We start from the raw sequence: 72089 nt of genomic DNA, 5'->3' as shown, positions 1-72089 counted from the left end.
CCAATTCTCGGCCTCAAGAAACAAACACAAATGGCCACACATTCGACTATTTGGCCCGCTAGGGCGATGCCTTGGCCATCTTTGGGTGGCCCCTGCCCGCCCTGCTGCTCCGCCTCAAAGTAAGGCCATTCGCTGCTGCAAGGCTGGGGGCAGGCTCCTGAGGGGCACATGTCGTGACGGCAGATGCCCTTGGGGGTCGGCCTAGTCGAGGTCTGGCCGTCGAGCGGGCGGCTGTTGATTGCTGCAGCTGTGGCTGGCCATCATCAGTCGCTGCAGCAGCTCCTGGCAGCTCCACTGGGGGACTGGCAGTGGCGGCTGGAGGAATGGCAGCAAGCTGGCGGACGGCAGGCGCTCGCTGGTCGCCTGAGACACTGGCACTCGCCCGGGCCAGCACTGCAGCATGCGCACCAATCTGCCGAGGGACAGACCGCTGTGCTGCTGCAGCGCGCCGGGTGCCCTGGCGATGCCTGGCTGACACAGCGAGTGTGGCAGCAGTGAGTGCCCGTGTTGACCTGTTCACTGACCGCATCAGAGCAGCCAGTGACTGGACGGCACCACTGATCACCTGGCCAGTCGCTGACAGAGCTGCCCCGAATTCCGCCCGACTCGCTGCCTGATCTGCCCGGTATTCCGCCTGACTGGTGGCCTCTGAGGGCCCGAACTCGGCCACACTCCGAGAGAGGGAATCGATGGACTCAGGCAACCGTGCCACTGCCGCCATGAGCTCCGTGTGCCGGCGCTCCGAGTCCGCGGACAAGTCTTCGAGGCGTTCCACCTCCTCGGCGAAGAGCATCTCCTGACTGGAGGCCGGACTCTCCCTCTGGGGAGAAGGCCGCCGAGCTGGCCGACCCTTCCTGCGTTGCTGGAGGCCGCTGGGCCCAGCAATTGGACTCCCCTCCGACGCATCCCCCCTCTGGGGAGAAGGCCGCCGAGCTTCCACCCCCCTCCCGCCTTTCTGCAGCCCGCAGGTCCCAGGAGCTCCCCTCCCCTTCGACACTTCCGCCACGCTGCCCTCCAGGGAAGACGTGTCCCCTACATTGGCCTGGGTGGCCGTGGCTGAGGGTTCCCCTGATGGGCCGCCTTCCTCTTGCTCCTCCTCCTGCTCCTCTTCGGAGGGTCTGTCACTGGCAAGTTGAGGGACCTCCTCTTGACCATCTGAAAGCAGGAAGGCACAAGAGTAGCTTTAGAGTGAGGAGAGGGCGTCAGTGCGGGATGCATGAGTGGTGGCATTCAGCGCATTGGTCGGACAGTGGCAAAGGATGTAGATCTGATGCGCAAGTGGGACGAGAGAGGTGCAAAAGGTGATGTCCTTACCATTGCTGCCCAGAACAGGGTCGGCATCTCCACATGCAACGGGCCCAATCACCCGGCCACCCATGAGGCGCTCCACGCGATGTTGCAGGTCGGTGAGTGGCTGGATATGGGGTCGGCCTCCCCCGGTCGCAGTCCGGCTCTTGCGATTATTCGCCAGCTTGGCCTGCAAGAGAAAGGACGGCCTCTAAGTACAGTGTGTCGCCGTGATCTTGTGTGCACTGCCTCCCATGGTGGAATAGCCTGGCCAGTGTGTCGCCATGATCTGGTGTGCAATGCCTCCCATGGTGGAATAGCTTGGCCAGTGTGTTAAGTGCAGAATGTGCAATTGATGCTCATGCCTGTCCCATAGCTGCTGGATGAAGGCTGGCCATTAGAGCTTTCAGGTCCCTTTGCCCATAATGTGAGGTGCACATGCAAGGATGAGGAGGTCACTGGAAAGGGTACTCACCCTGACAATGCGTGTGAGGTCATTTAACTTTTTGCGGCATTGGGCACCGCTCCTGGGGACGTCGCTGTTGGCTGACAGCTTGGTGGCGACATGCTTCCAGGCTCTCCTGTAGACGCGGACAGTCGCCTTCTTGCCATTGTCCGGGTACAAAACATGGCGCCTCTTCTCCACAGCAGCAAGCAGCACACTCAGATCACGCCCTGAGAAGCGCTGCGCACGTTCACGGGCCTTCTCCATGTCTTCAGGCGCTATTTGGGTCCAGCAGCAGTGTTCAGGCCTAGCTGGAGGGCTCCACTATCCAGGGCGTGGCAGCAGACACAGTCGACCCTTCCCCCTTAAGAGCTGGCCGGCGCCAGGGTGCCTGCTGTCAATCACGAGATGGCCGCACCTGCGCTGCGCCCGGCCTCGGCGCTATCGATCACCACCTCCGGCTTAGCGCCCAAAGAGAGGCGTCCAGCAGCAGTTTTAGCGCTCGCCCGAACTCCTAGGGCGAAGCTAATGAATATCGGAGAAGTGGCATCGATTTGGCGGCGGCTGCAAACTTTAGCGGACGCCCCACTTTAGCGCCCCAAAAGTGGCGTCAATGAATTTCTAGGCCCTTGTCTTTGAATTATCGATGGCACATCAATATTCACAATTGATTTATTCAAAATGATTTCCAAAAGGTGTCGGGATTGGATTTTGACATTTTTATGCACCAGATGGGCGCAGCACGCTGCCCAATCGGCAAAGCCCATGGCGAGGAGGTGAGCATGATTTTGAGCCATTTGCCTCATTAACATCAGGTTGGCATGCTGCCGGGGGGACCAAACGGGCATCCCAATGCAGCTCCCTGGGTCGAGCTCTCCCAATATCCGGCCGGCAGCAAGGTAAGTGCGGAGGACGGTTGCGACCAAGGAGGGTTGGGGTCCCGGAGCAGGAGCGGCCCTGAGATTATTTCTGTGGGGCTTGGGTGACCACCGCTGTTCCATTGGGAGCCACAAAAATAATTCCATACTTACCTTAGCTGAGCCTCGCCGGCTCCATCACCCGCTGCATGGTGCAGACTCCAACCAGTTCCAATCTAAAATGGCAGTCGGGGTCCTAGACCCCTTTTCAAAATGTCGTTGGCTCATTGTCGATGTTAACAGGGCCAGTAAGATATCTGACTGACTGTTATACAGGATGGTTCTTCAGAAGCACTGCAATCAAAGCATGACATACTTTAATAGCACTGCGCGAAAGAAGGCAGGTGAAGAATGTGATCAAGAGTGTGCAAGCCCCAAGATGCCTCCAACCCGTTCTGCAGGCTCTTGCACGCCAACCTCAGGGTCTGGGTCAGCAGAGGGACAGCTGCGGAGCTGTGCCATCTGCCGAATTGGACCGGCACACACACAGGGACAGCAGTGGCCATCTGTGTGCGGAAACTTGGCTGCGTCTCCTCGCAGACAGGCTGCAAATGTTAACCTATGGAGATGGCGTTGTGAAGTGGCACAGAGGACAGCCAGGAGGTTAAGTGCGAGGCTGCTGTGTCGCTTATCTGCAGACTTGTGACTGCAGCTCGGGTTGCCTTTCTCTTCATGTTTGCCTGCCACGTACGAACCCCCGTCCCTTCGGCTTTGGCACAAAGGCGGCTTATGGGTTGAGATGCTTTTTGAGGGTCTCCAGAGGTTTGTAGAATTTTTACCCACCTAGCATAATATTCACTTTAATTGGCACCATTCATTTGAATGTCATCTGCATGCAGTTCTTCTCCCACTAATGTACTCCCTGGACATGTCTGAGTCTTCAGCTGATGCTGAAAATAATTATGCAAATTAACTTACACCAGAGAATTGAGTGTTACTAGCGTGCAGCTTTTCAGGCAGGATTTGCAACAGTTCTTAACCATTTAGAACTGACTTACAGATGTAGATTTTTTTTTTAAATCAACCACAGTGTCTTGTAATATATAATGCTGGCCTCGTCTTTTTGTTTGATTTTTGAAATGCTGGTAAATTGAAGTAATTGCTTCAGCCAATGCAGATCCGGTTTAGTGTGTGATATTTTCCACAATTGAGTTGTGTGAAGATTTAATAATAATAATCTCTAAATTCCAGTGTATAATTTACCTCAGTCAGGCTCAATTGTTAGACAAGGCAATTCTACTTCAACAATGCAGAAAATGAAGAGGACAGATTTGAAATTATAAGGATTGAGGCTCACTTATGGAATGGTTGTCAAACCCTTTGAATGAAAAAACAGCCAGAAATGTAACAACATTTATCCTTGAACGCAAAGTGTAACTTGATGCAAAACACAGACAGGTTGGAGAAGCTGGATTTGTTTTCATTAGAGCAAAGGAGGTTGAGGGGTGATTTGATCGAGGTGTACAAGATTATGAAGGGTTTGGATAGGCTAGACGGGAAAAGGCTGTTCCCACTAGTTGATGGTACAAGGACTAGGGGACACAGATTTAAGGTTTGGGGCAAGAGTTACAGGGGGGACGTGAGGAAAAACTTTTTTACACACAGAGCGGTGAGGATCTGGAATTTGCTGCCGACGGAAGTGGTGGAAGCGGAGACACTCAATGTTTTCAAGGGGAGACTGGATAGGCACTTGAGGGAAATAAACTTGCAGGGCTACGGGGATAGAGCGGGGGAATGGGACTGACTGGATTGCTCTACAGACAGCCGGCACAGACTCGATGGGCCGAATGGCCTCCTTCTGTGACGCTATGACTCGATGAAAAAAGTAAATAAAATTCAAGTCTCAGAAACTGAAAATATTTGTCAGTTTGCAAACACTTGAGCTGCAGAAATGAGCTGTGGATTATGTTTCCTTTATTTCATTTAAAACTGAAAATCTGTGAATCTCGAGAGCTGGGAAGTATTTGATTTGATTTTCCCAGTTTTTCAGGAGAGCTTATGTAAACTAATAATAAAAAGCAATGCTTAGCCAATTCTAAAACATTTGTAACAACAGCAACTGAAAGAAAATTATAGGAAAGTGGCAAATGATTTCATAGAGTCTTAGACTGATACAGCACAGAAGGAGGCCATTTGGCCCATCGTGCCTCTGCCAGCTCTTTGAAAGAGCCAGTAGCTTAGTGGGTAGCACCTTCACCTCTGAGTCAGAAGGTTATGGGTTCCATTCAGCGACTTTAGACCAGAAATCTAGGCTGGCACTCCAGCCCAGTAGTGAGGGAGTGCTGCACTGTCAGAGGTGTCGCCTTTCAGATGAGACGTTAAACCGAGACCCTGCCTGCTCTCTCAGCTGGACGTAGAAGATCCCATGGCTCTGTTTTGAAGAAGAACAGGGGAGTTCTCCCTGGTGTCCTGGCCAATATTTATCCCTCAATCAACATCACTAAAACAGATTATCTGGTCATTATCACATTGCTGTTTGTGGGAGCTTGCAGGGCACAAATTGGCTGCCGCATTTCCCATATTACAACAGTGACCACACTTCAAAAAGTACTTCATTGGCTGTAAAGCGCTTTTGGACATCCTGAGGCCATGAAAGGTGATGGAGAAATGCAAGTCTTTCTTTTCTTTCACTCCTCTGCTCTTTCTCCTTAGCCCTGCAAATTTTTCCTTTTCGAGTATTTATCCAATTCCCTTTTGAAAGTTTTTATCGAATCTGCTTCCATCGCCCTTTCAGGCAGCGCGTTGCAGGTCACAGCAACTCGCTTTGCAGAGCCAGTAACCAGGCAGGGGGAACTCACAGCAGTGGAAGTCCCAGGGCCTGAAGCAGGTCCTTCAGAAGGCAAAACTGACAAAGACTTAGAGCTTCCTTGATCCCAGGTGCCTCTCTGAAAGCGCGGCCTCCCAGCCACCAGACAGACTCCTCTCACGGGGCCTCTACTGAGAAAAAGCACAACGCTAAATAGTCGAGCACAGCTATGAATGAATGTTAGGAAGGAGACACACCACGAGGCAGAAACTGGGCCCAGAGGCACATTAAATATATGCACAATAAATGACCTTAGGCACCGCAGTTGTTCAGTCTGGACAGTCACATTTTGGCCGAGCTGGTAATAAACAGCAGAGAAGATGCAAGGCGCTTCTGGGACAGCAGTAGGTTGTAAGCAATGGTTATATTTATTGCTGGGGTGAGTGAAGACGGAGCTTGCACTATATTTGGCCCAGGCAAAGGTTTCTGTGATGACGCTCTGACGAGTTGCGCTGGTAGAAGTTGCAGGCCCCTGTTTTTTTTTTAATCATTCACGGGATGCGGCAAGGCCGCACGGGAGGTGACGAAGGGTTCGACCTGAAACATTGACTCTGTTTCGCTCTCCTCGATGCTGCCTGACATGTTGAGTGTTTCCAACACTTTCTGTTGTAATTTCAGATTCCCAGCATCCGCAGTATTTTGCTATTGCCTTCTAAAGGAAGCTCCATTAGGGATTGGAGCTACAAGCCTTTCCCATTTGTTTCAATTTGATCAAGTGCTGCGCTCTGAACAGAAACAAAAATCTTACACGTAGGAAATCCACACAACACCTTTCACAACGAGCTCCCATAACCATCAGTAGAAAAATGCTGCAGGAAAGCAACAGGCAAAAACCCCTTTCCCGAATTCTGCACCCCCAAAATAGGTGCATTTGGGGTGCAAACACCAGGCATATTGGACCTCATATTGGTGTCTCCTTGTGCAGTTTAATGGGGAAAATTTGGTTGGTTTGCGCCTCCCGTTAATGCCCTAAAAGGGCGCTAATGGGATGCAAAGCAACTAGTGCCCGGGCGCGGCGATGTTTGCGCGATATTGACCAGAAATTATGCGGCGCCGCTAAACACTACCGCCACGATCTCCTGCACCCGCAGACCGTGATGTCAGTTGAGCGTGCAACGCCCCGTTAACGCCCCGGACCGGATATTGAGTGGCGCCCCCTGCCTTTCTGCCTGCCGTTAGCAACGACAGGTTGAGGGGAACGTTTTGCAGTCAGGAAGAGACTAGGGGAGCGCTATTTAAAGGCGGCCGCTTCCTGCTTTTTTTTGTCACCAACATTTTTGTACCACGCATTCTGAGAGAGAGAGAGACTTCTGGAGAGATTCAACGCTGTGTGAAGGAGTTTTGGGTACTGAGCAGCACTTTGCAGGTTCATTTTGATTTGACCTTCCTTGCATCGATTTAGAAGAGACTATGGGGGCTGCACTCTGAACTCTTTCCCTGGACCTCTCCATTTTTCTTTCCAGCAGATTTGATGGACAGGTCTCTCCAGGCCGAGATTCAAGGCTGCAATGAGCAGGGTGTGGATGGAGAGCAAGATCGACCCTCCCCTTTAAGAACTGGCTGGAGCCAGTGTGTCTGTGTTCCATTGCTGACTGACATCACATGAGCTTCGCCAGCGCTCTGAGGTAGCGCCTCGCTCCTCGGCGTTAGCGCCTTAAGAGAGGTGTGTAGCGCCTGATTTAGCGCTCCAATCATCTCCAGGGGCGATAGAGGCCAAGTTTGCAGTCGGAGGCGCTAATTAGCACCTGGTGCTAAACTTTGTGCCCGGCCGATAATTGCACCCCAAACAGGGCGATACCGAATTTCTCCCCCTAAACTGCAACTGGACGCAAAATTATTTGTGTGTGGTGTGGGACGGTTGTTGTGCTAAACGCTGTTGAATTATAGTCACTTAAATTTTTTCTATGTCAACAGGTCTGATCTTCTCCTTCTTAGGCAGTCCCTCGGAACCGAGGATGACTTGCTTCCACATTAAAAAAAAAATGAGTTTGCAGATGACTGATGAGTCCAATGCGGGACCTACAGTCTCTGTCACAGGTGGGGCAGACGATGGTTGAAGGGGCGTGTAGTGGCGCTTCTTAGTTTCCAAACAGGCAGCCACTGAGCTGTGGGGTTTTTTAACAACGAGTAGACGCGTGTCGAAATAAAACGTTCCCAAACGTAGCTTTGTCTTTTAAACTGTTTACTATAACACTTAACAAACGGAATTACAAAGCAAACACGTATAAACGAACACGGTCAAAAACTGTACTGCTCCAAACCTCACAGCTTCTGCCTCCTTCAACCACGTGCAGTTTAAACTGTAAAATGGCTGCACCCATGTGTGGCTTAGGGACTGTTCCATTATGGCAAGAATGAAGGGGGTGTCTCGGACTATACTACTGGAGCAAGAACATAGGGGGTTTCTTAATACAATAAGTCGGTCAGGTAAATTAACTGTATTATGCCATTTAACCACTATTTTTTAAGTATTTTCTTAAGCTTTTATGGCTCTTACATTCCGGCCCCTAATTGACTAGGCACATGAAGCATATCAATTACTCAAACATTAAGAGTCATAAACTAATGAGTTCAACATATTTACAATATAAGTGTCCACTTTTTTCGTTCGGGAACCTTTCACGCTGCTTCTTGTAGCAGGCAGAGCTTTGTGATCGGTCTTTCCAGGGTACTGGTCTTGGTTTGCAAACAAACGCGACGAACGACGCCTCTGGAGTCTGGCATGGTCTTAATTATTTTTCCCATCAACCAAGAATTTCTAGGGGCTGAATCATCCACAATTAAGACAATGTCTCCGACAATGAAGTTCCTCTTTATTTTGGACCATTTTTGACGCTCCTGTAGCAGAGGTAAGTATTCTCTTGTCCATCTGGTCCAGAAAAGGTCTGACATATACTGAACTTGCCTGCACTTCCGACGGGCATACAGATCTTCCTTTTTGAAGACTCCCGGGGGCATGGCTGGCTGTGTTTTCAACAACGACAGGTGGTTCGGAGTCAGGGCTTCGAGGTCATTGGGATCATCTGATGTCTTAGTTATCGGTCGGTCATTAATGATGGCTTCGACCTCGCACAGAACGGTTTGGAGTCCCTCGTCGTCAAGCGCTTGCTGCTTCAGTACAGAACTGAGTAGTTTTCTTACGGTGCGTATCTGTCTTTCCCAGACACCTCCGTGGTGGGATGCAGCCGGAGGATTGAAGATCCACTTAATTCCTGTTTGCATCATGGCTTCCTGTATTTTAAGCTGATTCCAACCTTCAATAGCTTCCCGTAGTTCTCTCTCTGCTCCGACGAAATTAGTGCCATTATCAGAACGCATAATGGACACCTGTCCTCTTCTACAGACAAAGTGCCGCAAGGCGTTAATACAGGAATCAGTGTCAAGCGTGTGTGCCACCTCAATATGAACAGCTCTGATGGTCAAACAAGTGAAAAGCACACCATATCTCTTGACAAGGCTCCGTCCTCGCTTTACCTCGAAAGGCCCGAAATAGTCCACCCCTACGTTTGTAAATGGGGGCTTGTCTGGTAACAAACGGTCTTCAGGCAGGTCTGCCGTTTTCTGCTCCCCAGCTCTAGCGTGTAACCGTCTGCAAACAATGCATTCAGAGAGTATTTTTCTTATTACGGAATTAGCTCCTGGAATCCAGTATCTTTGTCTTAGCTTCGCAAGCACGTGATTCCTCCCACTATGTCCAATACTCTGGTGTATATGCTGAAGAATGAGGGTAGCAACCCGGAGGTCCTTAGAAAGGATAACAGGATGCTTGGCCTCCTCTGGCATAGCAGATTTGTTTAGTCTCCCTCCCACCCTCAGTACTCCACCTTGCAGTGTAGGGTCCAGCTTGTAGATATGACTACCTTTCTTGATTGGAGTATTTCGCTGTAGAGCTTCGATTTCTTCTGGGTATCTTTGTCTTTGACTGAAGCGAACTATCTCCTTCTCAGCCTTGGCCAAATCCTCCACGGTCAATGAATTCTTGCCCAATGTGGTCTTGTGATGATGCGTATACTGCTGTAGAAGCATTCTCTGCTTATCAGGGTTACTTTCAGACTGGCTGATAGTGGCTCGGTACTCTTTTCTCTTACCGCTCAGGTGTAGCAGCAACTCTTTCAACCTTAGAAACCATGCAACTGCTTTCCTCAACTGGTGCCATCCTGAGAAATGGTTAACAAGCTTGTTCACTGTGTCAAAGTTCTCTTTCGTATTTATGAGATTTACTGTGACTGATCTCTTGACTTCGACGTCGTCTTCAGCAATCTGACTTGGCATATCTGGTCTTTCTGGCCATGATCTCTCTGTTTCCAGCAGATAACTTGGGCCTTGTATCCAAGTTTCACTCCTCATGAAGTTTTCAGCCTTCAATCCTCGTGAGGCTTGATCTGCTGGGTTTAATGAGGTGTTTACGTACCTCCATTGAGATGGTTGTGTAGCTTCTCTAATGGATGAGATTCTGTTTGCTACGAAGGTCTTGAAGCGTATCTTCTCATTCTCTATATACTTCAGCACCGTCGTGCTATCCGTCCAGAAGACAGATTCTTCTAATGGGAGCTGTAACTCTTTCCGCATCACCTGGTCAACTTTAACTGCAACAACCGCTGCCGTCAATTCCAGTCTCGGGATGGTGACCTGCTTCAGCGGAGCCACCCTGGATTTCCCCATGAGGAAGGCACAATGTTTCTGGCCCTGTTGATTTGTCAGCAAGAGGTAAGTAGCCGTGCCATAGCCGTCCTCACTGGCGTCCGAGAAATGATGTAGTTGAGCCGTCTTTGTAACTCCAAAACTCGCGGGCTTGATGCATCTATTGACGTTGAAGCTAGAAAGTTGTTGCAAATCTGTCAACCATCTGTGCCATCTCTGAGCTTGACCTTCTGGGATATCTTCATCCCATCCTCTCTTGTCTCTACACAGCTCTCGTAGCATCAGCTTCACCGGCAGAATGAGTGGTGCCAGGAATCCAAGAGGGTCGTAGATGGAACTGACCACGGAGAGAATCCCTCGTCTTGTGGATGGTCTTTCGTTCACCATTATCCTGAAGTTGAACGTGTCTGACTCAATGCACCATTGTACACCAAGAGCTCTCTCGATAGGAAGGACATCGTGGCTCAGGTCCAGATCTTTGACTTCAGTGGCTCTTTCCTTTTCTGGGATAGAAGCTAGAACTGCTCTGCTGTTGCTTATCCACTTAGTCAGATGGAATCCTCCATTCGAACACAGAGTTCTAAGGTCTCTTGACAGTGCGATGGCATCGTCTTCTGTTGACACGGACTTCAGACAGTCGTCGACATAAAAGTTTCTGAAGATTGTCTCCACAGCCTCTGATGGTGCTTTGCCTTTGCCATCTTCTGCAGTTTTTCTGAGAGCGTAGCTTGCACAGCTGGGAGATGATGTGGCTCCGAACAAGTGTACGGCCATTCTACATTCCACCATCGCTTGACTAACGTCGCCATCTGGCCACCAAAGGAAGCGCAGAAGATCAGCATCTTCATCAGGGATTCTAACTTGGTAGAACATTGATTCTATGTCTGCCATCATGGCAACGAGCTCTTGTCTAAACCTAGTCAAGACGCCAATGAGGGTATTAGTAAGATCAGGACCTTGAAGCAGCTGGTCATTCAGTGAAGTTCCTCTGAATGAGGCGGCGCAGTCAAACACTACACGGATCTTTTTCTTCTTTGGGTGATACACCCCGTGATGAGGAATGTACCAGACCCTTCCATCGTCTCTGTTCAACTGTTCCTCGGGCACCTTTACAGCATAGCCTTTCGCTATGATGTTTCTCATGAAGTCTTTGTAGTCTTCGTGAAAGTCGGGGTTCTTGTTCAGCTTTCTCTTTAGACTGATGGCGCGTTGCTCTGCTATGCAGCGATTGTTCGGCATCTTCGCGGTCTGTCTTCTCAGTGGCAAACCAATGTGATAGTGGCCATCAATGAACTGTGTAGACCTTGTCATCAAACCCATGAACTGATGGTCTTCTTGTGACATCTCTGTCTTTTCCTCACAGCTGCGTTCTGAGAAGTCTGCGTTGAACTGCTGTACCAACAGCTCTTCAATGCTTGCGATAGAGATGCGATTAACTGTGATGTTTTGTCGTTCCTCCTTGTTCGACTTGTGGCCGTCATCTCTCCTTACCGGTCCATTGACTACCCATCCAAGGGCTGTCCTGATGGCGTAGGGTCCGTCATCCTTGCTGTTTATCACCTGCCATGGCTCCATAGTTTTGTAGGCATTGGTTCCAATTAATAGGCCAATTTCTGCTTCAATGTATGGGAGACGCACCTTTTCTAGGTAAGGCCATCTATCCACATCCTTCTGCAGGGCTAGGTTCCCTATTCTAACAGGAATCTCCCTCTGTGTGAAAACATTAGGCAGGTCTATGAAGTCCTTCTCTTCAAGTCCACACACTTCTAGGTTTGACAGGATATAACTTTGCATTGACTTCTCATGACCCATGGTGCGTAATAGGATTTCTGTTCTTCTGCCTCTAACGTTCAGCTGTCGCATGAGTGATTCTGTGCAGAACGTTGCTGAGCTACCTGGATCCATGAAGGCGTAAGTCTCCACAAGCTTCTCGCTCCTCTTAGACTTGATCTTTACTGGTACGATGGCAAGAATACAATCACTGTCACCGGCCCCAGTGAGTCCACAAGTCTCTGGTTCTAGCGACACCAGAGCACTTGAAACAACCGTCTCGTCGGTATTGTTCTCTTCACTCTTCTTAGAGACTTGTTCTTCTTTATGGATATGCAGCAGACTGGGATGTTTCCGAGTGCACTCTCTGCATGTTGTTCTTTGCTTACAGTTTCTACTCAGGTGCCCCTGATAGAGACATCCAAAGCATAGGCCGTTGCACTTCAGGAATTCGATTCTGTCCTTATGTGGCTGTGCTTTGATGTCGCTGCAGAAATCCAATGTATGATTCTTCTGGCAGAATAAGCATGGCTTCTGAAAGGCATTAGCAGACATCACTGTGCTGCTCTTTTTGGGAGATGAGTTCTGGGGCCTTTCTTCCTCGGCCTGGGTGACGATAGTTGCAAAGCTGCTTCCCCTGGAACCACCTTTCCTGAGAGTCTTTGATTCAACGGGCTTGGCTTTCACTCTTCCATCGGTGATCGGGCTGACGTCTTGGATGTTTCCAAACAATGGGTCCCTAGCAATTTTAGCCTGTTTGTCTATGAAGTTCACTAAGTCTGCAAACCTGGCTCTACCTTTCCGTCTCTCCATTATCTCAAAGGCTGTTCTTCTCCATTGTTCTCTCATCCTGTAAGGAAGCTTAGAGATGATGATTCTCATAGTCGTAGGATTGTCCATCTCTTCCATGAATTCAACATCCTCCATGGTGTTGCGACATCCTATGAGGAAAAGAACATATGCGTTCAATGCCTCTCCGTCCTCCGATCTGATCTGTGGCCACTTGGTAGCCTTTTCGATATATGCAGTGGCTATCTTCAGCTCGTTACCATAGTGCTCCTGCAGCAACTTCCTGGCTTCTATGTATCCCCGGTCCGGTCTCATGTGTTCACAGCTTCTGACCAGGTCTTGTGGCTTACTGCTGGTGTACTGTCCCAGGTAGTACAACTTATCACTGCTGCTCTCTGTTTTGGAGTCAATGGCTTGTTCAAAGGATCTGATGAAGGGCTTATACTTGAGTGGGTCGCCTTGGAACACTGGTATGTCTCTTTGAGGGAGTCGAAACAGATTCTGTTGTTTTACAAGCATCTCTGTAATTTCGTTCTGACGTTGCATCACTCGGTATAGGCTTCTCCCTGTGTCTTCAGGCCTCTGGTGGTCATCAGCAGGGTCTAGTCTAGACCGTCTGACGTCTGGGGTAGCATCGCGTGCTCCTGTTAGTGGAGAGGCCACTCTTCCACGCTGTAATGCCAGGGGATTGCCTTCGGGCTCTGTTGTAACTCTTGAAGGTGCCCTGGATCCAACTCTATGTGACGACGTTGACTGGCAGTGGCTCCCGCCGTCCCGTGAGCCTTCATAATCTTCGTACGCACTCAACCTGGCGTCTGAGACCTCGATAGCTGTTTTTATCTCCAGCTGTTCTTTCTTTGCCTGCACCTGGGCCCGTTGGGCCTGCAGTTGGGCCTCTTGGACCTGCAGTTGGGCCTCTTCCCGTTCAAGAGCTTGCTTCTCCGCTAAAGATGCTGCGCGCGCCATCAACGCCGCCCGTTCGGCCTCCGCTCTCATGCGTCGCGACGAGCTTGTGGTAGAAGCGACTGACCTGCGTCCAGAAACAGAGCTACCTTCTTTTCGATTTTTGCTCGGTCTGGCAGAAGTCTCTGAAATGCTATCGCCTGGTCCGACTTCATCGTCAACTTTATCTTTCTCTGCTGTATCAGCGTCTTGACGAATCTTTAACATCCACTGTCCCGTGGCCTTGATATAGTCCTTAATGCTGGTTGATTTAAGATCAAACCAGTTGTGCTGATCAGCGTTTCCCTCTTCTTCAGGCAGAAGTGCTAATACATCTTCATTGAGTACATTAAATTCTTCATGCAGCTTGGAGAAATCGTAATACATCATGTCTTCAGCTTTCTTAATATTATCATTATCTTCCATGAGACGATCGATTATCTTCATTTTTCCAGTTATCTGAGCTAATTTAGCCTTCCTTGCACCTATGCTTCTATGTAACTTCTCTTCCATTGCCTTTGGGGTGAGCTTTATTTCCCTCTTTTGGCCAGCAATCTTTCTGGCTGATGGGAGCTCCTGGCTCCGTAAGGCCTCGGCCATTTTACCCGCAGCTCTTATTTAGCTTCTCAATAGAATGAACAAAGCAAGTAGCAGTCACTGTACCTTCGCTTTCTTATATTGTCGTCTGGCTCCGTGACCATTCAGGTATACGTTCGCCGACGATTCCGTCCCTTCCTTCTTAGGGAGCAAGTTTTTGACTAATGTAGTGGCGCTTCTTAGTTTCCAAACAGGCAGCCACTGAGCTGTGGGGTTTTTTAACAACGAGTAGACGCGTGTCGAAATAAAACGTTCCCAAACGTAGCTTTGTCTTTTAAACTGTTTACTATAACACTTAACAAACGGAATTACAAAGCAAACACGTATAAACGAACACGGTCAAAAACTGTACTGCTCCAAACCTCACAGCTTCTGCCTCCTTCAACCACGTGCAGTTTAAACTGTAAAATGGCTGCACCCATGTGTGGCTTAGGGACTGTTCCATTATGGCAAGAATGAAGGGGGTGTCTCGGACTATACTACTGGAGCAAGAAAATAGGGGGTTTCTTAATACAATAAGTCGGTCAGGTAAATTAACTGTATTATGCCATTTAACCACTATTTTTAAAGTATTTTCTTAAGCTTTTATGGCTCTTACAGGGCGGGTGGGTGGGGTGCTTGGGTTGACGTGCGCTCCTTGCGCTGCCTGCGCTTGGCTTCTGCTGATCCAACAGGTCTGATAAGCAAATGTTAAAGTATTCAAAGCCATTATGAAGCTCAGTCACTTTGGAAGAAATAGTCATCACCAATGCTGTGGAGGAAGGAAGATTGTTGGAGAAAGGCTTGTAACGGTAAACATGAACAAATAATTTCTTTTCATAACCACTTTAAAACACTTCCCACCCCCTTTAACCTCATTTGCCTGAACAAGTTAATGATTGATGTCAGAGAAGACAGCCAGTTGGATTGACATAAATATTTCAAATCAACAACTTGTTGGTTTTCAAATTGATCTTTAGTGAGTATTTTACTGGCAGAGCAATTCCAAGCAAGTCATTCTTAAGTGACTCTTAAACCATTTGTATATTGTCTGTATATTGTCTGTCAGAATCCTTTGTCGAATACTGATCAACCTTGAGTTACTACACATTTATAATGCTACACAGAACATGAGATTGTACTCTAAAATACATTTGTCAAACCTAAACTTGAATAACACTTAAGGTTATGCAAAGCTTCAATGTCATTCCTGTAAATTATCACAAGTCCCAAGCCAATATATGCTCATGAGAATGAATTCTAAGGATAAAGGAAGCAGAATTTTGCGGTCTGAATTAATTCACAGAATACCAGCGTCAAAGGTGGCAAATTTTGGGCTCGATTTTATTCACTGCAGCCATCTAGGGAAGGTAAAATGTTATATTTTTCATACACCACAATCTCCAGTGCTGACCCAACCAAAGTATGTTGGATCAACAGGTTGACTCCAGGCTTGCATACGATTGGTAGGGGCCTGTGCTTCTACAGCCACATGTCAGCCACATGAAACTGGAAGTTCAGGCACCTGCTGCCATTTGGGGTGTTGGAGTGCTTCATTCTGCACCCACATTCCGCCCTCGTTGTTAGAGGATTGATAATGTTTTAAAAACCTGACATTTTTCTTCTCTGCTTCCAGGGCCTGGACCCTCCCCACAGGTGGGGCCCTCTTGCACCCTTCTGGAGCCCAATGAACACACTGGGCAGGATTTTCATTGGGCCGTGGAGTCGGGATTGGAGGCGTGCGGGGGCGGGGGGGGGTGTTAAAATCCTGAAATCAGGGGTCCTTTCTGTAAGGGGTTTTCCTCTCCGAGGTCGCAGAGGTTTCTCTTGCCAGAGGCCTCTCTCTCTCTCTCTTTTGCACAGTAAAACCTTGAGTGGTTCGACCCACTCAGCCCTTAGGTTCTAGGCACTGGACTTAGGTGCAGGAGCTACAATGCAGAGAATACTCTTATAGACCAAGTTTAATGAAACAAAATGAAATTTTATTGCATAAGGAAAAACAAATCAAATGCAAGCAAATAAGAGGGTACATGGGAGGGAAAAACAAATCAAAATACAGTACTGACTAAAATAGATACAGGCATATTATACTTTACAAAAGTCATCATGAAATGGGGAAACACACGGAACATCGAGGGACAACAACTCATGTTAATTATACCCAAAATGCCCACCCCCTTTAACCTATCTAGATCCGATTATGAAGGGCCAGAAACATGCTCACCAATCCAGTTGGAAAAGTATAGAGTTTTGAAACAAGTCTGCGTTTTGATCCCCTCAGGCGTCCTGTTTCCGCGTGGTCAGTGGAGCCACAGCGAGCTGCGCCACATCTCTCTCTCTCGCTCTCGAGGTGAAGGTCACGGGCAGGCTGGACACTGGCAGGCCTGGACGTCGGCGGGGACGGAGACCACGGTTCGAGGGGTCTTTAGCAGGTTACCATTTTCATATAGGTTTCCTCTGTAGGGCTGCCGCCCTTTTGTCTCGTCAACAGCCCGGGGTTTGTCGACGATCTCCCGATGGTTACCCCGAGGTGGGACGCAGACTCGAATCACGTTCTTGATGGCTGCCTCGTTCTTCTTCTTCAATGGTTAATCGCTGCCGATGGCTACCGATCGCTACCCTGGGTGTCTCCAATTATACTTCTCAGATGAGGCGTTTATCTCCCGCCAAATCAAGGTTAGTCTTTGTTTAACTTTTGGCGGGCTTGTAGCACAGCGGGGTAGTTATTATATTTAAACTGCTTTCGGGATGGCCGGTGGTGGCCATCTCTGGTCTGGGATGACCCTGTATTGTTTCGAATGTCTTCTTGGTGTCTTTAATGGGTCTTTGATGCTCCCCTTATGAATATGAAACTGTTCCCCTTTGTCTGGGTAAACATTTGGATGGCCTTTATCTACAGGCCGATCTGACTGGATCTGCATCCAATCCATATGTATGTGTTTTGTGTCTGGTTTCGTTTTCTCAGAAACGGCTTCCAGAACTTACTGTGGGTTGAATCCACAAAGGCTGTCTGGGGACTGCAGGAACCATTTTAAAGTGTCCAAAAAGCTAGTCACGGGGCCTGGCGGCCATTTTATATGCCCCTTTTTCCTGGGCTTCTTTTAAAACAGTCTTTAAAACAGGGCCTCTTCTGCCAAAGGACCCTTATAATACAATGTTCAATTTTGCGGATCTTACACGACCCCATCCCACACCCAAACCCGCCTCCATGCCAGTTTCAAAGGAGGCGGGTACCCACCCAGCACTGGGACCCACCTACCCGAGGCGGGAGGGGATTAGTGCCAATTAACTGCCCGTTAACAGGTAGTTAACAGGCAGTTTTTAGCCTAATCCCTATTTTTAATGTTGAAGTGTGGGATTCGCGATGGCTCCATACCGCGCCAAGTTAGAGGAGTCGGGCCGTCAGGTTGAAGGACTTGGAGGGGTCGAGATGTCGGTGTTCAGGTGAGTGATGGGTGCATGAGTGCAAAGGTAAGTGTGTTTGGTGTGTCTAAAGTGATTAAATAAGTTCTCCATACCTTTTCTTACCTTTACAGCCTTCCTTCCTTTAGGTTCCAAGTGTCCCTCATCTAACCGGCACAGAAAGCAGAATGACTGCGAACTGTCAAAAGTGACAGCCTGCAGCTTTCTGTGCCAGTGAGATTTCTAACTGAGTCTGTGGAGAAGGACTCAGGTTAGAAGTAAGACTGTCAGTGTTTGACAGCTTCAAACAGCTGTGAAACGCTGATATTTCATCTGTCAAAAGCTCTTGACAGATGAAATTTCAGTCTGTGACGTCACCTGTTGCCGGGTGGCCCTTAATTGGCCTGCTGAGCCCGCTGGGCGGGCTCAACAAGGTCAATCAAGTTAAAATCACGTGGATTGGCTGTATCTTGATGGAGGCGGGACTACAACCCTGAAAGTTGTAGTCCCGCCTCCAACCCGACTCCTGAGTTAAATTCCTGCCCACTTTGCCTGACTTAGTGCAATGACCTCCAAAACATGGGTCGGGTCCCATTAGGACCGAGGAAGTGGTCACTCCCAGGATAGGGAGTCCGTGCCCCCTCTGCGTCAGTGGCTTTGAGTCGGCCATGGCTCAGTTGGTAGCACACTTACCCCTCAGTCATTTGAAGGTTGTGGGTTCAAGCCCCACTCCAGAGACTTTGGTAGCAATTCTGTTCGTGGAGGTGGGCTGGCATCGGGAACGGAGCTCGGCGGGTTCTGGACCCGCTGCCGGCTCCAGCCAGCCTTCCGACACAATTTTGGTTTAATTGGGCTAATTGAGCCTGACATGTGGGTTACCCCCCCTCATCACAAGGTTCTGTTCAGCTGCTCTGCTGATGCATGTGCAGCAAGAGTACTTAAGGGGGCCATTCCACAGTTACATCTGAAGTCCTTAATGCTGCTCCTGACTGCTGCTGGTGCTCAATATGTCTGCAGAGAGACAGAAGGCTGCTCCCCACTTCAATGAGGAATCACTGCATGTTCTTGTTGAGGGAGTCCGAGCTCGTCGTGAGGTCCTGTGCCCGGGAGATGGAAAAAGGAAACCTCCTCAGCAGACAAAGGCAGCCTGGCTGCAAATAGCTGGGGAGGTCAATGGCAGGTCAATGGTAAGACGCACATGGATTCAATGCAGGAAGAGGTTCAGTGATTTCCTGAGCACAGGGATTGTGAATATAAAAGCACAATTCCCTTAATTCTGCTGGGCCTGTCCTCACATCCCCATCACTCTGCCTTGTCAACCCTACCCCTGCACATCCTAACTCAGCCCAGCATCACTTGCACCATCAGCCTTCCCTCACTACCCCATCTAACGCTGCACCCCTCACACCCAGCCTCATGGTTATGCAATGACAACAACCAGCAATTCAAAAGGAGGGAACTTGCTAATGGGAATCCACTCCATTGTAGTCTTCTGCCAAACATCAATCCTATCCATTCTATACACTCGTTCCATCACTCTCACTGTAAATCCAATTCTTTCCCTCATTGCAGGAAAAGAGAGCCCACAATAAGAGGGAGAGGGAGAGAACAGGAGGAGGACCACCATCCGTGGTGCAGCTCACCCATGCTGAGGAGGCAGCTCTGAACATTGCTGGAGGTCCTGAGGAGCTTGAAGTGGGGGACAGAGAGACTGGCTCAGTAGAGCAACCTGGTGACAGAATTCTTTTCCAGACATCTGATTTGGCATTCATGAGTGACGATTATTGGATCTGATGTTTATATAAATGTGGTCATGACCATGTGCACAATGGAATGTGTCTGCATTCTACATATCACTTGTGTAACTCATGCCTTTACTCTCCCACAGGACCATCGAGAGCCCCCCTCCCTACTGTCCAGGAAGAAGAGCAGGAGGACTCCTCAGGGGAACCTCCATCCTCTGAGGGAGCAGCATCAGCAGAAATGAGTGCACCCTGCACCAGCGCAGAGACGTACACCTCGGTGGGTCATTGGCAAGGTAGAGTAGTGTTGTCACCTGGTGTATTACAATGCACAAGTGAGCAAGAGCAGATGGTGGAGGCAGGGACAGCAGTGGAGAGTCTTCGTCAGAGGGCGCAGGACACTCCCAGCTCTGCTCAGCTGCATGTAGACACTGAGCCTCTGGGACCATCCAGAAAGAGAGCAGTGCTGGAGCTTCAGGAACAAGTGCAGGAGGCTCATGAGTGGCTTTGCAAGCACGGTGGCTGCGAGTGTGCAGAGAATGGAGGAGTCCATCTCAACCATGAGCAATGACATGGCGCACACAATGGCGGATGTGGGTTCCCCAATGGAAAGGATGGCAACCTCCATGGAGGACATCATTCACCAGAATCAAAACAACATGGTGACACTTCCAGATAGATGGTCAGCTATGGAGGATAGAAGGGCATCTATTGTGGAGAGGAACCAGAGGTCCATGGACATCCCTGTTAGGACTGTCAGTACAGACACGGGTCCTCATGGCCCCACTGATGTGCAGCAAAGTGCTATCCAGCTAGCAGAGAATACGGGTGGCCCATGAGAAGGATGATCGTGCGAGGGGACATGCAAGTGAGGGCTCCTCTCCAAGCGCTCAAACTTCCATCCTCTTGCCAAAATCTCGGTCAGAGGGTCAGATGAGCACCCAAGCAGTGATGGCCGAGTCTGCCCCTGTGCAGCCGCAGGAGGAGCAGACTTTGGCGGGGCCTTCGCAGGCACCAAAACACAGAGGACAACTGCCAAAGGCATCTAAGCAGGCGCAGCGGGGAGGTGAGCGGGCTGTCTTTAAATCTGCTGAAGCCACAGGGGGAGCCCAACGTAGAAGCACACGGAAGAGAAAGATGACACGTTAATAAGCACAAGGGTTCTCACTTGGGTTTTCTGATCGATTTAATTGTGAAGTTTCTGTTCTTTTCTTATGTTGGAATAAATTTATGTTGAAGGAAGGTCTGACATCATTGCCATATGTGTCCTGGCAATTTGAGGTGGTACAGTGAAGGGTCTTTAAAATCCAGCAATGCAGGTGACAGTGGATATAGAGTCAACACCACACACTTGCAGCCTAAACACAAAATGTGTCTCCCAAATTGTTCAATCACCAACCTCTGACATTTGAAACTGACCAGGTTTGAGAGTGCAGCTTTTAGACTGCAGTTGCATCTGTGGAAGTTTCCAGCTCGTTGGTGTTCCTGATGCGCTTGCCTGGCGTGTTCTCCTAACGTCGTGAAACCCGACCCAAAAGTAGGTAAAATTGAAAAATGGTCTCAAAATAGCTCGGGTCTGTTTTTAAATCGCAGACCCGACACTTGGGAAAGTGGCGGGGAGGCGGGTTCGCAGCGGGTTCGGAACCCGCCGTCAATCATTTCGGATTTAACCCCTGACCCGGCTTCCAAACCCGACCTCTGAGCGCCGGCAGTATCGCAGCCTTGAGCACAAAAACCTAAGCTAACACTCCAGTGCAGTGCTGGGGGAGTACTGCACTGTCGGAGATGCCGTCTTTTGGATGAGACGTTAAACCGAGGCCCCGTCTGCTCTCTCAGGAGGATGTAAAAGATCCCATGGCACTATTTCGAAGAAGAGCAGGGTAGTTATCTTCTGGCCAATATTAATCCCTCAGTCATCATCACTAAAACAGATTGTCTGGTCTTTATCACACTACTGTTTGTGGGAGCTTGCTGTCCGCAAATTGGCTGCTGCGTTTCCCACATTACAACAGAGACTGCACTTTAAAAAAAGTATTTTATTGGCTGTAAAGCCCTTTGGTGGTTGTGAAAGGCACTATATAAAAGCAAGTATTTCTTTCAAACAAGGCCACTCGCAAACCCTGTGTAAGACTGGGACCCGGCCTATCTGAATGCCAGCTGAGTTTCTAGTCACTCTGCTGGACCCCAACTGGATTTACAGTGGGACTCAGCCAGAACAGCTCAGTAAGCACTGCTTTCACATCAACAAATGACTATTATCACATGTACATTTAAAACTATAAGTATAAGAAATTAAAATCTAAAACTCAGGGGAATGCCAACATGATTTACAGAGCCTGCAATTGCATACAAAGTAGTCAAGGCGAATAGCACAGATACATTTAAAGGGAAGCTAGACAAACACATGAGGGAGAAAGGTATAGATGGATATGTTGATGGTGTTAGATGAAGAGGACGATGTGACCCGTCCATCGGAGCTGATCGAGCGTGGTCAAAGCTTCGATGCTGGGGATGTTGGCCTGAGCGAGAACACTGACGTTGGTGCGGCTATTCTGCCAATGGATTTGCAGGATCTTGCAGAGGCAGCGTTGGTGGTACCTCTCCAGTGCTTTGAGGTGCCTGCTGTACATGGTCCATGTCTCTGAGGCATACAGCAGGGCGGGTATCACTGCTGCTCTGTAGACCATGAGCTTAGTGCCGGGTTTGAGGTCCTGGTCTTCAAACAGTCTCTTCCTCAGGCGACCGAAGGCTGCACTGGCACACTGAAGGCGGTGTTGGACTTCGTCATCGACATCTGCCCTTGTTGACAGTAGGCTCTCGGTGTGGAAAGTGGTCCACGTTGTCCAAGGACTTGTCGTGGATTTTGACATCGTCCGCATGCCCGATTCGAGACTCCCAAAACAAGCGCAAGAGAGCCCCAGGTGGGCACAGGAAATGCTTCAAGGACACCCTCAAAGCCTCATTGAAAAAGTGCAACATCCCCACCGACACCTGGGAATCCCTGGCCCAAGACTGCACAAAGTGGAGGAGAAGCATCCGGGAAGGCGCCGAACACCTCGAGTCTCTTCGCCAGGAGCAAGTGGAAGCCAAGCGCAGGCAGCGCAAGGAGTGCACGTCAACCCAAGCACCCCACCCACCTGCCCCTTCAACCACCGTCTGCCCCACCTATGACAGAGACTGTAGGTCCTGCATTGGACTCATCAGTCACCTGAGAACTCATTTTTAGTGTGGAAGCAAGTCATCTTCGGTTCCGAGGGTCTGCCTAAGAAGAAGAGATGAAGATGGGTAGGAGAAGGCTTGTGTGGAGCATAAACACCGGCACAGACCTGTTGAAGCAAAATAAATTTGGGTTACTCGCAGATGAGGGATTGACACTCTGATTAAAAATGCAAATTTTTAGTGTTAAACCCATTTTCAGCTGTATTAATAAAACTGCACCAAGTTACCACTTTTAAATATATCAAGGGATATTTTTTAAATGCAAAAACAAATTATGGCCTAAAACATTGCCAGATTGCACTGGTGCATGGCAGAATTTAAATTTGTCGATATGCAAATGAGTTTGAGTGGAAATTTGAGCAAAAAAGGCACACTCCTGAGAATTAACGCAATTTTGAGCGCAATTTCTGCCCGCATCACCGATTGCGCCCAAAGCGGAAACTCTTGGCCAATGTGTTCAGTTTAAGGCATTTATCTATGCCACATTTACTTAAGGCAAGTGGAAGGTTGGCTCTTGGGAAACCAAGGCCACGCTCTGCAGCCATGACATCATTGTGCCTTGGACAGGTAAAAGCAGTACGAGCCTCATGCTAAGACCAGAATGATTATCAAACATACTTCTGAGATCTTAAAGTTGCATAGCAGATATCTTGACTCATCAAGGGCCTCTGGCATACAGTACAGCCCTCACACCATCCCAGCCTACCCCCAGGTGTTAGGATTAATTACCATCCTCCACAACTTTTCCCTGCAATGAGATTTCACCATGGAGCTCAAAGAAGAAGAACAACAACAACAACGTGTATTTATATAGTGCTTTTAACGTAGTAAAACATTCCAAGGTGATACACAAGAGTATTTTAAGACAAAAAATGTGACACCGAGCCACATAAGGAGAAATTAGGGCAGGTGACCAAAAGCTTGGTCAAAGAGGTAGATTTTAAGGAGCGTCTTAAAGGAGGAAAGAGAGGTAGCGAGGCGGAGAGGTGTAGGCAGGGAATTCCAGAGCTTAGGGCCCAGGCAACCAGAAGACACGGCCACCAAAGGTTGAGCGATTATAATCAGGGATGCTCAAGAGGGCAGAATTAGAGGAGCGCAGATATCTCAGGGGGTTGTGGGGCTGGAGGAAATTATAGAGCTAGGGAGGGGCGAGGCCATGGAGGGATTTGAAAACAAGGATGAGAATTTTGAAATCAAGGTGCTGTTTTGAAAAACAGGTTGGCAAAGCAATGGCAGAGCAAGACTAAAGCAGATGATCTGGTCATTATCTCATTACTGTTTGTAGGAGCTTGCTGTATATAAATCGGCTGCTGTATTTCCCTACATTACAACAGTGGCTACACTTCAGAAGGACTGCATTGGCTGTGAAGCACTTTGTGACACCCTGAGGTCATGAAAGGTGCTATAGAAATGCAAGTTCTTTCTTGATTATGTATTGTGTGTTAATGTTCTTAATGTGATTTACCATGGTGCTTACCCTTTCTTCTGATGCCTTTTGACGTGTAATACCCATCTACAACTCCTTCTAAGTGAATCCCTTGCGTAAGGAGGAAGTGTGCAGGGTGGCAGCAGAGTGTCACCAGTTGGGTGTCAGGGGTCCTGGGCTTCCCTATAGTATGCATTGTGATGGCCTCCATCAGCCACGTTTGGTGCTGTTGTGGCTAGCAGGTCTTGCTGGCTTTTCTGGCCAATACACTGCCACTTAACGTCGGGATACCAGGTTGGGCCAGATGTGGCAGCCACCTGAGAAACGGCCACCTGATGCCTTCCTATTGCATTCATACCCTGCTTCCAGGCACTTCCTCGGCATATCCACGGATATCTGTGACAGCAGCACTTTGGCCAGTTGTGACATTGCCTTTATGTGATATCCCAGCAGGTTGGAGCTAGCCAAGAGAGCAACTTTAAGATTTGAGCCCTCTGTAACAGAACTGTGAACGTTCATGACAGATGCTCCCAATGTGCCTATTGCCTGTGTCATTCAGGGCTCTGCTGCAGATGCCACAGGATATGCCACATGCTCCATGGTTAGCGCATTCCAACATATTCTTCATCAGGCCTTGCAGTGAATCCAACTGACTCATGTCAGCTTGGCTCAGTGGGGAGCGCTCTTGCCTCTGAGTCACACAAAGGTTGTGTGGGCTCAAGTCCCAACTCCAGAGACTTGAGCACAAAAATCTCAGCTGACACTCCAGTGCAGTACTGAGGGAGTGCTGCACTGCCGGAGGTGCCGTCTTTCAGATGAGATGTGAAACCAAGCTGGAGGTAAAAGATCCCACGGCACTATTTTCAAGAAGAGCAGGGGAGTTCTCCCTGGTGTCCTGGCCAATATTTATCCCTCAACCAACATCACTCAAACAGATTATCTGGTCTTTATCACATTGCTGTTTGTGGGAGCTTGCTGTGGGCAAAGTGGCTGCCGCGTCTCCTACATTACAACAGTGACTCCACTTCAAAAAGTACTTCATTGGCTGTAAACCGCTTTGGGACATCCAGTGGTCATGAAAGACCCTACATAAGTGCGAGTCTTTCTTTTTTTATGTAAACTACTGCTCGGACAATACATGAGTACAATCTGCGAGGTCTGACTTGCTAGATGCGGGGTCAGGGCTTTTACGTGCATCTGGCCAGCAGGTGCCTGGTGTAGCCAGCCATTGCTTATTGCTCCTCCTTTCCTGTGCTAGTTCTTCAGTTTTACTGCCTTAATCCTTCAGGGTGCATGTAGTTTTATTGATGCACAGCAGCAGCGGTGAGAGTGATGCAGGATGCTACAAGGTATGGGTTTGCTTGGAGGTCACAGACTGTGACAGGAATCTGTCTTTCCATTCCTAAATCTCAATGCTCTGCCATGAGTAAACATTTTCAAGCACCATTTCCACTGATCAATACGCTTTGTGATGTTACTGAAGTCAGGCACATCGTTCAGCCGAGACACGTCACAGGCCTGATTTGGTGACATTTTGCTCCCTGCAGGGAAATGCATGATTGGGAAACCACGGGCATGTTTCCATGATTGTCTGCCCTCACCTGAGATAAATGACCAGACAACCTGTTTTAGTGTTGTCGGTTGAGGGATGCTCCTGGCTTCGCTGTCCTCTAGCCCCTTCCTGTTAGCCCAGCCGATGTTTTCAGGTTCTTACCGGGTGGAGGGCTTGAAGTGTTTGGGTGCCCCCAATGGTGTCAGTCTGCCTCAGTCAAACATACACCATCTTCTTCTGCGAGCGGCGGAATAGCGCAGAGATACTGAAAGCATAAAGAACAGCGACAATGTCACCCAGCTGTACAGCATCAGAGGTGTATTGTAGAACAGGGGGGCTGATTTTACAAATACCCACTAGCAGAGCTGCCAGAATCGCAGACACTCTCCCCATAATCCTTCTGTCAGCGTGGCCGGGAGGTGAGGCTCCCGGCCAGTGGCAAATTTGGAAAAATCTGCCCTCGGACCTTGAAGACGTTTATACTTTGTTCAAAGGCCAGTTGAAGTTGGAGGACTCAGTGGGGATAATTTTGACTTTGTGCGATAGTGTAAATTGGGCGCTGGCGAATAGCCCATTTAACAGTTCTCCCCAATTCTTATTTCCATTGACTTTGTACTTTGTGAGAAAAGTTCGTTCAGGGCTAACCTATTTCCGAGCTCGCACTCTCGCGATGGCCAGTCCTCGATGTGTGCCAGCTATAAAATTGGAAGTCGCGAGTTCCAAGTGTCCTGAGACAGGCGTTAGGCCCTGTGACTATGCAGATCCGGGTCTTACCGCCTGTTGTAGGACCCCTCTCCCAAATCCGGCCTGAACTGGGTGAGGCACATGTCGCACATGTCCCGGCTTCCAGTTGCCCAAGCAGCGAGGGTTGGAGGCCCCGACAAAAAGTTACGACAACTTTCTTTCACTACAGCAGTGGCTGCGGGCTGCTGATGGCCCGAGATCATGCCCTCTGGTTCACCTCCCGCCCTCTGTCTCCCTCCCCCCACACTCCCCTCCAACTCCTGCCCTCCCCTCCCTCCCATAGAAACATAGAAACATAGAAGATAGGAGCAGGAGTAGGCTATTTGGCCCCTCGAGACCTCTCCGCTATTTAATGTGATCATGGCTGATCATCCAAATTCAGTACCCTGTCCCTGCTTTCTACACATATCCCTCGATCCCTTTAGCCTCAAGAAATAGATCCAAATCCTTCTTGAATATATTTAATGAATTGGCCTCAACTGCCCTGTGTGGCAGAGAATTCCACAGGTTCACCACTCTCTGGGTGAAAAAGTTCCTCCTCATCTCAGTCCTAAATGGCTTACCCCTTATCCTTAGACTGTGACCCCTGGTTCTGGACTCCCCCGTCATTGGGAACATCCTTCCTGCATCTAGTCTGTCTAGTCCTGTTAGAATTTTATAAGTTTCAATGAGATCCCCTCTCATTCTTCTAAACTCTTGTGAATATAAGCCTAATCAACCCAATCTCTTCTCATACGTCATTCCTGCCATCCCAGGTCTCAGTCTGGTGAATCTTCGCTGCACTCTCTCCATGGCAAGAATATCCTTCCTCAGATAAGGCGACCAAAACTGCACACAATACTCAAGGTGTGGTCTCACCAAGGCCCTGTACAACTGCAGCAAGGCTTCCTTGCTCCTGTACTCAAATCCTCTCGCTATGAAGGCCAACATACCATTTGTCTTATTAACTGCCTGCTGCACCTGCATGCTTACCTTCAGCGACTGGTGCACAAGGACACCCAGGTCTCGTTGCACTTCCCCTTTTCCCAATCTATTGCCATTCAGATAATAATCTGTCTTCCTGTTTTTGTCACCAAAGTGGATAACCTCGCATTTATCCACATTATACTGTATTTGCCAATTTGCCATGCATCTGCCCAATCACCCAACCTGTCCAAATCGTAGTGGAGTTTCTCTGCACCCTCCTCACAGCACACACGCCCACCCAGCTTTGTATCACCCCCCACACTCCCCTCCACCCCCTGCCCTCCCCTCCCTCCAGGACCTAACCAAGGGTCAGTTCAGTGTCACACCTAGCCGATTTTCCGGAGGCCCCAGCCGGCGAACTGCATTGACGTGCTGGATTGGTGTCCGCAACCCACTGCTTTTCCCCCACAATTTTCTGATGTGTGTTTGCAGTGGGTCAAGTACCTCACCATGGGCAAGTACTTGGTAGATGCACTCTACAGGATCCAGGCTTTCATGCTGTATAAATGCAATGAACAGCAGTTCCCTAAGGGTTAATGGAATGAAGGAGATAATTATTTTCAGAAAAATACACACTCTGCAGTTAACTTCACAGGACTTGAAGAAACTGAATGTGAGATATTTCCAGAGGCTGTTGGCACCACAAGTTGTTGAAACAGTTTATTTGCTACCCTGAATTGATTATCTTACATTACTGCAGGGCATAAATTGATGGGACCTTTTATATTTTCTCCACATGCTACAAAATTGAAGGCCCTGTTTTGTCAGGCTCCTTTTGTGATGTGGAGCCTTGATGAGGCTGAGAACAGGTCACAAAATCGTTTATTTTTATTCGTTCATGGGATGTGGGCGTCGCTGGCAATGTCAGCATTTATTGCCCATCCCGAGTTACCCTTGAGAAGGTGGTGGTGAGCCGCCTTCTTGAACCACTGCAGTCCGTGTGGTGAAGGTACTCCCACAGTGCTGTTAGGGAGGGAGTTTCAGGATTTTGACCCAGCGATGATGAAGGATCGGCAATAAATTTCCAAGTCAGGATGGTATGTGACTTGGAGGGGAACTTGCAGGTGATGGTGTTCCCATGTGCCTGCTGCCCTTGTCCTTCTTAATGGTAGAGGTCATGGGTTTGGGAGGTGCTGTCGAAGAAGCCTTGGTTAGTTGATGCAGTGCATCTTGTAGATGGTACACACTGCAGCCACGGTACAGAGGGAGTGAATGTTTAAAGTGGTGGATGGGGTGCCAATCAAGCGAGCTGCTTTGTCCTGGATGGTGTCGAGCTTCTTGAGTGTTGTTGGAGCGGCACTCATCCAGGCAAGTGGAGAGTATTCCATCACACTCCTTGTAGATGGTGGAAAGGCTTTGGGGAGTCAGGAGGTGAGACACTCGCCGCAGAATACCCAGCCTCTGGCCTGCTCTTGTTGCCACAGTATTTATGTGGCTGGTCCAGTTAAGTTTCTGGTCAATGGTGACCCCCAGGATGTTGATGGTGGGGGATTTGATGATGGTAATGCTGCTGAATGTCAAGGAGCGGTGGTTAGACTCTCACTTGTTGGAGATAGTCATTGCCTGGCACTTGCGTGGCGTGAATGTTACCAGCCACTTATCAGCCCAAGCCTGAATGTTGCCCAGCGTGCTGTAATGAAAGAATGCTGGGTTTGTGGGGACTGTACTGGTGACCAGAGCAAGACTAGATCTAGCTGCAATTTTATTTAAATAGGTCTCAGACTGGATTTGATGGCTTTCTCACTACCTTCTCACCAGTAGCACTACCTGCCCACATGCAACAGGCGTACCAGTGAATAGGCAGCCTGGCCTGTAGGAACAGGCTGTTTGAAGTGTAATATTAGGCAAACCTCTTTGCACCCAACTCACGCAAGAGCTGGTGCGCTCTGCAAGCCATCGATCAGGGAGTTAGGCACTGTGCTGATCCATCAACTGCCCATAGATTCTGCTTTGTGCATCCACATCGGATTGCTTTTCACTTTATTACTTCATTATTTTCTAGTACTTCTCTCCCTCCCCCACACCCTTGAAAAAGTCTAAAAAGGATGTAGCAATATTTTTCTCCCTATGCAGCCCCATACCTTTAATTGGCGCAGCCCTTTAAATTTGGGCTGTTAGCAGATTTTCCGCATTTCCCACTAAGCTACCTGTTGGCCCAAGACAACCCTATGCAGGGAACTCATATTAATTCATAGTATTATCAAATATTACAGCACAGAAATAGGCCATTCGATCCACCAAGTCATCAATGATGTCAGCAGTGATTCGTGTCAGCCGTGGATCAGTTGGCAGCACGCTTGCCTGTGAGTCATGAAGGTTGTCGGTTCAGGATCCACTCCAGAGATCTGCGCACAAAGTAATCTAGGCTGACACTCCAGTGCAGTGCTGAGGGAGGTGCCGTCCTTCAGATGAAGATATTAAACCGAGGCCCCGTCTGCTCTCTCGGGTGGATGTAAGAGATCCCATGGCACTATTTCAAAAAAGAGCAGGGGATTTACCCTGGTGTGCTGGCCAATATTTATCCCTCAATCAACATAACAAAAACAGATTATCTGGCCATTATCACATTGCTGCTTGCTATGCGCAAATTGGCTGTCGCGTTTCCTACATTACAACAGTGGCTCCACTTCAAGAAGTACTTCAAAATAACAACAGAAAATGCTGGAAATACTCAGCAGGCCAGGCAGCATCCTGATCTCTTTCTGACGGGAACAATGTATAAATGTCCATAAGCAATCAGCGTATGAGCTGGGTATTTCAAATGAATAGTCCTTTATGAATATTCATTTCAACTATGTGCTGGAACTTTGATTGGTCCTTTGCAACCTTTGATCCAACCAACAAGTTGAATACACACCTGAATCTGCAAATCAACAAAAGGAAAAGAAAGTCTTGCATTTATATAGCGCCTTTCACCACCTCAGGACGCCCCAAAGCGCTTTACAACCAATGAATTACTTTTGAAGTGTAGTCGCTGTTGGAATGTAGGAAATGTGGCAGCCAATTTGTGCACGACAAGCTCCCACACACAGCAATGTGATAAATTACCAGATAATCTGTTTTTAGTGATGTTGATAGAGGGATAAATATTGGCCCCAGGACACCACGGATAACTCCCCTGTCCGTCTTCAAAATAGTGCAATGGAATCTTTTATGTGCCCCTGTGAGGGCAGATAGTGCCTTTGTTTAACGCCTCATCCGAAAGACAGCACCCCTGACAGTGCAGCACTCCCTCAGTACTGGCACTGGGAGTGTCGGCCTAGATTATGGTCTGTTTTCAGGAGGGAGGGATCAAAGTGCGGTAGCAGCTCAGGAGCACCTCCCGGCCCCACAAAGGCTAAATAAGTGCTTAACTTTGGGCTCCTCTTCAGCTGGATGAGCAGTTGATACTGGACCAGGTGAAAGTTGCACGCTCTGCCCAGTTGAGTCCTAAAATAGCGATACCCGCATAACAGTCCCAAGCACTCTAAGAGAGTGCAGGGCTGATCAATCGTGGGCTGGAAAAAAATCAAAAAACAGCACACTGGGGACATTATTACATTTTGGCCTACTTGACCACCAGTGCCTTTAATTAGCGCTCCCCAAGTGGTCGGCTGAGGCGACAACACCTCCTGCTGCTGCCGTTGTTGATGCCCGATGGATGCTGCAGGGGGCAGAAGCCAATTTTACATCCGGGGTGATAACGGGACGGTGCGCACTGGATGACGTCACGATCTCCGGGGCGCAGGAGATCGAGGCGGTAAGTTTTAGCTCCAGCGCTAACCCACCATGGATGTTCGCGGGCGTGGGTAATTTTGCCATGCCCGGACGGTAAACCCTTACCGTCCCGTTATCTCCCCCCCCCGGAGGCGCTAACAGGAGGCACAAAGGAGGCCAATTTCTCCCCCAAAGAGCCTGCAAAGGGATAAAGACAAGTTAAGTGAGTGGGCAATAAGGTGGCAGATGGAGTATAACGTGGGGAACTGTGAGGTTATTCATTTTGGTAGGAAGAATAGAAAAACAGAGGCCTAGAAATTTGGTGGGCTGCGCCACTAGTTATCGCCTAAAGAGGGCACTCAGTGGCTGTAGCGCCACTGGCCGCGTCTCCCGCGATATTTATCGGAGGCGCTAATGGCAGCGTTAGCCTGTAGCGCTGCGCCACCACTGATGACGTCATCGGTGTGCGCATCACCCCGCTACCGCCCCGATCGCCATATTTGTTTGCGTCCGCCTCCGCTACTCTGGCCGCAAATCGTGCCCGGTTCACGGGGCCTACCTATGGTGGGAGTGACGCAAATTAAGGTGGAGGTGCTGGGCGGCCGTCTTTTTCGGCGGCCGCCTGCCAGCACCTCCATCCCCGGCCTCCTGATCTCCCCCCGCGGCAGTGCCGGCTGTTTTCTGAGAGCCCGGCACTTCTCCTCGGTGCCGGGCTCTTTTGCCGGCACTCGCGATCGGCGATCGCGCTGCAGCAGGCCCCTCCCCCTTAAGAATGGGAGGAAGGCCTGCAGTACCGCAGCGCGCCGTGCCGCAGCATGTGGCGCTGCGGCACGTTGCGCTGCAGTATTTAGTTTCAGCGCCCTAAGAGGGACGTGGAGTGCCTCGAGCAGCACCCCGTGTCCCTCTTGGGGCGCACAAGATGAATTTCCGGCGGTCGCAACTGCTCCGATCGCAGCGGTAATTCTGGCGCCCAGGTGAGCTGGGCGCCCCGTTTGGGCCTCCACCGAATTTCTAGGCCAGAATATTTTTTAAATAGTGAGAAACTATTAAATGTTGGTGTTCAGAGAGAATTTGGTGCAGAAACACAGAAAATTAGCATGTAGGTACAGCAAGCAATTCGAAAGGCAAATGGCATGTTGGCCTTTATTGCAAGGGGGTTGGGGTACAAAAGTAAGGAGGTCTTACTACAATTCTACAGGGCTTTGGTGAGATCACACCTGGAGTACTGTGCAGTTTTGGCCTCCTTAACGCCTGGGCACTAGTTGCTCTTAGGGCACTAACGGGAGGCGCAAATCAACCGAATTTTTCCCCTCATAAGATTCTGAGGAGAATTGGCAGGGTAGATGCTGAGAGGTTGTTTCCCCTGGCTGGAGAGTCTAGAACTAGGGGGCATAGTCTCAGGATAAGGGGTCGGCCATTTAAGACTGAGATGAGGAGGAATTTCTTCACTCAGAGGGTTGTGAATCTTTGGAATTCTCTACCCCAGAGGGATGTGGATGCTGAATCATTGAGGAGATTCAAGGCTGAGATCGATAGATTTTTGGACTCTTGGGGAATCAAGGGATATGGAGATCGGGCGGGAAAGTGGAGTTGAGGTCGAAGATCAGCCATGATCTTATTGAATGGCGGAGCAGGCTCGAGGGGCCGTAAAGCCGACTCCTACTCCTAATTCTCACGTTTTTATTCGAGGAATTATCAGGCAATTACAAACTGAACCAATCAAATAGCATTGCTTAGGTTTGAATTGCACTTCTTGTCAAGTCTGTAACTGGACAAACTTTATGTGAGGTTAAACTTGATATTTATCTTTGAATTCAGCTGTTAAGCGCGGTAATGGCACGGACTCGATGGGCCAAATGGCCTCCTTCTGTGCCGTTGTGACTTTATGATAAGCTGCCTGCGCATCGTGACTGGGTTTTTTAAAAGGATTTTCCTGATTTTGCTGGAGAAAGGGTTGAAACTGGCTGATTGCACAGTTTCCCCGGGAGGGTTGCACTGAGGCTACAGCGACCGATTGGGAGAATTCACGTGGAATGTCAGGGCCAGACTTCCTGTCACAGTGGCAAACGATTGAAATTTGCATTTTGTTGAAATCCATCATAAAAACCCACTTCAAAAGGATTTTTGAAAAATGTCTGGAGTGCTGTTGCGAAACTCGGTGATTGAATTCCTTTGAGAGCTCTCTTGAAATTACACATTTGCTGAACGTTATATTGAGCATTAATTAAGTGAAAATGGTACCTCAAAAATATACACACAGCTCATTGATTTTTAATCGCTGTTCATGATCATTTTGACAAAGGATCATTTATGTTAATTCCTGGATGTGCATAGACTTTCCAATTTAACATTCATGAATGTCCTGTATTATCGGGATTGCTGCCAATTAAATATGAATTAGGGGGCAATTTTACATGTATGTGCTGGCAATGTGGAACCTCACCCACTGCCAGTGCATGCTGGAAATGTGTGGGTGTGAAAGATACTGGCGATAGGCAAGGTTCCTCAGCACCGGCCTGTCGTCAGAATATTTAGAATAGTGGTTCTGTTGCTGGACTAGTAATCCAGAGGCATAGACTAGTAATTTGTGAGTTTGCAATCCCACCACGGCAGCTGGGGAATTTAAATTCAGTTAATTAAATTAGTGGAATGGTAGCGTAGTGGTAATGTCACTGGGCTAATAATCCAACGGCCTGGACTAATGATCCTTAGATGTGAGTTCAAATCCCATCACGGGAGCTGGGGAATTTACATTCAGTTAATTAAATACATCTGGAATAATTACTAGTATCAATAATGGTAACCATGAAACTTTCGGATTGTCATAAAAACCCATTTGGTTCACTAATGTGCTTTAGAGAAAGAAATCTGCTGTCCTTACTCGGTCTGGCCTATATGTGCCTCCAGACCCGCAGCAATGTGGTTGACTATTAACTGCCCTCTGAAATGGCCCAGCAAGTCACTCAGTTGTAACTAACTGCTACGAAACAAAATAATAAGAATGAAACCGGACGGACCACCCGGCATCGACCGCGGCACTGGCAACGGCACACCCAGCCCAGTCGACCTTGCAAAGTCCTCCTCGCCAACATCTGAGGACTTCTGCCAAAATTGGGAGAACTGTCCCACAGACTAGTCAAGCAACAGCCTGACATAGTCATACTCACAGAATCATAACTTTTAGCCAATGTCCCAGATTTCTCCATCACCATCCCTGGGTATGTCCTGTCCCACCGGCAGGACAGGCTCACCAGGGGTGGTGGCACAGTGATATACAGTTGGGAAGGAGTGGCCCTGGGAGTCCTCAACATTGACTCTGGACCCCATGAAGTCTCATGGCTTCAGGCCAAGCATGGGCAAGGAAACCTCCTGCTGATTACCACCTACCGCCCTCCCTCAGCTGATGAAGCAGTACTCCTCCATGTTGAACACCACTTGGAAGAAGCACTGAGAGTAGCAAGGGCAGTGAATGTACTCTGGGTGGGGGACTTCAATGTCCATCACCAAGAGTGGCTCGGTAGCACCACTACTGGCTGAGTCCTGAAGGGCATAACTGCCAGTCTGGGTCTGCGACAGGTGGTGAGAGAAAAACCTATTTGACCTCGTCCTCACCAATCTACCTGTCGCAGATGCATCTGTCTATGACAGCATTGGTAGCAGAGACCACCGCGCAGTCATTGTGGAGACGAAGTCCCTCCTTCACACTGAGGACACCCTCCATTGTGTTGGGTGGCACGACCACTGTGCTAAATGTGATAGATTCAGAACAGATCTAGCAGCTCAAAATTGGGCATCCATGAGGCGCTGTGGGCCATCAGCAGCAGCAGAATTGTATTCCACCGCAATCTGTAACCTCATGGCCCAGCATATCCCTCACTCTACCATTACCACCAAGCCAGGGGACCAACCCTGGTTCAACAAGGAGCAGAGGCGGCGGCAGTGCGGACCTGCGAGGAATGAGGGTCGAGAGGCGGGATAAAAGCGCCAGAGTCCAGGTAGGCCCCACAGCAGCAGCGGAGGCGGCGGCAGTGCGGACCTGCGAGGAACGAGGGCCGAGAGGCGGGATAAAAGCGCCAGAGTCCAGGTAGGCCCCACAGCCACAGTGGAGGCGGCGGCAGTGCGGACCTGCGAGGAACGAGGGTCGAGAGGTGGGATAAAAGTGCCAGAGTCCAGGTAGGCCCCACAGCAGCAGCGGAGGCGGCGGCAGTGCGGACCTGTGAGGAACGAGGGTCGAGAGGCAGGATAAAAGCGCCAGAGTCCAGGTAGGCGTACTAATCTGCAGTCTCCCAGCTCAGAGGGAGGGAGAGAAGTAAAAAGTAATCGAAGTGTGACGTCACCAGAAAGCAGGTAAGTGATTGGTTGGTGAATATTTCTCTCTTTTTAAACTTTAACTCTGTGGTTTATAGTTGCTAAGGTCTCTCTGGTGTAGCGGGGATTGTTGGTAAACCATTTAACTGTAGTGTAATTGCTGGGATTGATTTGATTTAATTTACTTTCAATTAATCAAAGGGTAAGTCATGGCAGGACAGCCCGACCACGTGGTATGCTCCTCCTGCGCTATGTGGGAACTCAGGGACACTTCCTGTGTCCCTGACAACTACGTGTGCAGGAAGTGTATCCAGCTGTATGACAGACAGCATTGCGGTGCTGGAGCTGCGATTGGATGCATACTGGAGTGTTCACAATGCTGAGGACGTCGTGAATAGCATGTTTACGGAGTTGGACACACCGCAGGTAGAGGTTCGACAAGCAGAAAGGGAAGGGGTGACCAACAGGCAGAGTATTGGTGCAGGCAGGTGGTGCAGGGGTCCCCTGTGGACATCCCCCTCTCAAACAGATACACCACTTTGAGTACTGTTGGGGGGGATGGCTTATCAGAGGAAGGCAGCAGCAGCCAACTTCCTGGCACCAGGGGTGGCTCTGCTGCACAGGACGGGAGGAAAGAGAGGGGTAGAGCTATAGTAATAGGGGATTCTATTGTAAGGGGAATAGATAGGTGTTTCTGCGGTCGCAAACGAGACTCCAGAATGGTGTGTTGCCTCCCTGGTGCAAGGGTCAAGGATGTCTCAGAGCGGCTGCAGAACATTTTGGATGGGGAGGGTGAACAACCAGTTGTCGTGGTGCATATAGGTACCAACGATATAGATAAAAACCAGGATGAGGTCCTAAAAGCTGAATATAGGGAGTTAGGAGGTAAATTAAAAAATAGGACCTCAAAGGTAGTAATCTCAGGATTGCTACCAGTGCCACGTGCTAGTCAGAGTAGAAATAGAAGGATATTTCAGATGAATACGTGGCTAGAGGAATGGTACAATGGGGAGGGATTCAAATTCCTGGGACATTGGAACCGGTTCTGGGGGAGGTGGGACCAGTTCAAACCGGATGGTTTGCACCTGGGCAGGGCTGGAACCGATGTCCTAGGGGGAGTGTTTGCTAGTATTCTGGGGGAGGGTTTAATTAAGATGGCAGGGGTTTGGGAACCTGAGCAGGGGGACAGAGGAAAGGGAAACAAGGATAAAAGCAAAAGAAAGGAAAGAGAAAAACAAAAGTGGCTGTCAGAGAAATCAACGGTTTAAATCAAACATGGCCACAGTAAATAATAATTCTAATAGGTCTAAGAGCGTTAAAAAAATAAGCCTGAAGGTGTGTCTTAATGCAAGGAGCATTCGTAATAAGGTGGATGAATTAGCTGCGCAAATAGAGGTAAACGAATATGATTTGGTTGGGATTACAGAAACCTGGCTCAAGGATGGCCAAGGCTGGGAACTCAACATCCAGGGGTATTCGATATTCAGGAAAGATAGGCAAAAAGGAAAGGGAGGTGGGGTAGCATTAATTGTTAAAGAAGGGATTAACACAATTTTAAGGGAGGATATTAGCTCTGATGATGTGGAATCTGTATGGGTAGAATTGAGAAATACCAAGGGGCAGAAAACGTTAGTGGGAGTGGTATATAGACCTCCAAACAGTAAGGCGGAGGTTGGGGATGGCATTAAAAGGGAAATTAAAGAAGCGTGCAATAAGGGCACAGTAATCATCATGGGTGACTTTAATCTACATATAGATTGGGCTAACCAAATTAGTAACAATACTGTGGAGGAGGAATTCCTGGAGTGTTTACGGGATGGTTTCCTGGACCAATATGTCGAGGAACCAACCAGAGATCAGGCCATCTTAGACTGGGTATTATGTAATGAGAAATGATTAATTAGCAATCTTGTTGTACGAGGCCCCTTGGGTCGGAGCGATCATAATATGATTGAATTCTTCATTAAGATGGAGAATGAAGTAGTTGACTCAGAGACTAGGGTCCTAAATTTAAATAAAGGAAACTACGATGGTCTGAGGCGCGAGTTGGGTAGGATTGATTGGGGAATGTCACTCAAAGGGTTGACGGTGGATAGGCAATGGCAAACATTCAAAGACCGCATGGATGAACTACAGAATTTGCTCATCCCAGTTTGGCATAAAAATAAAACAAAAAAGGTGACTCAACCGTGGCTAATGAGGGAAATTAGGGATAGCATAAGCTCCAAGGAGAGGACATATAAATTGGCCAGAAAAAGCAATAATCCTGAGGATTGGGAGCAGTTTAGGATTCAACAAAGGACGACAAAGGGATTAGTTAAGAAGGGGAAAATAGAATATGAGAGTAAGCTTTCAGGGAACATAAAAACTGACTGTAAAAGCTTTTATAGATATGTGAAGAGAAAAAGATTGGTGAAGTCAAGCATAGGTCCCTTGCAGTCAGAATCAGAGCAATTTATAATGGGGAACAAAGAAATGGCAGACCAACTAAATACATATTTTGGTTCTGTCTTCACAAAGGAGGACACAAATAACCTCCCAGAGATGCCGGGGAACATAGGATCTGATGAAAGGGAGGAATTGAAAGAAATCAGTATTTGTAGGGAAATGGTGTTAGGGAAATTGATGGGATTGAAGGCCGATAAATCCCCAGGGCCTGATAATCTACATCCCAGGGTACTTAAGGAAGTGGTCCTAGAAATAGTAGATACACTGCTGATCATCTTCCAACATTCGATGAAATCTGGAACAGTACCCATGGATTGGAGGGCAGCTAATGTTACCCCACTATTCAAAAAAGGTGGTAGAGAGAAAACGGGGAATTACAGACCGGTAAGCCTGACATCGGTAGTGGGGAAAATGGAGTCCATTATAAAAGATGTAATAGCAGAGCACTTGGGAAACAGTGTCAGGATCGGACAAAGTCAACATGGATTCACAAAAGGTAAATCGTGCTTGACTAATCTACTGGAATTTTTTGAGGATGTAACTGGTAAAATAGATAAGGGAGAACCAGTGGATGTGGTGCATTTGGACTTTCAGAAGGCCTTCGATAAGGTCCCACATAAGATATTAGCGTGTAAAGTTAAGGCACATGGGATTGGGGGCAAGGTATTGACTTGGATAGAGAACTGGTTGGCAGACAGAAAGCAAAGAGTTGGAATAAACGGGTCTTTTTCCGAGTGGCAGGCAGTGACTAGTGGGGTACCGCAGGGATCGGTCCTTGGACCCCAGCTATTCACAATATATATTAATGATCTAGACAAGTGAACTAGATGTAATATCTCCAAATTTGCAGATGACACAAAGCTGGGTGGGCGTGTGTGCTATGAGGAGGATGTCGAGAAAGTCCAGGATGATTTGGACATGTTGGGTGATTGGGCAGAAACATGGCAGATGCAATATAATGTGGATAAATGTGAGGTTATCCACTTTGGTGGCAAAAACACAAAGGCAGATTATTATCTAAATGGCAATAGATTGGGAGAAGGGGAAGTGCAATGAGACCTGGGTGTCCTTGTGCACCAGTCGCTGAAGGTAAGCATGCAGGTGCAGCAGGTGGTTAAGAAGGCAAATGGTATGTTGGCCTTCGTAGCGAGAGGGTTTGAGTACAGGAACAAGGATGTCTTGCTGCAGTTGTACAGGGCCTTGGTGAGACCACACCTTGAGTATTGTGTGCAGTTTTGGTCGCCTTACCTGAGGAAGGATGTTCTTGCCATGGAAGTAGTTCAGCAAAGATTCACCAGGCTGATACCTGGGATGGCAGGAATGACGTATGAGGAGAGATTGGGTCGACTGTGCTGATACTCGCTGGAGTTTAGAAGAATGAGAGGTGATCTCATTGAAACTTATAAAGTTCTAACAGGACTGGACAGACTAGATGCAGGAAGGATGTTCCCGATGGTCGGGGAGGCCAGAACCAGGGGACACAGTCTAACGATAAAGGGTAGGCCATTTTGGACAGAAATGAGGAGGAATTTCTTCACCCAGAGAGTGGTGAACCTGTGGAACTCTCTACCACAGAAGGCGGTGGAGGCCAGTTATTAAATATTTTCAAGAAGGAGTTGGATATATTTCTTAAGGCTAAAGGGATCAAGGGGCATGGGGATAAAGCAGGGACCGGGTACAGAATTTGGATGATCAGCCATGATCGCATTGAATGGCGGAGCAGGCTCGAGGGGCCGAATGGCCTACTCCTGCTCCTACCTTCTATGTTTCTATGAGTGTAGAAGAGTATGCCAGGAGCAGCACCAGGTGTACCTAAAAAGGAGGTGCCAACCTGGGGAAGCTGCAACACAGGACTACATGCATGCTAAAAAGTGGAAGCAGCATGCTATAGACAGTGCTCAACGATCCCACAATCAACAGATCAGGTCAAAGCTCTGCAGTCCTGCCGCATCCAGTCGTGAATGGTGGTGGACCATTAAACAACTAACGGGAGGAGGAGGCTCCAAGAATACCCTCATCCTCAATGATGGTGGAGCCCAGCACGTGAGTGCAAAAGACATGGCTGAAGCATTTTCAACCAACTTCCGCCAGAAGTGCCAAGTGGATGATCCATATCAGCCTACTCCCGAGGTCCGCACCATCACAGAAGCCAGTCTTCAGCCAATTCGATTCACTCCACATGATATCAAGAAACAGCTGAGCGCACTGGATACAACAAAGGCTATGGGCCCCGACAACATCCCGGCTGTCGCGCTGAAGACATGCTCCAGAAGTAGCCATGCTTCTAGCCAAGCTGTTCCAGTACAGCTACAACACTGGCATCTATCCGACAATGTGGAAAACTGCCCAGGTATGTCCTGTCCACAAAAAGCAAGACAAATCCAACCCAGCCAATTGCCGCCCCAACAGTCTACTCTCAATCATCAGCAAAGTGATGGAAGGTGTCATCGACAGTGCTATCAAACGGCACTAACTCACCAATAACTTGCTCACTGATGCCCAGTTTGGGTTCCGCCCAAACCACTCGGCTCCCGACCTCATTACAGCCTTGGTCCAAACATGGACAAAGGAGCTGAATTCCAGAGGTGAGGTGAGAGTGACTGTCCTTCACATCAATGCAGCATTTGACCAAGTCTGGCATCAAGGAGCCCTAGTAAAACTGGTCAATGGGAATCAGGGGGAAAACACTCCACTGGCTGGAGTCATACCTAGCACAAAGTAAGATGGTTGCGGTGGTTGAAGGTCAATCATCACAGCCCCAGGACATCGCTGCAGGAGTTCCTCAGGGCAGTGTCCTAGGCCCAACCATCTTCAGCTGTTTCGTCAATGACCTTCCCGCCAACATAAGGTCAGAAATGGGGATGTTCGCTGATGACTGCACAGTGTTCAGCGCCATTCACAACTCCTCAGATAATGAAGCAGTCCATGCCCGCATGCAATAAGAACTGGACGATGTTCAGGCTTGGGCTGATAGTGGCAGGTAACATTCGCGCCACAGAAGTGCCAGGCAATGACTATCTCCAACAAGCGAGAGTCTAACCACCTCCCCTTGACATTCAATGGCATTACCATTGCCGAATCCCCCACTATTAACATCCTGGGGGTCACCATTAACCAGAAACTTAACTGGACCAGGCACATAAATACTGTGGCAACAAGAGCAGGTGAAAGGCTAGGTATTCTGTGGTGAGTGTCCCACCTCCTGACTCCCCAAAGCCTTTCCACAATCTACAAGGCACAAGTAAGGCGTGTGATGGAATACTCTCCACTTGCCCTGATGAGTGCTGCTCCAACAACACTCAAGAAGCTCGACACCATCCAGGACAACACAGCCCATTTGATTGGCACCCCATCCACCACCTTAAACATTCACTCCCTCCACCACTGGTGTACCGTGGCTGCAGTGTGTACCATCTACAAGATGCACTGCAGCAACTCGCCAAGGCTTCATCAGCAGGACCTCCCAAAGCCTCGACCTCTTCCACCTAGAAGGACAAGGGCAGCAGGTGCACGGGAACACCACCACTTCCAAGTTCCCCTCCAAGTCACACACCATCCTGACTTAGAAATATATCGCTGATCCTTCATCGTCGCTAGGTCAAAATCCTGGAACTCCCTCCCTAACAGCACTGTGGGAGTACCTTCACCACACGGACTGCAACGGTTCAAGAAGGTGGCTCACCACAACCTTCACAAGGGCAACTAGGGATGGGTAATAAATGCCGGCCTTGCCAGCGATGCCCAGATCCCATAGACAAATAATAAAAATTTAAAAATAAATCTGGAATAAATAGCTATTATCAGTAATGGTGACCATGAAACCATTAGATTTTTGTCAGAACCCATCTGGTTCACTAATGTCTTTAAGGAAAGGAAATCTGCTGCCTTATCCCAGTCTGGCCTATATGTGACTCCAGACCCACAGCAATGTGGTTGACTCTTAACTGCCCACTGAAATAGCCTAGCAAGCCACTCAGTCGTATCAAAAAACTGCTATGATGGACTGCAGCGGTTCAAGATGACTCACCGCCAACTTTCAAGGGTAATTAGGGATGGGCAATAAATGCTGGCCTTGCCAGCGACACCACATCCCGTGAATGAATAATTTATTTAGCCTGGAGTGTGAGTGCTGTCAGAATCCAGGGCTAGGGTCCAATCTGACACCAGAGGAAATCAGAGTTCTGCTTCAGGTCAATACACTAGCAACAGTAGGGCTCATCTACAAGATGCACTGCAGCAACTCACCAAATCTTCTTCGGCAGCACCTCCCAAACCTGCGACCTCTACCACCTAGAAGGACAAGGGCAGCAGGCGCATGGGAACACCACCCCCTCCAAGTTCTCCTCCAAGTCACACACCATCCTGACTTAGAAGTATGTCGCCAATCCTTCATCATCGCTGGGTCAAAATCCTGGAACTCCCTCCCTAACCGCACTGTGGGAGTACCTTCACCACACGGGACTGCAGCGGTTCAAGAAGGCGGCTCACCACCACCTTCTCAAGGGCAATTAGGGATGGGCAATAAATGCTGGCCTTGCCAGCGACGCCCACATCCCATGAATACATTTTTTTTAAATTGCGCTGCTGGGCCCTTCCAGTGATGAGTGGCATTCACAAGGGGCACTGGTTGGGAAACCATGGGCCCACTGTCCCTAGTTTTTGGTCCATGAATTTAAATGGATGAAAAATCAAGGCCTGAAGGCCCACCATTTCCTGATCAGCCTGCCCTGCTCCTCATCAGGAGTGTCTGATAGGGGAATCAGCCCCTGTCTGAAGGAACACAATTTTTAAAAATATAATTTTGTTCACCGAAATTTTAGATTTCCTTATCATAAGTTCAGCAGCGTCTCTGTAAGCTGGATAAAATAGCTGTCGTTGTGATGAGGTCAATAAAGCTTCCAGTTAACGGCCTGGCACGGCTAGAAAGTAATGTAATTATTTCCTCAACAATGTAGACAATGCACTAAGATTACCCTGTGCTGCTTATTTGAGGAGGGTCAGGATGTCCTTTAACGAAATGAAGAAAGACTTGAATTTCTACAGCAGCGTTCACGACCTCAGGATGTCCCAAAGCGCTTTACAGCCAATGAAGTACTTTTTGAAGTGTAGTCACTGCTGTACTGTAAGAAAACCAATCAAACGCAGCCCTTGGCATTTTGCAATGATCCTGAGAAAGTGATGTTTGGATCTTTTAATTTATACTTCATATTTCAATGTGCCTGGAAATGACCCTTATCACGTTATTGTACTAATGCTCAGTACATTCGTATCAAATGCCTTATTTTAATGGAGGCGTTGACCCATTTAAAGTAGATGAGTTTATGGTTTTGTTAAAATAGCAGTGAGAGGAACTGGATACCAGCCTTTAAGCATTTGTTTGATGGTATCATAAAGACTTGAATTTCTATAGCGCCTCTCACGACCACCGGATGTCCCAAAGCGCTTTACAGCCAATGAAGTACTTTTTGAAGTGCAGCCACTGTTGTAACATGCGCATTAACTTCCAGACCATTTATTTATCCATAAATAAATGGTTACATAGGATTACATAGGATATACAGCACAGAAACAGGACATTCGGCCCAACCAGTCCATGTCGGCGTTTATGCTCCACACGAGCCTCCTCCCATCTTTCCTCATCTAAATCTATCAGCATAACCCTCTATTCCCTTCTCCCTCATATGCTTGTCTAGCCTCCCCTTAAATGCATCTATACTATTCACCTCAACCACTCCCTGTGGTAGCGAGTTCCACATTCTCACCACTCTCTGGGTAAAGAAGTTTCTTTTAATCTGTGGTTAATCTGCACCTATTCGCAGTTACTGCTTTGTTTTGCTTTCCTGCAATTCACTGCTTTGCTTTAAATTAGCTTCTACATCGCCGTTGTAAGGATATTAAACTTTAATGAAAAGATGGATTATCAGGGAAAGGTTAAAAGTGTCAATCATTAGACTAAACTACAGATTTTATTTTTCAATTTGATCGATTAAATTCCATTTCCTTTCTGTCACAAACTTGATTAGGAGACATAGGTCATCCTTCTGCATGCCCCACCTACCCCCTGCTTTAATCTAGGGCAATGGAATTTCCTGATGTCTCTATCATGACACCTGATCACTGTTCCTACTGAAGAGCTCCTGCCCGCATGTGCTGGAAAGGATCAAATATTTCACTGTAAAATGAGAGTTTAACACTTTACCTCAAGTAATGCAACATGGCACAGGCACAGAGGAACGCAAATTTAAACAGGAAAAGCTTTCTGATAGAAAGAATAAAACATATCTGCATTTCTTGCTGATAAATATGTTACTTTCAATGAGCTTTCTGTGACTGCAGGATTTCCAGTCACTATTTTTGTAAATTAAAATAAATGTGGTCCTATCCAAGACCATTAATATTCAAGGACTTATACGACTGTTGAAAAAGTCCTACGTATTTTCCTGTTATGTGTATCAAAATAAATAAGTTGCAGCTCACCCTGACTTTGAAGGTACGTCACATATTATCATATAAGTGTCAGCCATGGCTCAGTTGGTAACCCCCTCACCTCTGAGTCAGAAGGTTGTGGGTTGAAGTCCCCACTCCAGAGACTAGAGTACAAAAATCTAGGCTGACACTCCAGTGCAGTGCTGAGGGAGTGCTGCAATGTCGGAGGTGCCGTCTTTTGGATAAGACGTTAAACCGAGGCCCCGTCTGCTCTCTCAGGTGGATGTAAAAGATTCCATGGCACTATTTCGAAGGAAAACAGGGGAGTTCTCCCCGGTGTCCTGGCCAATATTTATGCCTCAAGCAACATTACTAAAAACAGTTTAGCTGGTCATTATCACAATGCTGTTTGTGGGAGCTTGCTGTGCGCAAATTGGCTGCTGCGTTTCCTACATTACAACAGTGACTACACTTCAAAAAGTACTTCATTGGCTGTAAAGCGCTTTGGGACATTCTGAGGTCTTGAAAGGTGCTATATAAATGCAAGACTTTCTTTCTTTTTATTATATGCAACAGAGTTTAATATATACTTGCAGATGTCCAGTGCTGAGGGGCAGGGGGTATGGAATGGGAGAGTCCCAGGCTTGAGTTTAGGGAGTTAAAGGTAGCGAGGACTGGATTTTGGAGTCTGAGAGGACTTCAAGAGACTGGATCCTGGGAGGAGGGAATGACTTTGGATGGTGGTTGGAGCGGAGGGTAAAGGCACAGGACCCTGCAGAACTTTCTGTCCATTAAAATGGTGCTGTAATGTATACAACATTGAAGGGACTACTTTGTTTTGCGGATGTATATCCTTAGTTGCGAGCGTATATAACAGACGCGTATCGATTTGTATAGTCAGTGCCGAAGTTCCAGTTACCCAGTAAAGATCACTTGAAGTTACTCTCAGTCTCTGCTGCTTTATTATTTTATGTAGTTGTGTATAGCGGTACAAACACAACAAATTGGCGACGAGAATTATGAACCTACGTCTTCCAATTCTGGCATCGCATCCAGAGGACACCGAAGTTTGGAAGAAAGGAGCGAGAAGGTAGAGAAAACGGAGCACGCTTGCTAAGCTAGGCAGGGGATATGTAAGTCAAGTGAAAAGTGCACAGGACTTGCATGACGCTAGCTAACTAGTAAAGAAAGAAAAACGGGTTTGGAAAAAAAAAATGGCGATGATTGGCACGATTGCAGCATTTGATAGCAGCATTGAAGACTGGGCAACTTACATTGAAAGAGTGGAGTTGTACTGTGAGGCTAACGGAGTGGAGGTAGAAAAGAAAGCCACTGTTTTGCTGAGTGTTATTGGTGCAAAGACATACGGGCTGCTACGTAGTTTATTAACCCCTGAAAAGCCAGCAAACAAAACATTCAAACAGATAGTGGACACACTCCAAGACCATTTAAGCCCCAAACCACTGCTCATAGCTGAAAGATTTAAATTCCATAAACGGAACCAGAGCAAAAATGAAAGCATTTCTGAATATTTGGCAAAGTTGTGCAAATTATCAGAACATTGCCAATTTGGAGTGGGCTTATCAGACACATTGAGGGACAGATTTGTGTGTGGCATGCAAAGCGAAAGCACACAAAAGAAGCTCCTGTCTTAAAAAGACCTCACATTGGAGAAGGCTCTGAGTATCGCAATATGAATGGAAGCAGCAGCACGTGGCGCTTTAGAAATTGAACAAAAATCCCTGGAATATTCAACTAATAAAATGTCACTGAAACAAGAAAAGAAGTGCTATCGCTATGGCAAAATGTCACATTGCCACAATGACTGTTGGTTTAAAGACAAAGGGCTAGATTTTCAGTCGCTTGCGCCAGCAGTTAGTGCCTTAAGAGAAGTGATTTCCGGCTGCTATGCGTGTAGCGCCCGGGCGCAGCGCAGTTTGCGCCCCGCCCCAAATTAAGTTGCCCGTTAGCGCCGGCGCAAAGTTTAGCGCCCGCCCGGATACGCGCACAGAAAATGACGTCACATCCTCGTGCAACGCCCTTTGGCCGCCCCGATTGCAAACTTCAGTCGGACCGCCCCATTGTGCGGCGGGCGGCCGGAGCGTTTGGAAAAAGGAACGCAACACAACCAGCGCGGGCCCCGGGGGGCGCTAATTAAAGGGAACGTCCTCTCCAGTATAAAGGCCAGCCTTTTTTCAGAAAACAGTCTTGTGCAACGCATTTCTGGAGACACAACAAGGAGGATAGCTAACTGGTTTCAGGCAGCAAGAGCCAGGTATTTTTGGACTCAGGCCATAGCGCTGCAAGTGGCCATTTGGAAATTAGACTGTTTGCCAGGATTTGATGGGGGCTGCATGGGGTGCCAACGCGGAGCTGCAGCGCCATGTCCGTAGGGCTCGCAGACGCATTGTGAGAGGGGCAGCCCTGGCTAGAGGCAGAGGGGGCTACAGGCGTCGGCCACGTAGGCCTTACCCAGTCAGGCTATACCGCCAGCAGCGCTCCTACCTAAACATGAGTGCCGCGCGATGTGTTAGAAGGCTCCGATTCCGAAAGGAGGTGATTGCAGAGATCTGCCACCTGCTTCGCCGAGATCTGCAGCCAAAGCTCAGGTGCAGGACGTCTCTGTCGGTGGAAGTGAAGGTGACGGTGGCATTGAACTTCTATGCCACCGGCTCCTTCCAATACGCTGCTGGGGACATAGCAAACATCTCCCAGTATGGCGCGCATCGCTGCATCCGCCACGTGACCGAAGCACTGTTCAGAAGGAGAAGCCAATTCATCTCCTTCCCCATGGCCCTGGAGAGCCAGCATCAGCGCGCATTGGGATTTGCCAGACTCGGGGAATTCCCCTTGGTGCAGGGCGCCATTGACTGTACGCATGTGGCTTTGCGGGCCCCTCTGGAGCATGGCGAGCAGTATCGCAACAGGAAGGGCTACCATTCTCTGAATGTGCAGCTGGTATGTGACCACAAGCAGCGCATCATGGCAGTCAATGCCAGCTTCCCAGGCAGCAGCCACGATGCCTTTATCCTGCGGCAGAGTACTGTGCATGACATGTTCCAGGCACAGCCTCCCCCAAGAGGATGGCTCATCGGGGACAAAGGCTATCCTTTGTGCACCTGGCTCATGACCCCGCTCCGCGCGCCCAGGACCGCTGCTGAAGAGGCCTACAACGAGAGCCATCAAACCACCCGCAACATCATCGAGCTAACTATTGGGGTCCTCAAGCAGCGGTTCCGCTGCCTTGATCGCTCCGGAGGAGCTCTCCAGTATTCGCCGGACCGGGTCTCCCAATTTGTGGTGGTTTGCTGCATGCTACACAACCTGGCTATCCGCAGGACTCAGGCACTGCCACCTGACGTTGGACCAGCACCTCAGGAGGAGGAGCAGGAGGAGCATGAGGAGGAGGAGGAGGAGGAGGAGCAGGAGTACGTTCCCAGGAGGGAGCGACCAGGGCCAAGGGCCGCACGACGCCACCTTATTACACGGTACTTCTAAGCCCCCTGTCAGGGAATGGCCAGGGGCCATGAGGGAAGATGAATGCAGCTGCTCCGCAAGCCCTCAGCTGGTGAAGCCAACAAACACTAAGAAGAACAACCATGGAGACTGCATGAATAAAGATAATTTTTTATTGCACAAAAATGAAAAGCCCTTCCCACATGAATCCCCAAAAACAATAAACGGGCCCCACAAAAAGCCCAACAAACGACTCACTCCCACAAACTGGGGAGGAGTCACTTCACCTTTCTTCAAACCGGGCCTCAACGTCGGCCTAACGCAAAAAATAAGCCCTCCAAAAGCACAACCATGGGCAAAATAAAGATGGCCACCGCCATATAAAAGGAAAGCTGGCCACACCCTCTACTGAGTGGCCCGCGAGGGCGAGACCTTGGCCAGCCTTTTGCCTCCCCTGCCCGGCCTGCTGCTCCTTCGCAAGCTCTGCCCAGTGGCTGCTGCGAGGCTGGGGGAAGGCGCCTGAGGCTCAGATGCCCTTCCGCCAGATGCCGCTGGGGGGCAGCCTACACGGCGTTTGGGCCTCGAGGGGCCATCTGCTGAGTGGCGCACCTGAGCCTGGCCACCATCAGCTGCAGCCGCTTGCCCTTGACGCCCCAGTGGGGGAATGGCGGCGACGGATGGCGCAATGTGGGCCAGCTGGCGTCTGGGATGCGCTGGCTGGTGCTGTGGCGCGGTGGCACTCGGCCGGGCCCGCACTGCAGGATCCGCAGCAATCAGCCGAGGGGCGGCTTGCTGGGATGGTCCAGCGCGGCGGCTGCCCTGGCGATGCCTGCCTGAGACAGCGCGTGTGGCAGCAGTGAGTGCTCCTGTGGTCCTGGTGTGCGCGCGCATCACATCCGCCAGGGTCTTGACGGCATCAGTCAGCATGCGGCCACTCGCGGCAGTTGCTGCCCCGAACTCGCGCACACTGGTCACCAGCGACTCGATGGCCTCAGGCATGTGCCCCACCATGCTCATGAGCTCCGTGTGGTGCCGGTCCGAGTCGTCGGCCATCTTATCCAGCTTCCGCACCTCCTCCGAAGTGAAGGTGTCCGGACTGGAGTCGCGACTCTCCCGCTGGGGAGGAGGGGGCCGAACTAGGGGATCCTTGACACGTTGGTGACGGCGAGTGTGCCGAGCAGCAGCACTCCCCTCTGATCCTTCCCCCCTTTGGGGGGAAGGCCGCGGGCCACGCGCACGGCTGCTGGGTGGCTGGACGCCACTGGTCCCAGAAGCTGCATTGCCCTGCGACAGTTCCTCCAGGCACTCGTCCAGTGAGGAGGTGTCAAGCATTTCCTCCTCTCCTGCGGGACGTGACTGTTCCCCCGAAGGTCCGGCTTGCTCCTCCTCCTCCTCCTGGTCGGAGGTGCTGTCACTGGCAGCTTCAGGGTCCTGGTCGTCACCAGCTGAAAGCAGGAATGCACAAGAGTAGCTTCAGAGTGAGGAGACGGCGTCAGCGAGGGAGTTAGGACTGGTGGGATTCAGCGCATTGGTGGGACAGTGGCAAAGGAGGTAGCTCGGATGGGCCAGTGCGACGCGAGAGGGCCAAAAGGCGAGGTCCTTACCATTGCCGGGCAGTGTAGGGGGTTTCTCTTGCTCTTTCTGGTCTCCTGCCAGGCTTCGTGCAATAATTACCCTTGAGTGGTTCGACCCACTCCCCCCTACGGTTCTAGACCTTGGACTTAGGTGCAGAGAACAGTAGTGCAGAGAAAGAACTCAATAGACCAGGTTGAATAGCACGAAATGGATGCTTTTATTTTTAAACAGTTTGAAGCATTACAAAATACATATCATAGGCACAGATTAAAGTTACTACAATCATGCACAAATTTATGAACTTGACTCTATGGAAATGGGGAACACACGGCACATCGAAAAAGGGGAAACACATTACGATTTCCCTTAACTCCCTCCCCTATACCTAAACTAAGTTTCGACCTGGGGAACTTGGGATCATGCTCACCACTCTCGAAATCGCGAGAAAGGGGGGTTCGCAGCCTTTTTGGCACCGCTTTCCGTCGTCACGTGGATTTGGAAACTTCTGGCGCAGTCGATATTCTCTCCTTCCTCGAGGCGGTGGGGTAGACCCAGCCTCGATGAGCGCTCGTTAAGGTTGAGATCCACCAAGTCAATTTGGGTTCATGGAGCAGACCCAGATGCAGGCTATGCACTTGGGAGAATCTTGTGGCATCGATCGCCGGTTCTCCAGAGGGTTTCTTCTCCGTCGGCCTGGGTCGTCGATGATCTCCCGACCCCAGTACCCGGGCCACCCTCGTCGTCTTCTCGTCGTGGCCGAGCCTTGTTTGGCTGAACACCGACCACGTTGTCCTTTTACCGAAACCGTCCGTCTTTAAAAAGACGAAAACGTTTTCATCGATCTGCCGAAGTGGAAGAGGCGCCGATCCGGGCACCGTCCGCCCTTCGTTCGTTCCTCGTAGAAGAAAGTTCTTGAAGAAAATGGAAGCCTGAAGTCGCCCAACAAGAAAGCCGTGGCAGTGAAGAAGAAGTTGTTCAAGTAACCCGGAGTCCGAAGTTCTTTAGCTGGACTTTCAATCCATAGTTATACTCTTTTGGGACAGTCTTATCTCCCGCCAAATCATAGTCCTGTCTTTGTATTAATTTTGGCGGGCAGAAATCTCTGCAGGGGCGCTTTGTCTTGTAACGGAGCCGGTGATAACTTAAACTGGCCTTCCTGGCCGATAATGTCTTTCAATGTCTTTTGCATTGTCACCGTGGCTCGGTTCGCATATTGATCGGTCCGGACATTTTCCTTGATGGCTGCTAAACGGTTTTTCCTTTGTACGATAAATGGGTATAAGTGTTTTTACATTGTCCGCCCATATCTTGATGGGCCCCATCCTGTACTTATAATCCATTGAATATGTATGCTGTTGCTCTGAGTTTCGGTTCCCAGAGATTGGCTTTCGTGGGCTCACTGTCTTCAATCCACAAGCCTGTCTGGCTTGCAGTAACAGAAATAAAATGGTTCATAAACTGATCACGGGGCCTGGCGGCCATTTTGTATGCCCTTTTATCAAAGGTTTTTCTGTGCAAGCTTACTTTGGTCAATAAACAGTCTTAATTTTATCCAGTTTTCTTGCGTGATTTTTGCTGAAAATTGCGAATCTTACAGGCCCCCCTGTGATACTGATAGCTTGCTTAAAGTATCAATAATCCTTGATGAGCAAATTTTCCCTGATTCCCCACATCCAAACATTCCTGGCACTTAACTATCTATGCCCCTCACGACACATGCAGTTCCCATTTCCGGAGAAAAATGAAAATTACCTCATGCACATTTGGAATCATAGACAGCAAATCTTAAACTATAACACCTTCACCTGTCAGATGGGCAGGGGTTGATACCCTTTTGCGCCATCTGCATGCATCTTTTATTAATCCAAAAAAACTTAAGAACAACTAATAACATGACAATACTTATTTCCTTATAACCCAAAACAATCAAAAAAAAAAAAAAATTTTTTTTTTTTTTTTTTTTTTTTTAAATGGTGGGACGCTTAATCTTATACTAGCAGCTTAGAGTGGGGTATCTGCTTCCCCCATCTGCACATAGCGTTCTCTCCATTCTCCTGTGTTCTCGTGCCTCTGGAGGCGTTTGCCTCTTTTGCAATGCACGAAGAGCAAAAATATCACAATCAAAACCTGACATACTACTAGGATATGGGATGCTATTCTAATCCAGGCGGGGACCTCTATGTTGGTGAACAAGTCCCACCATGGTGGGATGGTTATATCCAATATGTCTTTTCCTATCTCTAAAGTCTTCTGCTCCAGTGTATAGAAATGTTTCTGCGAAACTATAACGGCTTTTAAAACCTTGGTGAGGTGTTCGGGAAGAGGGGGAATGACATAACCAAAATACGCGACAAATCGTTGTAAGTCTGTGAAATTCTCTTTGATAGTGATGTGTACAGTGGAGGGCGCAGGAATGGGAACAATTCGTTGTTGTGCCACTTGAACCTCGGCCCTGGGTTTGAAACAGAAACTGCTATCACCGACCGAACACCACTCGTGTTGTCCATATCGGTACTGAGGCGCTGCAGTGGTGACGCAGTATGTCCCACCCCCGATATATGCTACCTGTGGGGGCACATGGTCCTCTGCCATTGCCTCCATGGTGCAATTCACCGGCTTCGCGCTAGCGGTTCTGAACCCGCACTGTGGTTTCAAAAAGGCATTCAAGTGCTGGGGACACAGGATGATGTGTGCTCCCCGGCTCCGACATCCCGAGAGGTCGGTGCCTGTCATCGTACGCTCCCATCTGATGACGTAAGGCGGGACCACTGCGTAACGAATGTGTGCGCCCCCCTGAATGACTCCAATGTTCTCTACTCTGTATACCGGGGCGGGCTTTGCTGCGGGACCCAACACCGGCATTCTTACTACTATTCCCATAATAGTGTGATTCGAATGTCCGCAGTCCACTGGAACTGGGTATGCTTCTGCGGCTAGTCTGAGCTGGCACGGGCTTAATGCATTCTCAAAAGGGTGGAGCGCTTGCAAGTGCTTGTTGCTGATCCAGGACGGGACCAAACCCTGTTTTAAATCCTCAAGATTACTGCGGCCCTCGCCCAATAACCACGCCCCGTACAGCACACAGGCCTCGTTTTGCGCCGCTTGATCGGACGCATTCCGATCCTCCTTAATGAGTGCATTTACCGTTCTCGCGTGTTTCTCCAGCTCAGCAATTATGTCCTTAAAGTGTAGTGTCATGGCCTGGTCCTCATGCAACTCAGAACCCACGACCTTGTTTTCGTCTGTCAATATGTTCCTTAACTGGGCTTTTAAACCGTTGATCTGTGTCTGCAGTTCCACATTATCTAGAGCGTTGACAACAGATGTCCCGGTATTAAAAGCAGTGAATATGTCATTTACAGTACCCCTTCTTTGCCTCCCGACTCGATCCAAAACTTCTGGCAGTGTGGTGTATAATTTGTCTCTGTCGATGTCGGCAAAATCAAATTCGTAAAATTGTCTAAACATACTGGTTAACAGGACCTGGTATAATTGTTCCGTTTCTTTGGGACACCACTCCGGCAATCTTACCTCAGTGAGATTTAAAATCACTGAGGCCACCGCGTAGTGTACCCCTTGGTACAGCACCTGACCGGTGGGTACCAATACTAAACCGTTCCCGGGTCCCCTGGTGGTGGTTGGGCACCCTCCTTTCTGGGCTAGTGCTACCGGAAGCGTGGGCAGGGGCTTGCGTGGGCGGGTGATGAGTTCAGTGGCGTTCACCGGAATAGGGGAGTATGGGGCTCCGCACGCTCGAGTGCTAACATCCCATCTCATCCCCTTCCCTTCATCCTGCCACTGCCTCTGGAAGAAGATGGACACGCCCTTGGGGCAGACGCGTCTCGAACCCCACATACAGACATATATTCCCTCATCCGGTTCCCACCATTTGTCCCAACACACACGTAATTGTCCGTGAGTTCCCGTAATAGTCCGATGGGTATTATTACCCAGTCGCTCCCACTCGACCGTAGAGTTTCTCATGTCCTTTCCCAGCTTTCGTAGCCACCACCATTGCCTTGGTGGTACGTTCCCATTGCACACCAGACAAATCCTCTTTCCCACGGTGACGCTGACTCTGGGCGCTAGGATCCTCACTCGAGGGCACGTTAATGAAGTCTCTTGGTAGGCAAAACCGAAATTGCTGGAATATTCCGTAGAATTCGTTCCCAGCCAACCTGGCCATCTCCCTTGGTGGAAGTAGGTGGCGGTTTCCTCTACCTCTCGCTCCCCCGTCCCATCCGTTGCGATGGGGGCCGTGTCCCCGGAGCACCCGAAAATGATGACGTCCTTGGTGCGGCCTCGGTAGGCCCACCCGCACCCGATCGCCATGAACGCGACGACAATCCTTTCCATTGTATCCCAGGTTTCTGTAACCAACAAAATGATGTAGCCGGGCTCCCGATAGGTGCTGGCCTAAATTAATTGGACGCGCGGGTTCCTGGACCCCGCTCCCTAACAAACACACATACCGGGCAGACTTCAAAATTGTACTCTTAACACCATATACTTTACATTCCTTAAACTATGACCATAATTACCTATCTTAACTTATGTACAGCGCCGCCCTCCGTGGGGCGGCTTTCCGAATCCCTGTGAGGTCTGTCGTGTGCCACACCCTGCGGTGGGGCTGCATTGATCTTTGGCCTTGATCCCCCGCAGCCTGTCGCTGCTGAACGGGGATCATGTCTTCCTGGGGCTGCTTTAAACCGTGGTTGGGGAGGATGGGGAGAATCTGGCCAAAATTTTCTGGGCTGGGGCGCTCGAGCTGACCTACGAGGGGTTGCTTTGGGTTGGGCTCCCGGGGCCGATGGACCTGGGGTCGTGACTGTTACCATCACAGCCTGTGGTTCCTCCACAGCTGCCGGCTCCAGCTCCCCTTCCTCAGGCTCCGCCCCCCCGGGGTCGGGATCTGTGGCTTCCGACTCCACCTCACCTGTCCCTACAGGTAACGAGTCTTCACCCCCACTCCCTACCTCCCCCAAGCTTGAGTCGAGGGCGGGACTGCCGTCCTCTGACTCTTCCTCCTCCGTGATTGGGTCTAAAGCGAGGTTGAGCTGTTCGGGCTCTCCCCTGCCTAAATCCCATTCAAAAGATGAGACCTCCCACTCCAATGGGATGGCCTCTCCCTTCACGCAGGCTACTGCTCCAGCCTGTGTGGTCTGTGACTCTGTTACAGGCTGAGGATCTTTGTTCTCAGACCTGGTCCCCTTTGGTGGCCCTGGTGTACCCGGTTTAAACAGTTTACACTGGTTGATGTGAAACCATTTGGTACGTCGGGGCGTCTTCACTGCATAAACCATGGGGCTGGCTTTGTCTACAATGCTGTATGGCCCCATGTACAGTGGTTCAAAACTCCCTACCCTGGCGTAGTTTCGGACCATGACCTGGTCCCCGACTACCCACTCTTGTTGTTTCCGAGGTTCCAACAACAGTTTATTTCCCTGGTGCTGTTTTCCCATGTTCCCAGCCGCCTGCCCATAAATCTGTCTCAGGCGCTCCAAGAGGGTTTGGGCGAATTTGTCCCGTTTCACCTCTCGGAGCTGGCCCTCAGTGAGCACCGGGGCTAGCACATGGGTGGGTGTTCGCATGATCCTTCCAGTCATTAACTCGTGCGGGGAATACCCCGTGCTTTTGGACTGGCTGGCTCGGATCCCCATGAGGACTAAAGGCAGGACCTCCGCCCATTTCTGGGGCGAGCCCATTGTCTCTTTCCTCAGCTTTTCCTTGAGGGTCCGATTCATACGCTCAACAATCCCGGATGACTGGGGATTGTATGCTACGTGCCACTTTCCCTCAATGCCCAAGAGCCTGAGGGCGTTCTGCATTACTTGACCGGTGAACTGACTCCCTTGGTCGGACTCTACAAAACGGGGGAGTCCCCACCGTGAGAACACTTCCCGAATCAAGATCTTAGCAGTACCCAGTGCCGTAGCTGTTCTGCACGGGAAGGCTTCTACCCATTTGGTGAACACATCTACCAGGACAAGGCAGTACTTATAGCCTCCCTGGGCGGCGGGCAGGGGCCCTATGTAGTCGACCTGAATCGACTGCCATGGTCCCTCTACCCTCCTGATGTGCCCCATGGGCACCTTCCTTTTGTGGGGGTCTGGGTTGTTAGCAGCACACACAAGACAGCTTGCGCAGAACTCGCGGACATCGTCCCGAAGTCCCGGCCACCATCCCGCCTGCTCCACCCGTTGCCAGGTGACCTCAGGTCCGGGGTGTCCCGCTCCTGGACCCTCGTGGGCCAATTGCAGGAATTCCCTTCGGTGCTGCTGCGGCACAACCCACTGCTCCTTTCGGAACAGCATACCTTCTTTGACTGTGAGGGCTGCCGTACTGTACGGACCTTCTACCTGTTTGCCCTCTGTGATGGCTTTTAGGACTGCTTTTAGGGCGGGATCCAGGGTTTGGACGGTCTTTAGGTCTGGGGGCGGTGTCACCCCTGTGTTCCCGGGAATTCCCTCCCTGCCTTGGATCGCCGCCACGGGTCCGGGTTCGTATGGGTCCCAGAGAATGCCGTTGCGGGCACCCTCCCTGGCTAGCGCATCCGCCTGCTGGTTGCCCTGACTGCGGGGTTCTGTAATGGAGTGAGCCTTCACCTTATGGATGAACACCTCTCCTTTCTCCCCCACAGCTGCTAGGATCTTCTCCAGCAAGGGCTTAACTGTTAAAGGCCGCCCGTCCGCGGAGGTGTACCCGCGTCGGGACCAGATGGCGAGGTACTCCGTACACGAATTGCACGTGAACATGCTGTCTGAGCAAATCGTGTATGGGGTTGGGAAAATCTCGGGGTGGGTAACCACGTACGCCACCGCAGACAGTTCAGCCTGCTGCGCGCTCATAGTGCTGGGGAGCTTTATTGCCAGGGCAATGTTTGCCGCAGGGTCATAAACTCCACACCCTGTGAGTCGCTTGCCGTCAGCTACAGTGCTAGAACCGTCTACGTAGATCTCGCGGCCCGTGGGATGTATCCCGGCCCGTAAACCTATGTTAACTTCCCATACCCCTTCTACGGAACATTGATGGGCTGTCCCGGGATATGCCATATTGGCTGCGAGCCTTGGCGCGCAGAGGCCTTTAACTTTGAGATCCATCTGGGAAAGGAGGAGGGTCCAGCGCGCAATCCGAGCGCTGCTTACGGTCCCATCCTTAATCCTCCCGTCCAGAAGCATCTTCGTGGGGGTGTGATGGGTGAGGAGCGTAATGGGAGAGGTCCCTGTGAAGATCACTGATCTGTTCACAGCCCAATGCGTGGCCAGGAGATGCCGTTCGCAATTGGAGAAACTCCTCTCCACATCCGTGAGCACCCTGGAGGAATAAACTACTGGTCTTAGCTTGCCGTGCCGCTCTTGGAGCAGTACTGCGCTCAGGCTGTCCCCACTAGCGGCTACCTCCAGAAAGAACTCCTCTCCCCCATCTATGGCCCCTAGGGCTGGCGCGGTCTGCAGATCTCTTTTCAACTTCTCGAATGCTGCCTGGCACCCCTCGTCCCAAGACCACTCGACTCCCTTGTGTAAGAGTCGAAGTAGCGGGGCCGCTGTGGCAGCATAATCCTCGATGAAATCTCTGCAGTACCCGGTCAATCCCAAAAAGGACCTTACACCCGTTACTGTGTTGGGAATCGGCAGATCTTGTATAGATTCCCGTCTGGCCTTATCTATGGCTCTTTCCCCAGCGCGGATGGCCAGACCCAGGAATTTAACTTCCTGCTGGCCGATCTGCGCTTTCTTTGGGTTTACTTTGAAACCCTTCCTTTCTAACAGTTCCAACAATTCGGCTAACAGTGGGCCGTGCTGCTCCCTTGTATCTGTGAACAGGAGTAAGTCGTCCACATACTGCACTATCTGGTTGGGCTGGCTGAACTCTTTCAAACTCCCCGCCATACACTGATGGAAAATGCTGGGGCTGTTGTGAAAACCCTGTGGTAAGCAGTTCCAGGTGTACTGTTGCCCTTTGAAAGTAAAGGCAAACTTGTACTGGTCCTCCCGCCGCAGCGGAATGGACCAAAAACCGTTCGAGATGTCCAGCACCGTGAATGTGGTCGCCGATGCTGGAATACTCCCTATTAAGTCTGCAACTGCTGCTACCGTGGGCGCGCAGGCTGGGATATTACTATTGAGGACTCTATAGTCCACCGTGGCTCTCCACGAATTGTCCGGTTTCTTTACCGGCCATAATGGGGAGTTCACGTGGGTGGCTATCGTCCTCAATACGCCCTGCTGTACCAATGAAGATATTGCTGTCTCCATGTCGGGTTCTGCCTCCTTGGGGAAATTATACTGCTTTTGGGGTCGGATCATGGGGTCCCCGTCTACGCTGACTTCGAACCCAGTGACTCTCCCGCAGTCGTGCTTGTGGGTGGCGAACGCGGTCAGATTTTCTGACACACGCGCCTGCAAGTCCGTTGGGACGTTTGTTATCATGAGCTTGAGATCGTAACCTCCTGATGGCTTCATAGTGCACAGGGCCCCCTTTTCTTCCTTCCCCGGGATTACGACTACCTTACCTAAACCGCCCTCGGCTCCCCAGAGACAGTGATTTCTCAGGTCCACGAGGATCCCGTGTTCCACCAAGAAATCAGCCCCGAGGATGCCTTTCCCCCCCCCCTCTTTCCACTTCAATAGGATGCACGTCCATGTGGTGTGGAGCGCTCCCAACTGAATGGAGAGCGGGAGGGAGTGCGCGCCAGCCTGTGCTCTACCCGTGAAACCCGCTACTAAATATGGAGCCTGGGCGGACAGAGGTGAGGCAAAAGGTTTGTCCGTGTGGATCAAGGTACATGAAGCTCCCGTATCCAACAGGTAACTACCCCTTTGTTTCTCCACCTCCATCTCCACCACAGGTCTTCTCCAAGCGTCATAGCGGAGCGGACACAAGTAGATGGGCTGCGCGGGCGTCAGTCATTTAGGTGTTTCGGCTGGGGTCTCGGGGGCGATAGGGCTGTTAGCAACCGCTACCTTCCCCTGCCAGGTCATCAGAGACCGCATAGTCTCCAAGACTGACTCGATCGCAGCGGGGTCCACAACCGCACCACCCCCTTCATTCGGGGCAAAAGCTACGGTTGGGTTCTGGACTGGTGTTGGGGCAGCGGCCTGCACTTGTGGTTGTGCTGGTGTTGGGGAAACTCTCGGGCCATTGGCGACTCGGGCTTGGGCTCGATCTTGGGCTGCGGCGAACTCTCTCTCCCTCTTATCCTTCCAAGGATTCCTACAGTCCTTGCGCCAATGACCCTCCTTCCCACACCCGTAACAACTGCTATTTGCTTGGGGATGGCGATTTCCCTCCTGACGCCATTCCTTTTTAGCAGAGGCTGCGGGTCTCACCTCATGCACCTTTCCTTTCACAACAGGCGTTTTCTTGCCCTTGTTGTTTCTATAACTGATCGTGAGCTGATCTAGTACTACTTCCTCCGTGGAGCGGGCGTTAGTGGGGTCAAACCATGCTTTGGCCTGTTCCTTCACTACTGGCAGGCAACCTGCTACCAGGCACCGAAGCCAGTGAGCCCTTTGTTCGCCATCCAGCCCGGCCCGGGCCGGCCCGCCCGGGCAGCTGCGCCGATACACTGGCCACAACCTGTCGGCGAAAACCCGTGGGGGTTCTCCCTCTAGCTGCACTGTCTTTTCTAAACGGAGGAACGGAGTTCCGTCCCCCTCTCCCATGATCTCCAGAATCTCATCCCGTAGCAACTCATAGTCCCTGTGCCCTCTCTTGCTCTCGTCAGGGAGACACTGGAGGAGCGAACTGTCCAGGGAGAACAGCAGCATTTTAGACTGTTCAACCCCGTCGCAGTCATTGACTGCTGCGGTCTGCTCCACGTCCCTGAAATGCACGGAGGGATCTCCTGACTCGGAGAGTTTTGGGATGTGACTTATCATCTCTCTTAGCTGTCGTGCGCTATGAGGCATTATGATCTGACTCTCAAGGGGTCCGTCATCGCCATTTTCTTCATTTGGACCGATCCTCCGGTGTCTCGTTGGACACATTGGCGCCGACCCCGACTCTACTGTCTGGGGTTGCTCTACCTCAGGGCTCTTTTCCTCTACCGTCTCCGTCTCCTGTCCCGGAGTCCAAGACTCCTCATAGGCAGGAGGCGCAGAAGGTTCGGGGGTTGGTACCCCAACTGCCTCTTGTGGAATCGGTCTTTTGGATTCCTTGGCTAGCAACAGCTGACTCGCTGGTGGATTTATGAGACACACCAACCCGTTTGCCTTCGCTAGGGCCTTTCTCAGGTCCTCTAGCTCCCGGCGGCAAGTGCTGTGGTCGGTGTTCTCAGATCTATCCTCCATGGCCATTTTATATGCTGCCCTGGCTCCCAGGAGCTTTTCCTCTTGGGCATCTACTTGTTTGGCTAGACGGGAACACCTCTCTCTCATTCTACCTTCACTGGCCTTGGCCTCCACGACCTGACATTTTAAATATTCTACCCGGGTTTCGTGGCAGCGAATTACAGAGCGGCGTTCCTGGTTCAGCGCGTCAAGCGATTCAATCAGTTTTTGACCTCCCGCAACCTTTTCCTCCACGCCTTTAAGCAAGCCGTTGATCTGGACTGTCTGTGCTGCAACTACCTGGTCCAAAAGCTGGACTTGCTTCTTGTAGCACATCAGCCAGACCGCCTTTTCTACAGATTTCTTATGCTCTCTACCCGCTGTCCACTTGATGGCTGCGTCTAGCGGGCGCCTATCCCTTAGTAGATCAGATATCCATTGTTTTGTGAGGTTGACTTTTCCGAAAACATAATCTGCTATTCTTTCATCCATCACATTTCGTCTATTCAGATCTTGATCTAACACACTACTTTCCTGCTGCCAAGGTCCTGCCGCGGTCGCCATTTCTGTAGGGGGTTTCTCTTGCTCTTTCTGGTCTCCTGCCAGGCTTCGTGCAATAATTACCCTTGAGTGGTTCGACCCACTCCCCCCTACGGTTCTAGACCTTGGACTTAGGTGCAGAGAACAGTAGTGCAGAGAAAGAACTCAATAGACCAGGTTGAATAGCACGAAATGGATGCTTTTATTTTTAAACAGTTTGAAGCATTACAAAATACATATCATAGGCACAGATTAAAGTTACTACAATCATGCACAAATTTATGAACTTGACTCTATGGAAATGGGGAACACACGGCACATCGAAAAAGGGGAAACACATTACGATTTCCCTTAACTCCCTCCCCTATACCTAAACTAAGTTTCGACCTGGGGAACTTGGGATCATGCTCACCACTCTCGAAATCGCGAGAAAGGGGGGTTCGCAGCCTTTTTGGCACCGCTTTCCGTCGTCACGTGGATTTGGAAACTTCTGGCGCAGTCGATATTCTCTCCTTCCTCGAGGCGGTGGGGTAGACCCAGCCTCGATGAGCGCTCGTTAAGGTTGAGATCCACCAAGTCAATTTGGGTTCATGGAGCAGACCCAGATGCAGGCTATGCACTTGGGAGAATCTTGTGGCATCGATCGCCGGTTCTCCAGAGGGTTTCTTCTCCGTCGGCCTGGGTCGTCGATGATCTCCCGACCCCAGTACCCGGGCCACCCTCGTCGTCTTCTCGTCGTGGCCGAGCCTTGTTTGGCTGAACACCGACCACGTTGTCCTTTTACCGAAACCGTCCGTCTTTAAAAAGACGAAAACGTTTTCATCGATCTGCCGAAGTGGAAGAGGCGCCGATCCGGGCACCGTCCGCCCTTCGTTCGTTCCTCGTAGAAGAAAGTTCTTGAAGAAAATGGAAGCCTGAAGTCGCCCAACAAGAAAGCCGTGGCAGTGAAGAAGAAGTTGTTCAAGTAACCCGGAGTCCGAAGTTCTTTAGCTGGACTTTCAATCCATAGTTATACTCTTTTGGGACAGTCTTATCTCCCGCCAAATCATAGTCCTGTCTTTGTATTAATTTTGGCGGGCAGAAATCTCTGCAGGGGCGCTTTGTCTTGTAACGGAGCCGGTGATAACTTAAACTGGCCTTCCTGGCCGATAATGTCTTTCAATGTCTTTTGCATTGTCACCGTGGCTCGGTTCGCATATTGATCGGTCCGGACATTTTCCTTGATGGCTGCTAAACGGTTTTTCCTTTGTACGATAAATGGGTATAAGTGTTTTTACATTGTCCGCCCATATCTTGATGGGCCCCATCCTGTACTTATAATCCATTGAATATGTATGCTGTTGCTCTGAGTTTCGGTTCCCAGAGATTGGCTTTCGTGGGCTCACTGTCTTCAATCCACAAGCCTGTCTGGCTTGCAGTAACAGAAATAAAATGGTTCATAAACTGATCACGGGGCCTGGCGGCCATTTTGTATGCCCTTTTATCAAAGGTTTTTCTGTGCAAGCTTACTTTGGTCAATAAACAGTCTTAATTTTATCCAGTTTTCTTGCGTGATTTTTGCTGAAAATTGCGAATCTTACAGCAGTGGAGGGTCGGATACACCGCACGCTGTGGGGACAATCACACGGGCTCCCATGAGCACACACACGCGCTCCTCCAGCCGAGTGAGCTTCTGCAGCTTGGCGCGGCCACCCCTGGCACGGGCCTGGCGATTAAACGCTACTTTAGCCTGCAAGAGAAAGGACGGGCTGTAAGTGCACAGTGAAGCCCTGATGTAGTGTGCACTGCCTCCCATGGTGGAATAGCTTGGACAGAGTGAAGCCCTGATGTAGAGTGCACTGCCTCCCATGGTGGAATAGCTTGGACAGAGTGAAGCCCTGATGTACTGTGCACTGCCTCCCATGGTGGAATAGCTTGGACAGAGTGAAGCCCTGATGTACTGTGCACTGCCTCCCATGGTGGAATAGCTTGGCCAAAGTGTAGAGTGCCGAATGGCCATTTGATGCTCATGACTGTCCCAATGCTGCTGGCTGAGGGCTGGCCAATAGGACTTTCAGCTCCCTTTGCCCATCATGTCAGGTGTACATGCAAGAATGAGGAGGAGACTGGAAAGGCTACTCACCTTCACAATCCTGGTCAGATCGTTGTATTTTTTACGACATTGTTTGTGGGTCCTGGGGGCATCGCCGGTGAACGTCACCCTCTGGGCGATCTGCTTCCAGGCTTTGGTGTAGTCATGGTGGGTTGGATTCCTCCCACTCTCTGGAAACAAGACCTTGCGCCTCACCTCCAGAGCTGTGACCATTATGTCCAGATCACCCTCTGAGAAGCACAGGGCACGCTGACGGGCCTTCTCTGGCGTTGCCATGACTCCCTGGGGCTGAGCAGCAGTGTTGAGGCCTCTTTGCAAGGCTGCAGTGTGCAGGGCGTGGCAGCAGACCAATTCGTCCCTTCCCCCTTTAACAGCTGGTCGGCACCACGGGGTCTGCTGTCAGTGCAAAAATGACCGCACCCGCGCTGCGCCCCGCCTGGGCGCTATCCCTCTGGACCGTCGGCTTAGCACCTAAAGGTAGGAGTGGAATGCCTCTTTTAGCACTCCACCACTCTCTTAGGGCGAAGCCACTGAATTTCCGGCAACGGGGCGCTACTTTGGGGCGGGCGCTAACTTCGGGCGGGCGCTAAGGTTAGCGCCCCAAAACTGTCTATACTGAAAATCTAGCCCATAGACTGCAGACAATGTGGCAGACGAGGGCACATTGAAAGAGTCTGCAAAGCAAATAAGAAGCCGAAAACTGGTACAATACAGAGTAACAAAAAGGTACATCAAGTGACTGAAAACAAGAAACCTTCCAAAGATAGATACAAGAAGGTACACTACATGACTGGAGACAGTTCAGGTAAAGAAAAAAGTGACACAGACTCAGAGGAAGAGGATCTGGCTTGTCTAAAACTACACAGTGTGAAAGAAACAGAGGATCACAGAATAATATGGGTTACTCCAGAAGTGGCAGGAGTTAGGCTGAAAATGGAGTTGGACACAGGCTCAGCTTTAACAGTGATCTCTGTACATGACTACAAACGACTGTTTTCACACATACCGCTAAGGCCAACTAAAGTACTGTTAAAGGCATACACAGGACAAAGAGTGTGCCCCAAAGGTAAAATAAAAGTGACAGTGACATACAAAGAAAAAAAAATGCCGCAAATGTAGTGGAAAATGGAGGACCACCATTGCTGGGACGTGAATGGCTCAGGAAAATACAGTTGGATTGGCATACCATCCAAGCACTGTTTGTGTCAGCAAAGGAGGACAGCAACGCCACTCCTGAGAGACTGTCACAAATACTCTCTGACTCTCAGGAAGTGTTCAAGAAGGGAATAGGAAAACTTAAGGGCATGAAAGCAAAAATTAAGATTGAGGAGAACGCAAATCCAAAGTTCCACAAGGCCAGACCAGTGCATTATGCAATTCACCCTTCAGTAGAAGTAGAGCTGGAGAACTTGGAGCAGTTAGGGGTCCTGTCCAAGGTGGATTGGAGTGAACGGGCCACACCTATAGTTCCAGTGATGAAGAAAACCTCCAGCACAAAACCAGGAAAGCCAAGAAAAGTGCGCATCTGTGGAGACTTTAAAGTGACTGTTAACCCAGTCCTCCACACAGTACAGTACCCATTGCCTCGCATTGAGGACATCTTTGCTTCCCTGTCAAGAGGGGAACGCTTCACAAAGATTAACTTGGCCCAGGCCTATCTCCAAATGGAAATTGATGATGCATCAAAGAAGTACCTGACAATCAATACACACAAAGGCCTTTACCAGTACAATCGGCTGGTATTCGGAATAGCATCAGCTCCTGCAATCTGGCAAAGGGCAATGGACCAAGTTCTGCAGTGGATCCCAGGTACTCAGTGTTATCTTGATGACATCATCATTACTGGCAAGAATGACAACGACCACCTTTCCAAACTTGAACAGGTGCTCATCAGGTTATGGGAGTATGGGCTCCGAGCGAACCGAGACAAGTGTGAGTTTTTCAAAAAGGAAATCTCATACTGTGGACATGTGATTGACAAGGATGGTTTACACAAGTCTCCAGACAAGATTGAAGCTGTGATTAATGCACCAACACCTGAAAATGTGTCTCAGTTGAGATCATATCTTGGACTGGTGAACTACTATCACAAGTTCTTGACCAACCTATCCACAGTGTTACATCCACTAAATGCACTGCTACAGACAGGGTCACAATGGAAGTGGAGTGACAGCTGTGAACAAGCTTTTCAAGAGAGTAAAAGACTCATTACTTCAGAAGAGGTGCTAGCTCACTTTGACCCGTCCTTACCTATTCGACTGGCATGTGATGCTTCACCCCATGGCATTGGTGCTGTGTTGTCACATAAGTTCCCAGATGGCTCAGAAAGACCAATAGCCTTTGCCTCAAGATCATTGACTACAGCTGAACGCAATTATGCACAGATTGACCGAGAAGCCCTCAGCCTTGTGCGGGGAGTCAAGAAATTCAACCACTACTTGTATGGTCAACAGTTTACACTGTTAACTGACCACCAGCCTCTCGTTTCAATCTTCAACCCAAGGAAGGGCGTTCCAGTGTTGACGGCACAACGGCTACAGCGATGGTCACTCTTCCTAGGGGCTCACCTGTATGACATTGAATACAAGGGGACCAAGCAACATGGCAACGCCGATGGTTTGTCATGTTTACCACTGCCGACCTCCAAGAGAACTACAACAGTTGACTCAGCAGAGGTTTTCACACAGCAATAGTTGAGCAGCTACCAGTGACAAAGTCCCTCATTGAAAGAGAAACACGCAATGACCCTACATTGTCAAAAGTTTATGACATCACTGTGAAGGGATGGCCAGCGCATGGTGACTCATTGTTTCCAACATTCTCAGCTAGGAGGATAGCAAAATACTGCAGATGTTGGAAATCCGAAATCCGAAATAACAACAGAAAATGCTGGAAAAACTCAGCAGGTCAGGCAACATCCGTGGAGAGAAATTTGAGTTGACGTTTTGGGTCGAACCCTTCTTCAAAACTGGAAAGAAAAGAAAATCGATCGAAGGCAGGGCTGCGATCGGACAAAAGAAGTGAAAGAGACAAAAGCAGTAGAAGAGACAATAAAAGGTGTTCGAAGCCAGACAAGATGGTAATAGGCTGAGATTAGGTGTGAAGTGTACTGGCAGGGCAAGAGATAGCTGCCAGGTGGGAGAGAGAATCAAAAGGAAAGGGGGGGGGGGAAAGGAGTGGAAAAATTACAGGTAAAAAATTAATGGGGGCCGAGGTTATGATCTGAAATTGTTGAACTCGATATTGAGTCCGGAAGGCTGCAAAGTGCCTAATCGGAAGATGAGGTGCTGTTCCTCGAGTTTACGTTGAGCTTCCGTGGAACAATACAAGAGGCCAAGGACGGTGAGGTCCGAGTGGGAATGGAGCGGTGAATTCCCACTCGGACCTCACCATCCTCAGCCTCTTGTATTGTTCCACGGAAGCTCAATGTAAACTCGAGGAACAGCACCTCATCTTCCGATTAGGCACTTTGCAGCCTTCCGGACTCAATATCGAGTTCAACAATTTCAGATCATAACCTCGGCCCCCATTAATTTTTTACCTGTAATTTTTCCACTCCTTCCCCCCCCCTCTTTCCTTTTGATTCACTTTCCCACCTGGCAGCTATCTCTTGCCCTGCCAGTACACTTCACACCTAATCTCAGCCTATTACCATCTCATCTGGCTTCGAACACCTTTTATTGTCTCTTCTACTGCTTTTGTCTCTTTCACTTCTTTTGTCCGATCGCAGCCCTGCCTTCGATCTATTTTCATTTCTCTCCAGTTTTGAAGAAGGGTTCGACCCGAAACGTCAACTCAAATTTCTCTCCATGGATGTTGCCTGACCTGCTGAGTTTTTCCAGCATTTTCTGTTGTTATAGCAGTTATCAGTGTGTCGGGGAACACTGATGTGCGGCTCACGAGTTGTGATTCCTCCCAAGCTTCATAACCGAGTGCTAGATGAACTGCATGAAGGCCACTTAGGTACGGTAAAGATGAAAAGCCTTGCCCGTGGTTATGTGTGGTGGCTGGGAATTGACAAACAGATCGAGGACCTGACAAAGAGCTGCTCAGGATGTCAAAAGGTCCAGAACGCACCACCACAAGCCCCTCTCCATCCATGGGAATGGCCCTCATCACTATGGCAACGTGTGCACCTCGACTTTGCTGGACCATTCATGGACTCCATGTTCTTGATTGCAGTCGATGCGCATTCCAAATGGCCCGAGGTCATTAAAATGAAATTAACCACATCTGAAAAGACCATTTCAGTTCTGAGGACCATGTTTGCTAGAAATGGCCTACCAGAACAAATCTGCACAGACAATGGACGACAATTTGTCTCTGACGAATTCCAAGGGTTCATGAGGAAAAATGGAATCAAGCACTACACATCTGCCCCGTACCATCCAGCTACAAATGGCTTGGCAGAAAGATTCATACAGACTTTCAAGAAGGCCATCAAAGCAATGTACAGCGAGAATCTACCACTGCAACACAAGATAGACAATTTCCTCTTTGCTTATCGGAACGCAGTACATGCAGCCACTAATCAGACTCCAGCGATGATGTTTCTGAATAGGAACCTGAGATCTCGCATGGACCTTCTTAAACGGAATGTACATCGTGATGTAGAGAACAAACAGTTCAAACATTTGAATGCTAAGCCAACAAGAAGCTTCAGTGTGGGACAGTCAGTTCTTGCTCGTGACTTCCGGTCAGAAAAGTGGCAACCAGGGACAATATCCACAAGAGAGGGACCACTGATGTATACTGTGGATGTGGGAGAGAACGTTTTGAGACGTCATGTGGACCAAATTCTGGATGTTCAGGTGGAAAACACCCCTTTACCTCGCCCAGACTCACCTGACATGGAAACAGACACTCCTGATTCATCAGCATCAGCACCAGCCTCATCCACAGCTGAGAGCTCTACCTGTGCTGATAGCTCACCTGATGTACCTGTACCTGTACAGTCTCATTCCCCAAAACAAAAGAGTCTGGAGAGACGTTACCCAGAGAGGCAGAGGAGGCCTCCCCAGAAACTTGACTTGTAAAAGGGCTGTTGACAAAATAAAATGTTATGTTGGAATTTGAATTTTGTTACTTTTAAGAAAACCAAAAGGTTACTGTAAAGACAGGCTCTGTATGTTAATTATAGAAATTTTGCATTAATATACTATTAAACTAAAGGGGGAGGAAGTGTAATGTATACAACATTGAAGGGACTACTTTGTTTTGCGGATGTACATCCTTAGTTGTGAGCGTATATAACAGATGCGTATCGATTTGTACAGTCAGTGCCAAAGTTCCAGTTACCCAGTAAAGATCACTTGAAGTTACTCTCAGTCTCTGCTGCTTCATTATTTTATGTAGTTGTGTATAGCGGTACAAACACAACAGGTGCAAATTCATAAAATTTACCCTCTTCTCTCAGAGCGTTGCGAACCTTTGGAATTCTCTTCTCCAGAGAGCTGTGGAGGCTCAGTCATTGATATATTCAAAACAGAGATCGATAGATATTTGGATACTAAGGGAACCAAGGGATATGGGGATAGTGCGGGGAGGTGGAGTTGAGGTAGAAGATCAGCCACGATCCTATTGAATGGCGGAGCAGGCTCGAAGGTCCGAGTGGCCTACTATTTCTTATGTTCTTATGTTTTTATAACATTTACCTGCAAATTTGTAGGCCTGAGGTTCCTTTGTGGGGCCTGGCTAACAAACAAACTTTTAAAAAGTGCAAAGAAACTTAACACATTGGCCTCTTCTGGTCCACGATCCATCTGCCGACAAGCTTGGACGAGGTGGGGAAGCACTCACTGCTCCACCGCCGGGCCTCAGGATAATATCGTAGTCGGGCCCTGATGAGGTAATCGGAGCACCATCAGCATATTTGAAGAAGGACCCCTCCGGCTTCAGGCCTGTATCCTGCCACCAGGAATTTAAAATTACAGTCAGCCAGATCAGGGCGGGAAGCCGGCGAGTAATTGTAGAACATTAATAGTATACTGTGAGTGGGATGCACTGTAAAAGGGACACTGTTATTTAGACCTGACACCTTAAACAAGAGAAAACTTTAAAATGCTGCTGTGTTTTCTTGCTTGGCATTTTCTTCCTTCCTTTCCATTTTCTACTTGCATGGGTTTTGGTCTCTTTGCTCCTCACCTCCCTCCTGAATGAGTATCGCTCTGGACCCTGGCATGAGAAGCACGTGAACAAATGCCAGGACAAGATGGCTGCTGACATTCTTGGAGAAAGCACACAATCTTACCGATACAGGAGCCAAACTCCTCCAGACCGGGCAATCTCGGAATTTCCCTGCATATATCTGTATACCCACCACAATTTTTTGGGGGCAGGGGCGAGGAATTTGTACACCCGCACACAGGAAAATACACAGAAAAACTGAATGAACATACAACAAAAATACAAGAGAATACATGGCAATGGGAGAGCTGTTAAGGGATGGGAGTATTGGGACTAAAGAAAAGAAAGACGTGCCCCTTTCACGACCTCAGGATGTCGCAAAGCGCTTTACAACCAATGGAGCACCTTTGTTGTAATGTATGAAACACGGCAGCCAATTTACTCTCAGCAAGCTCTAACAAACAGCAATGTGATAATGACCATCTGTTTTTGTTATGATGATTGGGGGATAAATATTGGCCTGGACACCAGGAATAACTCCAATGACCGTCACCTTGAACCCAACATTCAGCATTGGTCGGCAGGCAAATCAGCTTCCCTTGCCACAGTCCTCATGTACCGCCTGGATAATATCCCAAGCTCGTATCTCCTTATCCTCGCACTGAACCCTCACCGGGTTTTCTTTTCCAATCCTCCTGGGGTGGTCCTCTTTGGGCCTTTTTTTTCTCACTTCCCCCAACATTTCCTCCACTGATTAAATTCGTCCTTAGAATATTGTCCTCTAAGGGGCCCGGCACGTTGGGCACCTCAGCAGCCATCTGTCTGCTGTTTATAGACCAAAAGGCCCTAAAACCTGGGAAACAAAACATCGCCAACATTTTACAAACTCACTCCAACTCCCTGCAGTAATCAAGCACCCAGCGGCACCTGCTCACACCTAGCCCCGCCCAGTTAGAGAGGGCTACCCACTGAGCCATGGCTGACACAGCAAACTAGAACACTAAACAAACAATGACTGAACTGGAGCACTGGATAAACAATGAATGAAAAGGAGCACTGGATAAACAATGAATGAACAGGAGCACTGGATAAACAATGAATGAACAGGAGCACTGGATAAACAATGACTGAAAAGGAGCACTGGATAAACAATGACTGAACAGCAGCACTGGATAAACAATGAATGAACAGGAGGCACTGGATAAACAATGAGTGAACAGGAGCACTGGATAAAAAATGAATGAACAGGAGCACTGGATAAACAATGAATGAACAGGAGCACTGGATAAACAATGAGTGAACAGGAGCACTGGATAAACAATGAATGAACAGGAGCACTGGATAAACAATGACTAAACAGGAGCACTGGATAAACAATGAATGAACAGGAGCACTGGATAAACAATGACAACATGAGCACTGGATAAACAATGAATGAACAGGAGCACTGGATAAACAATGACTGAATAGGAGCACTGGATAAACAATGACTAAACAGGAGCACTGGATAAACAATGAATGAACAGGAGCACTGGATAAACAATGACTGAACATGAGCACTGGATAAACAATGAATGAACAGGAGCACTGGATAAACAATGACTGAACAGGAGCACTGGATAAACAATGAATGAGCAGGAGCACTGGATAAACAATGAATGAACAGGAGCACTGGATAAACAATGACTGAACATGAGCACTGGATAAACAATGACTGAATAGGAGCACTGGATAAACAATGAATGAACAGGAGCGCTGGATAAACAATGAATGAACAGGAGCACTGGATAAACAATGACTGAACAGGAGCACTGGATAAACAATGAATGAACAGGAGCACTGGATAAACAATGAATGAAGAGGAGCACTGGATAAACAATGACTGAACATGAGCACTGGGTAAACAATGAATGAACAGGAGCACTGGATAAACAATGAATGAACAGGAGTGCTGGATAAACAGTGAATGAACAGCAGCACTGGATAAACAATGACTGAACAGGAGCACTGGATAAACAATGAATGAACAGGAGCACTGGATAAACAATGAATGAACAGGAGCACTGGATAAACAATGAATGAAGAGGAGCACTGGATAAACAATGAATGAACAGGAAAACCGAGTAAACAATGAATGAACAGGAGCACTGGATAAACAATGTCAAATCAAATCAACTTTTATTGTCATTGTTAGTGCACAAGTGCAGTACAACGAAATGTAGGCTTGCGGCTCCCGAGAGTGTGCATTTGATTAAGACATTTAAACATTCAACATACATTTGGCTTGTAATACATTAACATTAACATAACCATAATAAAGTGCATTGGCAGATGTGCAGGCTTTAGAGTTTATTTGTGGAGTTCAGTAGGATGACAGCCCTGGGAAAGAAGCTATTCCTAAATCTGGTCGTACAGGTGCGAAGGCATCTGTAGCATCTCCCAGATGGCAGGAGGGCAAACAGACTGTGGCTGGGGTGGGTAGGGTCTTTGATGATGGACCGTGACCTCCGTAAGCAGCGTTTCTGGTATATGTGCTCTATGGTCGGTAGCCGGGTGCCGGTCATGCGTTGGGCAGTTTTGACTACCCGCTGCAGGGCTTTCTGGTCATAGTAGCTACAGCTGCCATACCATACTGTGATACAGTTCGTCAGGATGCTCTCTATTGTGCAGCGGTAAAAGTTAGAGAGGATCAGGGGTGACAGGTTACATCCCTTCAGCCTCCTTAGGAAATATAGGCGCTGCTGGGCCTTTTTCTCCAGAGAGGAGGTATTGAGGGACCAGGAGAGGTCTTCCGTGATGTGGACTCCGAGGAACTTAAAGCTGTCCACCCTTTCCACCACAGCCCCATTGATGTGGATGGGGGTGTGACTTCCGCCTTTCGATTTCCTGAAGTCCACAATGATTTCTTTGGTTTTCCTGTTTGAACAGGAGCACTGGATAAACAATGACTGAACTGGAGCACTGGATAAAGAATGAATAAACAGGAGCACTGGATAAACAATGACTGAATCACAGAATCACAGAAACCTCACAGTGCAGATAGAGGCCATTTTGGCCCATTCAGTCTGCACCGACAGATATCCCACCCGATCCCCGTAACCCTTACACCAACACATATCCCACTCTATCCCCGTAACCCCACGTATTTAATCCCCCTAACACTAAGGGTCAATTTTATCATAGCCAATCAACCTAACCCGCACATCTTTGGACTGTGGGAGGAAACCAGAGCACCCGGAGGAAACCCACGCATACACGGGGAGAATGTGCAAACTCCACACAGACAGTCACCCGAGGCCGGATTCGAACCCGGGTCCCTGGCGCTGTGAGGCAACAGTGCTAACCACTATGCCACCGTGCTGAACTGGAGCACTGGATAAACAATGACTGAACAGGAGCACTGGATAAACAATGAATGAACAGGAGCACTGGATAAACAATGAATGAACAGGAGCACTGCATAAACAATGACTGAACAGGAGCCCTGGATAAACAATGAATGAACAGGAGCACTGGATAAACAATGACTGAACAGGAGCACTGGATAAACAGTGACTGAACAGGAGCGCTGGATAAACAATGAATGAACAGGAGCGCTGGATAAACAATGACTGAACAGGAGCACTGGATAAACAATGACTGAACAGGAGCACTGGATAAACAATGAATCCAGAGGAGCACTGGATAAACAATGAATGAACAGGAGCGCTGGATAAACAGTGAATGAACAGCAGCACTGGATAAACAATGAATGAACAGGAGAATTGGGTAAACAATGAATGAACAGGAGCACTGGATAAACAATGACTGAACAGGAGCACTGGATAAACAGTGAATGAACAGCAGCACTGGATAAACAATGACTGAACTGGAGCACTGGATAAACAATGAATGAACAGGAGCACTGGATAAACAGTGAATGAACCG

Source organism: Somniosus microcephalus, chromosome 5, assembly GCF_052327205.1.
Source record: "Somniosus microcephalus isolate GS21.2 chromosome 5, FLI_Smic_1.0, whole genome shotgun sequence".
Taxonomy (NCBI): domain Eukaryota; kingdom Metazoa; phylum Chordata; class Chondrichthyes; order Squaliformes; family Somniosidae; genus Somniosus; species Somniosus microcephalus.
The sequence above is the reverse complement of the archived record's forward strand: the minus strand, read 5'-3'. Positions refer to the sequence as shown.